The sequence below is a fragment of the Girardinichthys multiradiatus genome, chromosome 23, assembly GCF_021462225.1.
Source record: "Girardinichthys multiradiatus isolate DD_20200921_A chromosome 23, DD_fGirMul_XY1, whole genome shotgun sequence".
Taxonomy (NCBI): domain Eukaryota; kingdom Metazoa; phylum Chordata; class Actinopteri; order Cyprinodontiformes; family Goodeidae; genus Girardinichthys; species Girardinichthys multiradiatus.
The window spans coordinates 47,700,495-47,772,583 of NC_061815.1; the positions used below are offsets into that span (position 1 = coordinate 47,700,495).

The window sequence follows — 72,089 nt, forward strand, 5'->3', positions numbered from 1 at the left end:
GCATGAGTGACCAAAGGTTTGGCTATAGCAACCCGGCCGTGTATATTGACCCTGTGGAGCTCCCGACGGACAGTTCTGGTGGAAACAGGAGAGTTGAGGTGCACATTTAATTCCGCCGTGATTTGGGCAGCCGTGGTTTTATGTTTTTTGGATAGAATCCGGGTTAGCACCCGAACATCCCTTTCAGCCAGCTTCCTTTTGCGTCCACAGTTAATCCTGTTGGATGTGGTTCGTCCTTCTTGGTGGTATGCTGACATTACTCTGGATACCGTGGCTCTTGATACATCACAAAGACTTGCTGTCTTGGTCACAGATGCGCCAGCAAGACGTGCACCAACAATTTGTCCTCTTTTGAACTCTGGTATGTCACCCATAATGTTGTGTGCATTTCAATATTTTGAGCAAAACTGTGCTCTTACCCTGCTAATTGAACCTTCACACTCTGCTCTTACTGGTGCAATGTGCAATCAATGAAGACTGGCTACCAGGCTGGTCCAATTTAGCCATAAAACCTCCCACACTAAAATTACAGGTGTTTCAGTTTCATTGTCCAACTCCTGTATGTACCCGACTTGAAATTTGTATGATTCGATTGAATTCATTTTGTGAAGTGCCTTGAGTTGACATATGTTATGAATTGGCGCTATATAAATAATGCTGAATTAAACTGAACTTGAATTTTAAAGAGCCTGTTCCAAAAACCTGCTGTCATTGGCTGCTGCCAGTGAGCTCTGTGCTGCTCTGCATCACCTTGTTCCGTAAAGGGGAAAATACAACATAGTTTTGCAAGCATCTAGAGCAATGGATGTTCTGTCACACTGTTACAGTAACAATAACTGAGGAGATAATTCTTGGAGCTCTACAAATGAGTTAAAAGGAGCTTCAGCAGCAATAGAAAAGCCAGTTGCTTTTTTTTGCATTTTGAATTTTTAAAATCCATATGTTAATCCAATGCTAGCAGACCGTAGGTAGACTGACACAAGAAGCAATGCTTACCGTTGTTAGGAATAACCTTTATTAATATGCTCATTGCTGTTTTTCCCTTTTATACCATAGTGAAATAAAATACAAGTTCTAATGTTTCCCGTTTGTTACAATAGGATAAGAATGCTCATAGACACACAGTACAAGGATAAATGGCCCAAGGTTTGTCATAAATGACCTGAAGCTGGGGCACTGGGGCTGATAGTGGAGCAGCCGGTATAACTGGGTTGATTAGAAAGCTACAGCACACTTAGATTAAGTATGGACACCCGCTACTACACAATCTAACAGATAGACACCACAACGGTGACACTCTTTCTACTGATAATCACTGAGGGAGGGAATATCCATTGCATTGGAGTGCCAGATATAAAAACTATGTGACTTTCTATCGGGGCTCTTCGTCATCCTCTAACAGACGGCGACGGTCCAAGACAGGAGCCTCAGCGCTGATCTCTGTAATCATTCATCTGCCTTAAGTTAGATTAAAAAGAGCTAAAAGTTAGAAACTGGTTGAGAGTCGTTCCTTTAGGAGTCTTTAGATAGAGTGGTGACTATTTCCGGGGTCCAAGGACCGGTGGAGCTCCAAGGCGTCTGACCGCCAACAGGGTGCGGTAGCTTTGGACACCATCTAAAAAATACACAGGGAGATCACTCTTACAACTAGGGTTTCTAACAGTCCCAATGGTTAATAAAACCACAAACTAAAGGTTGTTAAAAACAGTTAAAAATTTATAGAAATGAATCATCCTTTCACTAAAATAGTAAACACCCACTTTTGGTGTAAATTATCTTAGTCTTTTAAATACAAACACAGAACAACTTTTCCGTGGGTCATGAATAATTAATCAGGCCAAAAATGGTCCATAAATGACACTGTTCACAAAAAATCTTAGCATAGTCTGAATTGGATTTTCAGACTATTTTGCAAAGAAATTAGCTGAAATCTGTTAGCAGGTGCACATTTTAATCTATTTTAATATCAACTGATGCCCCATAAAAATATTTGTCATTACCTTAGCTTTGATCAGTATTGCTAGTGGTGAAAGCTGAAGAGACTTTCACAAAAAAAAGACCTGTTGCAAAACATGCTAATGGAAATGCATTTCTAAACTTTTGAATGTTCCACTGAGTGCCGTTTAAGCCACACTGCTGAATTGGAACTAACTTAATTTCACCAAAAATCAGCCACGGCCACATGAAAGATTTCTGACACAGGAGTAAATAATTAAACAATAATTAAAATAATTGCCCAAGAGAAAATGAGGTCTCTCTCCTGCAGATGCAGTTTTCTTCCGTGGAAAACAATAGACAATGCAGTCAACCAAAAATGGCCTTTATGCACACTTACTGCAAAAGACTCTTTTGCTAAAAAAAAAAAAAGCAAGCTGAAGCCTGTTTAAAGTTTCCAGCAGAAGATTTGAACTTGCTGAACTTGTTTGGGTATCATTACACACATTATGTTTGCAGGAACAATGGTTCTCCATGGTATCCCAAAAACACCATGCCAAACGTGAAGTAAGCAGGTGGGAACACCATGGTGTGGGCTTTCATACAGCATTTGAAACTGCCAGACTATATAACTAAAGAAAAGGTACAGTAAATGGAGACATTTACCAGAACATTCTTGATGAGAACCTGAAGATGAATTGATGTGGATTTTCAAGCAACAAAGTAGTTCCCAACACACAACCTCTTAAATGGTTTCAGACAAAGAAACTAAAACTGTTATAATCAGTCAGTCACCTGATTTGTACCCAATTGAAAACCCATGGAAGTAACAGTTTTTACCTTTAACTTTATTTGTGTCCGGATGTGTTGTGTTGGAGCAGGACATGAAGGAAAGGAAGGTAAGGAAAACGTCCAGTTCTTGGCATGAGGAAAACAGGACATTTAATTATGAAGAGCATAACAGAAGAAAAACAGCAGTGAACAATTGATACCTAGGAGCCTAAATAATGAGGAATAAAGAGTGACATTGAAATCAGGTGAATCTTTTTAGAGGTATACAGAGCAGATAAACTAAGAGAAGGAGACTATTTAACACAGAGAGCTGAGTTAAATACAACAGATCTACCCACCTAAAGGTAAAAACACCTAACAAGTCCACTTTACAGTCTAAGCCAAAATGTACAGTTTGGAAAACAAGAAATGAGTAAGAAACTCAACATAAAATAATGAATTTATATAGCAAGACCTTAACAGTATTAAACAACCCAGAATAGATTGGAATACAAACAAAAATGAAAACACTTGCAAATAAACCTATGTGGTTTATTCACATTTGCTAATACTGTACAAATAGCTTTGTATTGGAAAATATCCATATTTACATTTAGATATTGGGATCATAACAAAACCAATAATTCCTGAATCAAAGCATCTATTCAGTTTGCTACTTTAATCAGAAGTGAGTAAAGGATGTGTGCAACAAAGGGAAAGAAGCTCCAAAGGTTTATTCCCATTTTACAACAGTAAACCAATTTTGTTGCTGCACATTTTAAGATTATAACCACTTGTGGGGTCTTTAACTGTGCAGTCAAAATTATCTTAACAGAAAATGAGCCCAGATTTATGCTATTTACATCTGATCACTCTTGTATACCTATAAGTAACACTAAAACACATTTTACTGACCATGTTCTGAGTGGTAGACTTACAAATTAAGCCTATGTGTCAGTTTAAACACTGTCTCCTACTATGCTGTGCTGAACTGACTGTCCTGATGTGGTGTTTGACATTATGAGTGCAGATAACTTGTTTGACTTCATCTCAAGTATAATTCTGTCTGCTTCCAGAGCATCTGTTTCTGAGAAATGTCTTATTTTTCTTTTATAGCTTGACAGATAAAGACTCACTCTGAAAATGTATTTCAAACCAAAGTAAAGTAAAAATGCATGTACATGCATGGCCTCCACTCTTCACATTTATTTGGAAAAATCTATGAAATATATTTCTTTCCTCAATTTACTAAGAAACATTTTTGTCTTTCTGCAGGCCAAAGGCATTTAAAAACTGTATTTTGATATTTAAAATGGAACAAACAGTGTTAAGTTTGACATACAGAATATAATAAATGACAAAACTGTGATATTGTGATTAAGGGGAATCAATGGCAAAAACGAGAGAGAGAGAGAGGCCATTACCAAGATCTTACAAGGATATTTCCACACTCGGCCAATTAGACAATTAGAGCTGATTTTCTTTCTCTGCGTATCCCCTTTTCCTCTCCTCTATCACAGGCTCAGGACAGAAATCTTGGACTTGAGCTTGAGAAAATATAATGTAGTGGGTCAGCTGTAGGCCCAGCAGAGAACAGAAGCACAAAACATAAGGACTAAGAGTAGGATAAGCCTATGTGTCAGTGTACCGCAGGACTTAGTTACGCTCTAAACCCGAGTCAATGCTGCCGATTCTGGAGAATAATTATACCTGGATGCATTTGGTTTACAGAATGCATTTACAACTGGTGTTTTTTGGATTGTCCACTTACAAGTACTAAAATTATTTTGCAATTTGCCTATATATTTTTAGGCAGCAAAGGAGGAAGTAGTAAAACCAATATAGGGGTCAGAGTGAAGGATAGACTCACTTTAACTTTAGTATAGAGACAAGAGGTCCATGGTTATTATGTTTTAGTGTGGAAGGAGGCTGACATAAAGGCACAAACTCTTCTGTCAGATTAAACTGGAAAGTTATTAATTACTTTGGTTTCATTAGACAGATGTTGATACTAAAGGACAAAGTCAGGCTTGCTTTTTTTCTATAACTAAGGCAGTTTAGGAACCCCGTGGTCATTATCAATTACCATATTTTAAATACTGAACCTGTTAATGAGAAGCAGCAGAATTAACAAAAATAAGTAAACAGTTGACTAAATATTTTTTCATGACATTGTCTTCTTGTGGGCTACAGGTGACGCAGTTGATAGCACTTTTGCCTTGCAGCAAGAAGGTCCTGGGTTCAAATCCTTGCCTGGGGGTCTTTCTGCATGGAGTTTGAATGTTCTCCCCATGCCTGCGTGAGTTCTGTCCGGGTAGTCCGACTTCTTCCCACAGTCCAAAAACATGATTGTTAATATTAATTGCTCTCTCTAAATTGCCTTTAAGTGTGTGTGGATGCTTTTTTCCCTGTGTGTCTCTGTGTTGCCCTGTGATGAACTGACGACCTGTCCCGTGTGTATCCTCGTTCTCATCCAGTGATTGCTTAAGATAGGCACCAGCTCCCCCCCAACTCTGCAAGGACAAGCGAGTATAGACCCTGGATGGACTGTCTCCTTGTTCTGCGCCACACCTAATGTTTTACTTCTTACATCATTACATTTATCTGAAAGCAACAGTTTCCACTTGCCTTAAAATAACCTTTTTAGCAGAAGAAGGTTACTGACATTTATTTTCTGATTGATATATAAATTACATTGGAAACTGTATTTTTGATCTATGTGGATTTGCGATGATATTTTAACTGTTTTCTAATTTTTGCTTTAGCAATAAGTTGTCAGACAAAAAACAATCAGGAGAAAAATATCACTATTACTTACCAATGGATGCACAAGCCATCATAATATAATAATATATTTTTCAACATTGGTAACAGGAGGCGTTTTAAGCACTGGTATGTCATATCTGTACATGCTAGTGATAATGCTTAAATCATTTTAACTCAGAAATCTGCCTTGAGTGGCTGGTAGGCCTAGAAAACTGCTATGCAGGTACGCCTTATTTACCATTTCTAAGTCTGTGTAATTAGATCATTACAATTTATTCTATTAAAGTCAGTGATACAGATGGATGCTGTGAATTATATATAAATATATCAGGTCTTTTCAAGAGCTGTGACATCACTTTTGACTCAAACAATATCCATTCATTTTAATTTAGTTAGTTTTGTTCCATCATAGTTTTAGTTTATCACAGTCTTTCTGTATTTTATATTATTTTAAATGTGCTTTATTACTGAATCTGGCTGTTTGATTTGTTGTAAAACTGGTTTAACTGAATATATTTTCACATAACCAGATTGTACTGTATTTAAACTGGATATGAATTGGATCTAGCAAGGTGGCAGTTGATGGCATTTGTGATAAACTGGCACCAGGTGCACGAATAAAATGATTTAAAATTAATTTAGAAAGGTCATGCAGGTCTGCAAGTGTAATGAGTTACAGACTTGTCACATAGTAGATGCATAGGTTGTAAAAGTGCAGCTTGTGTCTCTATGCTGTCGACTTGTCCAGGTTGTAACCAGCCTCTGGCCTAATGACTGCTGAATATAGGCACAAGTCCCTTAATAAATAATGCAAATTGATTAAATATGCAATTTTAATATAAACTTCCAGGAAAAAGTATGAGCCAGGATAATGACGCTAACCGGATGCAGGGGACTTTTGGGCCAGTTCAGTTCAACATCCTGACTGTGCACTAGTTGGTGGACAACACTTTAAGGTAAGTGCTTTCAGAACTTTTTAACAAAACGAGACCTCCAGCAAAACCAGATACAGGGTGGGAAAGGTTTATTAATTCACTACACCGTTTCTTGCTTTCACCATATAAAATGATAATCTTCGAAAGAGTATATTAAAAACTGTTCAGTTAATCCGTTACGCTGACAGTTTAATATGACAATGAATGTTTTCTGAGTTTTGCATGACCAACTCTTATCAGCGTGTGACTGGCAGTATGTCAGCCTAATCTTATCAAACCTTAAACTTAAGCATTTGTTGAGCCGTGGTGGTTGCTGGATTGGAGGACAGGGGGTAAATGTAATAGCTGCTCAAATCACTTCACACTACAGCCACATTCACCCAGTCATACTCACTAAAATGCACACATTCATGTTTGGGGGGCACAGTGTGGTTTCCTGTTTCCTGCCACTGAGCCTGTACTGGTTGGGCGGGGACTGGGGGTGTGGTTATGGCCTGGGGGTCTTTGACAGCACCATGGAGGGCTAGCCGGGGGCTGCCCGCCTTGGTAGAGTGTTGTCTGTGTGGGTGCTCGGGCCACGTACCAGAGTGGCAGGCACCCGTCTAGTGACATATGGTTCCCAGAGGTGTGTTGGGCTGGTTGACGGCCGCGGTGGCTGTGTTGGGCTCTGATGGATGTCTTACCCTCTAGACCTCTTGGGGACTGGCCCCTCAAGGTGAAATAAATTGTGCCCTTCCTACCTTGGTCCATTCAGGTTCTGAGTGCTGTGGTGAGCTGGTACCTGCTTGACATTTTGGGGTCCCCAGGGTGTTGTGATTATGATTATATTATTTAACATTTAAGAGTGATATTTTAATGGGAGTGTTGGGCTGTAGGAAGTTAAGTGTGCGAACCATATACAGAGGTCTTAGTCCTCGACGTGGCTTTCCCAGGTTCGAGTCCCGGACATGGTGACATTTGTCGCATGTCTTCCCCTCTATCTTCATTCCCATTTCCTGTCTATCTACTGTCAAATAATAAGGAAAAATAAAGGCCACTAGTGCTGCAAAAAAAATCTGTTAAGAAAATAGGTATATTATAATATTTTATTAAATAATAACTCAGTCTGTTAAGTGTTGTCCGGTCCATACAAGCCCAGGCAATGGTATTAAGACAATAGTGAAAGGGGTGAGCCAAGCTCTGACATTACTGAACAGCAAAACTCTTGGAATGTGGAATAAATTCACATAATTTCTTAAAATACAAGAATTTATTAACAAAAATAGGTCCACTCAAAGTCAAACATATTTCAATCAACAAACTCTTTTCTATGCTAAAACAACCCAACTAAACTACCAAGCAGAATGAAAGAATAAGGAAGGGCGATGGGCTATGTACAATATAAACAAGTGAATCAAAGATGGTTGAAAACCATGACCAAAAGAGTGATGCAACATTACCATGCAATGTTTATGTTTGAGAACCAAGGATTATCTAGAAGAATCTGGAAATTAAGTTAAGTTAATCTTGGAACCAACTTGGGCAATAATTGGTATACCTTTAAACAACCATTCACAATACAAAATCAGATAAAACATTATTTTAATAAAACATTTTAAAGAATGATTTGGTAAATAAAATCAACCTTCTGGATCACCAATTCCCAACGGTGTTTAATTAGCTGACTTTATTTATTAAAATAATATTTAAAGAACTATTAATATTAAAATATTCAAGGAAATATTATTTTGAATAGGAACCAAAGCTTTCTGTCTTAATGGTGTTTAATTAGTCATCACGTTTAGTAAAGTAGTATTTAAGGAAATATTATTTCCTAGATTGGAAACTAACAACCTTTCTGGGTAAATGATCTTCAGCTGACTCATAAAGTAGCCAAGCACTTGTTCTTAGCTGTTAGCTGTTGGATCTAACAAAAGAACGTGTAGCTTATCATCAGAATCAAACACATACCTTTAAAATACCACTAATAAAAGTGTTGAAATGCAGAAGCGTGGACGGCGCGTTATGGCCGATCTTCTGTGTTTAAAATCACCCTTTAAATAAAGTTTGTCTAAACTATTAAAACACAACACAGAACACATCATTAGCTGAGCAGCTAGTCTGCTAGCACTTAGCTAAGTTTTCTCAACACAAGCAGAAGACAAAATGTCAAGAAACGAACATTATTTAGGCTATGTTCACACTGCAGGTCATAATGCTTAAATCCGATTTTTTCAAAAGATTTTTCAGAAAGATTTTTTTGTGTTGTCGTTCACATTACTTTGAAAATGTTGTGGCTCCAAAATGACCCGCATGCACATAAGAACAATACAAGCGTTGTCACCGCAGCACAACAGTAAACACGGAGAAATAGGTGTTATGGTTTAAGTGCACAACAGAAGCCATTTATTGTCAGCAGGTGCTGGGTGGCAAACATGCGAATAAAAAGAGAGTGAAACTCTTGATTGTTCCGTTTTGGTGAGCCAGGGAAGTTAACAACTTTACAGAGACTGACTTTATTCAGAACTTTAACATGTCAAGGACAACTTAATTATAAGTGTCAGCGCCCCTCCTCTCAACTCCACAGGCTGAAGACTTGATGTAATCCATTGTGTTGGGCCACAGCAGGGGCAGATCATCACGTGCTCGGTAACCTCGATAGCATTTTAAAGTCCTCTGTTTGAACGGTTGTATACAAATTTTACAATACAAACTATGTCCCACATCCAGACGGTTCCTATGAGCCTTTCAATTAGGCTTGAATAAAGTTTTATCTCTGTTTATTAACAAGCTCTAACGTCTTGCTGACTCTCAACTGTGCAGTACTATTGTAGCCACCCGTCTGTTTTGCTAACTACTACTGTTTCCTGCTGGGTGGCGCAAAATTGTGACAAATGTGACGGAAAGTGACGTCAAAGTCACATCTAATGCGCCTTGGTCGTTCCTACTGGAGTCACATTCCAAAAGATCACTTACAAGTCGGATTCAAGACCACATATGAATGTGGTTCAAATGTGACTTGAAAAAGTCAGATATGGGCCAGAAATGAGCATTCACAATTGTTCTAAAAGGTCTGACCTGGTCACTTGACTCCCAAAAAGACAGATTTGGGCCACATTTGCCTGCGGTATGAACGGGGCCTTAAATATTTTCATTCTGAACTAATCTTCTCTGCCCTGAACTGCGCTAAAGAAGGGGTTCCAAAGGGTGCTGGTTTTGGGAAGCGAAGTTGTCCATCCTGGTCATCCACATGTGGAGTGAACTGTACAACAGAGGCAGGTTGCAGCTCCCTCAGTGGCCACGGTGCAACAGGATAGCTCTCACTACCTGTACATGCATGCAGGAAGGCGTACGATACTGCGGTCTCATTGTAATCTTCTCCAGGCTGTGGGGGAAAATCTGCTTTAAATTGGGCTACTTCAGAATCAGAATCAGAATCAGATCAGAATCAGAAAAGCTTTATTGCCAAGTACGTTTTTGGACATACAAGGAATTTGTTTTGGCGTAGTCGGTGCAATACAATACAAATTAAACAGTACAAACATATCTACAATATAATATAAATATAAGTGCACAGTTTTAAGTGAGTGAGAGTAAATATAGAGCAGTATAAGATGCAAGAGCAATACAACAGTGCAGGTGATCATTGTGCAAGTAAAGCAGTGCAAGTAAGCAGGAGTCCAAGCTGAGCGTTAATGTAACGCATAGAGTTACAGGTTACAGGTGTCCTGTCAGCAAAAAAAGGGGGGGTGTGGGGGAAAGGGACAGTGTCAGTGTGGTTTCCGGGCTTTGTTAACCAGGCTGGTGGCAGATGGGAAAAAACTGTTCTTGTGGCGTGAGGTTTTGGTCCGGATGGACCGCAGCCTCCTGCCAGAGGGGAGAGTCTCAAAGAGTCTGTGACCGGGGTGGGAGGGATCAGCCAGAATCTTCCCTGCCCGCTACTTCTGGAGGCATCAGAAGAAAAGTCAAGCCACGCTTGTCTTGTTACTCCATTTTTATGAATTAATACTGGATACTCAAACAGCAATTCATTACTTAACTTTTTTCATTCGATTGGTGTGATCGTAGTCACTTTCGGATTCAAGTTGAAGAGTTATGTCTGCTCGCCGGCAAGGAGACATTTGCACGTTGTGTCCCTCCGTCCTGTTCTCCTGCTGGAAATCCGTGTGGTAGAGGCCACCCTGTTGGAACACAATGTTTATGTTCGGACTGTGACGTCACGGGGAATCCATGTTCATCTATAATGTAATCCATGGCTGGGGTCCCAACATGGGGGTCTCCCCTGCTTAGTGCCGGGCAGTCTTGCTGACTGGGGTTGGTGCGAGCTCTGAGCCACCAGGGGGACCAGTCTCTGGCCTTAACCTGTGAAGCTGGGGGTGGTGGTGTGACTGTGGTGTTGTGGCTGGCATGGGGGAGCTCAATGCCCTGCATCTTGCTCTGTGCCTCTTTGGCCTGGGGACTGCTGCTCCTGTGCCTTGCTGGCAATCTACTTCTTTGCTGGGCGTATGGTTGCTCTTGGACTGCTGCGGCCTTCCGGGGTCAGGTCTACCTCCTCTTTGCTGCTCTTACATGCTGCGGATTGCAGCCCTTCCACCGTTCTCGCCACACTTACAAATGTAAACTTCCAGGTAAAATACTCACACACACCCACTGAACATGAATACACTTTTTTGTACACATATGCCCACCCACCCACCCACACACTCATGCACCAACACACAAATAATCAAAATGGTTGATGGTCATTCACACACAGGTTACTATACTATCTATGTGGCCTGCCTACTTTGATGCTGGACTGAATCTGGAATTAATAGAGTTAATCAATGAGAATATTGTCTTATTCTTTTTGTAGGGCAAAGCTGCCCTGTTACATGTAGGCAGCCATTTGCTCTACATGGTATGCCTAAAATGCCACAAAAGGACACAAAACATTGTATAAAAAAAAATTATTAGGGAACTCATGCACAATGTGTAAGTGTCCCTTAAAATGAAGAAAAACTGCAATGTTTGCAGATCACTGCAGAGCATGGGATTACTAAATTGATGTTTAGAATTTCAGAAATTGAGTGAAAATTGTTTGCTATACTAAGAATATTTTGTAGCCTACTACAACTAAATAAAGCCTTCATTGATGCTTAAAAACAACCTCATTGTACCACCTGAAATTGGTTTGGTACCAGTTATACGTCCACTAACATGCCCTTGAAGAATTTGACTGTTTGAAATATAATACTGCCAAAGGACTGATGTTTATTGAGATTAATTAAAAGTCACCCTGACAGATTTTGTACCTACTTTGTAAGCATGAACCTTGTTTTCCCTTCCATCTTCCCTTCAGCGCCCCGCCATGCTCAGTGATAAATAATAGAAATCAACCGCCGCCTGAGGCAGAGAAGCTGCTGAGAACACAGCCGCTTCCCAAAACTCAAGGTTTCACATCAAAGGACTAGTTGTGCACTGCTATGCAACAGGCAAAATAATGACCATGCAGCATGAATGTGTGCACAGGTGGGTGAATGATTACCTAAGAGATGTACATGGGAGAAGTAGAAAGACCATATAGCAGTAACAAAATAGTAGGTATTCCTGTGGCACTTATACAGTCATGACTGATTACTTTGTGTTGTTGAAGTCAGTGTAATCATATTTTGCTTACATAAGAAACAGGGGGATAATTTAATTTATAGGCATGACAATAATTTACGCACTCAGAGAAGGAGTTTATGTCTGTGCGTGTGTGTGTGTGTGTGTGTGTGTGTGTGTGTGTGTGTGTGGGTGTGTGTGTGTGCGTATGTGTGTGTGTGTGTGTGTGTGTGTGTGTGTGTGGGTGTGTGTGTGTGCGTGTGTGTGTGTGTGTGTGTGTGCGTGTCTGTGTGTGTGTGTGTGTGTGTGTGTGTGTGTGTGTGTGTGTGTGTGTGCGTGTGTGTGTGTGTGTGTGTGTGTGTGTGTGTGTGTGTGTGCATGTGTGTGTGGGCATGTGTGTGAGCTATGTTACAATGGCTGAGAAGGAATTATTTAACCTAAGGTGTGTAGACTTAATTTAAATATAAATTATATATATATATATATATATATATACTTATTTAGTAGGTAAAAAGTGCTGAAATAGATTTGTACAGTAGACTGAGATTAAAAACACTATTTTCTTAACTCTACAAAACAGACAAAAATAATAAGCTACAATAACTGCAACTTTCTAGTCTTTTATGTGAGTTTTGTGACAGCTCTCATCTGACATTTCATGGTTTTTTTTTCATCTTTTCATCAGACTCTTACCCCACACCCTTCTGTCAATATTTCAATGGTGTAGAAATATACATATTATTTTTTTTGCTAGAAAGCATAATGATGGTTGGTCCATTTTCCCAGACTCTTATTCTTTTGTTTTCCAAAATTTGAATTTTCAGTTCATAAAAACTCTGGACCTTTTTTGCTGACTGTAATTATTCTCTGCCACAACCTAAGTGTTGTGGTGTAGAGTTTCCTCCTCCTCAAGCAAATATGTGTTTCTTTCTTTCCAAGTAAGATGTTAGCTTTTGAGTAATGTGGCTCATTTTTTTGGATTTACGTTTGAGAAATTTTTCCAATCTCACTTATAAATCTTAAAATGTAAACTATTTCTATGGGTTTGTATATATAACAGATTTACAACAGTGTGTCTAATTAACAAGAATTTATCTTCAATGAGATTTATATAGAAAAATCCAAATTCTTGAGGGTTTGACATGGGCAGAAACTTGTGCCATCAGAAATGGAATATGAATTTACATAACTTGAAATTAAATTTGAATGGAATTTTGGTACTGAAATTGAACTATAGAACTTGATATAACAAAATATATTTTTAGTGCAGTTTCAAAACATTACATTCAATTTAAATTTAGTAAAATTAATTTTCATATCAAGAGCTTTGCTTATCGGCTCAGCTCTCTCTTCACCACAACGGACCGGCCCCCGTTACTGTGGCAGCCGCACCGATCCGTCTGTCGATCTCCCGCTCCATTTTTCCCTCGCTCGTGAACAAGACCCCGAGATACTTGAACTCCTCCACTTGAGGCAGGAACTCCCCTCCAACCTGAAGAGGACAAGCCACCCTTTTCCGGTCGAGAACCATGGCCTCTGATTTGGAGGAGCTGATCCTCATCCCAGCCGCTTCACACTCGGCTGCGAACCGCCACAGCGTATGCTGTAGGTCTTGGCTAGAGGGGGCCAGCAGGACCACGTCATCTGCAAAAAGAAGAGACAAAATCCACTGGTCCCCAAACCAGACCCCCTCCGGCCCTTGGCTGCACCTAGAAATCCTGTCCATAAAAGTTATGAACAGGACCGGTGACAAAGGGCAGCCCTGCCGGAGCCCAACATGCACCGGGAACAGGTCCGACTTAGTGCCGGCAATGTGAACCAAACTCCTGCTCTGCTCGTACAGAGACCGGATGGCCCCTAATAAATGGCGCCCAATTCCATACTCCTGGAGCACCCCCCACAGGGCATCACGAGGGACACAGTCGAATGCTTTCTCCAGGTCCACAAAACACATGTGGACCGGTTGGGCAAACTCCCATGAACCCTCGAGTACCCAGTAGAAGGTATAGAGCTGGTCCAGTGTTCCACGGCCGGGACGAAAACCACACTGCTCCTCCTGAAGCCAAGGTTCGACTATCGGCCGGACTCTCCTCTCCAATACCCTGGCGTAGGCCTTACCAGGGAGGCTGAGGAGTGTGATCCCCCTGTAGTTGGAACACACCCTCCAGTCACCCTTCTTATGAAGGGGGACCACCACCCCAGTCTGCCAGTCCAGAAGCACTGTCCCCGACTGCCACGCAATGTTGAAGAGGCGTGTCAACCATGACAGCCCTACAACATCCAGAGACTTGAGGTACTCAGGGCGGATCTCATCCACCCCTGAAGCCTTGCCACCGCGGAGCTTTTTAACCACCTCGGTGACTTCAGCCTGGGTGAAAGAGTCCAACCCCAAGTCCCCAGCCTCTGCTTCCACCAGGGAATGTGTGACAGCAGGATTGAGGAGATCCTCGAAGTACTCCTTCCACTGCCCGATAATGTCCTCAGTCGAGGTCAGCAGCCTCCCACCCCCACTATAAACAGTGTTGGCGAAGCACTGCTTCCCCCTCCTGAGGAGCCAGACGGTTTGCCAGAATTGCTTCGAGGCCAACCGGTAGTCCTTCTCCATGAACTCACCGAATTCCTCCCAGGCCCGAGTTTTTGCCACCGCCCGGGCTCTCTGCTCAGTCTGCTGCCCCCGCGGCCCGGTCCCGCATAAAGCAGAAGACGACGAGTACCAGTACGAATAATTTTCATATCAATGCATTTCATTTCAAATTGTACAAAAACAGATCCAGTCAGGGCAATTGAAATTTCATTTTCTGATGGCACAGGTTTCTTACCATAGTTTAACCATTAAAAAAAAAAAAGAAATGAATAATTTATTATTTATTATTTATTAAAAGGTGTCTGGAGCATATTTATTAAAAACAAATCTGATTACATCCACAGACTTTCACAAAAGATTATACAAGACAATTAAAAACCTATCAGGGAATATATAATAAAATGGTGAGCAACAAAGAATAAGAATTTCAAAGCTTTACCTAAAATTAACTGATGTTTTGTGATTTTCTTTTTCCTTGTAATTATTGCTCAATAATTTGCCATAATTGTTAGGTCACATGTTTGCTGCCTTGCCAAAGTACAAGTTACATCTTTGTGGAAACAGAGAAGGATGAGATAAAAAATACATTAGCTTATGATCTAATGGGAGTTTCCCAGTTGTGAACAGTTTTCCCTGAAACCTGCAGTGGCTTAGAGCAGACTTTCAGGTGAATCTCGAAGGAAAGCAAGAAAAAAAGCTAGCAAACTGATCAATCATCTACATGGATAACAAATATAAAGCAAATTTACATGTATTTAAATGAAGGAATCAGCTTTGATAACCCCCATAATCTCCATGTGTTATTCTGTCTTGTACTTTTATTTTAAACCTATTTTGTATCATTTATCCAAATGACAGGTAAATCAGAAGAATGATTATAAATTAGCTTACCTATACATGTTAAGGTTCATGCCATTCATCCATGTGGATTATTGTGCAAAACAAAAATGGATGCTTAAGTGATTTTTTTGCTGTTATTTTAAATGCAGATTAATTATGTGCCACAAGAACAGTTATTGGCAGGTTTAAAGGCTCACAGTGACACAAACCAAAATGGAAAACTAAACTAACAGGGGAGTTAAAGTTTAAGTACAGTTGATCCAAATTTGCATAAAAAGATTTTTATTCATTCTGTTTCAGAAGAGATACTTCAACTATTTCTATGAACACATTCCACTGAACAATGATAATAAATCACAGCAGCTGTATTTTAGTTGAATGGATGAAAGAAGGGCTCAAATCTATGATAGAGACTTCTCTGACAAACATCATTTAAAATGAGTGGGTTAAAAAGGTTTTACTTAAAGAATCCCTGTTACTGTTTCTACCTGTTAGTGTGTAAAGCTCCAAAAATCTGAATGTTGTAAAAAAGCTTGATAGTTTTTATGATTTATTTCTTGTAATTGTGATGATTATGGCTTAGAGAAAACCTAAAATTCTATGTCTCAGAAAATTAGAATATTATGAAAAGGTTAAAAACTGTATTCATAGAAGATTGAGTGGAAAGGAAATGTGTGATAGAAAAAAGTGCATCAACAATAAGCATAACCACATATTTGAGAGGATTGTTAAGCAAAATCAAGAATTCAGGGTAACTTCACAAGGAGTGGACAGATGCTGGAGTAAGTCCATCTAGAGCCAGCAAGCACAGACAAATCCTATCCTGAACCAGAGACCAAGACAGAGCTGCCTTACCTGGGCCAAGGAGAAGAACTGGACTGTTGTTCAGTGGTCCAAAGTCCTCTTTTCGTTGCATTTCATTTGGAAATCAAGGTCCCAGAGTCTCGGACGTGTGGAGAGGCACAGAGTCCATGTTGATTGAAGTTCAGAGTGAAGCCTCTGCAGTCAGTGATGATTTGGGGTGCCATGTCATCTGTTGGTTCTGGTCCACAGTGTTTTCTGTAAGTAAAGAAATCAAAAAATTATAAAGATTCAAGAGTTATACTACCTTAGAGATTTAAGATTTTAGTGATGATCAATGATTTATGAGTAAGAAAAGATAAGGCTGTTTGTTAAAAAATAAGTCACTGAGATCCCAAATCATTTCTACATCCTCACAGGAAATGTTTACTTAATCAATCAGCGTGATTTGGCAGGGCTCGGTTTGTTTTGAATTAATAAACAAGGAGCTCTGCAAAAATCCTCCCTGGGATAAGATGTAATTAATGATGGTATTTTGTCTTAAATCAACAGGGAGGCATGTTAAGCATTTCTGTTTCTGAGGAAAATGTCACCATGGCTCTAACTTTGTCTTCCAATTATATAAAGTTACTATTTTTGTTCTTCATTTTTTACTTGTGTGAAATATTTTCTGGTTTGGTTTTGTTGTTTTTTTATCCAATTTATTAAACAGGGACAGTCAAAATTTTCAAACCTGAGGACTAAATGTTATTATTAATAGTAAGGGCTAGAATTATATTTACAAAGTAACTCAGCAGCTTTTCTTGTAATAGCTATTAATATAATATAACACATCTAATGTGTTAATATTCGAGCTAATATTGTTTATTATATTGTATATGCCAAATCTGGTATGTTTATGTTAATTATAGGAAAGCTTAAAACACATTGGGCTAACCTGCATGTTTCTGATTTATTTTGCATAGATCTTATCTTCACTAAGTCTGCTGCTTTTATTTTCATCTTCTTTCTCTGTTGTGGGCCAGAAGGCTGTTTGAATAATCATGTTTGCTTATATATGATGTGAAATCTCTGTGAAAAACTCCCCTTAAAGAATAAAACAAGAAAGATGTTGGAAAGAGATTATTTTCTTTGCTCACAGCTTAATGGTCCAATGGCTTTTTGCAGATGAGATATGATCTGAATTACAGGAACCTTGTTTATATCTTGCTGACACGCCCTTCAGCAAGGAAACACCTTAGCTATTCATTCTGTTCAAATACTGATTTTACAAACTCCTGCCTAGACTGTCTCACTAAGACTGTTTGGTTTACACTGTGGGTGTCATTATTTATATCCAATTAAATGTGCCATTATTGAATTAGTCAGTGATGCACTATTAGAGGGTAATAGAGTTAAAATCATGATTTCAGCTATAGTCTAACTTCTCCTTGTGACACCAGCAGCCTTTAGATTGTCCTAAAGACCCAAACACCTTGATTCTTATTAATATAGTCATGTTCTACAGGTTCCTTGGTGAAAAATAATGGCTGATGCCAATTGATGGAGATAAGAAACGTGCTTCCATCCAATCCTTCCCAGGGAGTATAACTGAATTACAATGGAAATACTGCCATCTAGAGGACAGACTTGTTTTCGACAGCCTATGTGTATTCTTTTTATTTTTTTCTTGCAGCCATTTTGTTCTGGATAAAATACTGCCAAGAGGCAACCCAAATCTTGGCTTTTTGTCGCAATTAACCGGCTTCAGGGTGACCGTAAATCTCCTTTTAAAAAAAATATATGTATGACATTTCTTGCAGTTTTATTGTTTTTGTAATACCATTCAATACAAGGACACAGTGTGTCTGTGGGCTCTATAACAGAAAAGAATATATAAACCATAAGTTAAATTACACATAGCAAATAAGTGCAATGATGTCAAGTGCATAATTCTAACAAAAGTTCTGCTTTAGATTTTGTGGTATTGTTTGCATGATTACTGCATTCAAAAAGTCTCTGAAGAGTGTGTGAAGAGTCTAGGACAATGTTCAGAGCCCTGTTCCTGCAATAACTCTGAAACAAAAGAACATAAATGTTGGGACACTTCAATAACTTTCTCAGCCCTCCTAACAATTGTTTGCAGGACCACGCTGAGATGCACGCTGCGTCAACACAGTCTCAACCACAACTCTGTGGAATGTTCCAGGTTCAGACGGTGCTGTCTCTGCTGAAAGTATTTCACAATGCCAATGGTGTTCTTTGACCAAGTCAGATCATCAGAGATCTCGACTAGAGGGATATTAAGGCTGTCAACACATAAGAATCATCTCCATCATTTTGTCCTCATTGAGAACCAGATTCTTGTCTCTGCACTAGCCCTTTAGCTGTTCACTTCCTCCCTCTAGATTGATTTGTTTCCATGAATAAGTTGAAACACTATAGTATCACCCACATATGAGGATTTCCTCCTGTGTGGGTGCACAGTTGTGTGTTAGTAGTGGGAGCAGCAAGGGATGAAGTACACAACCTTGAAGGAACCAGGTCATCATTGTGATTATAATAACAGTCCTTTGTAAAATTGTAACTGTAACCACAATGGCAATGTCTGATTATTAATGTTGGCTGTATGGTGGCCCTGTTGCCTTGCACCAAGAAGGTCCTGGGTTTGAATCCTGACCTGGGGTCTTTCTGCATGGAGTTTCTATGTTCTCGCTCTACATTCATGAGTTTTCTCCAGGTATTCTTCCTTACTCCTGCAGTCGACAAACATTAGTGTGTGTGTGTGTGTGTGTGTGTGTGCATGGTTGTACCCTGCCTCTTGCTAAATGACCACTGAAAATAGACAGCTCCACGCCACCCTTCACTGAAAAAGCAGGTATTGATGATGGATGGAAGATTATTAATTCATGTCATTCCTTCTGGTGATATGATAATATTTTTTTCCTTTTAATAATCAAACATAAAAAATAACCTCCAAGAATCAGTCTGAGATGAAAGTCAAGTTGAGCATTTTGTGCAATATGAAGGCGTTGGCAAATGCTACCTACTATATATGTCTTTATGTCTTAGTCAGAACAATAGTAATAATCTCTTGGGCAGGATTTAGAGATTATATAGAGAATCTTCAACTTTTCTTTCAGTTCTCCTTTACATTTTATGTTGTTTTAAAAAAAATTCTCAACTACCTACAGCTTTCTTTTGTACTGATTTATTAAGATACACTATTTTCTCGTTATTTACAAAGTAATGTGTGGGTCAGAGATGCCAGATATGTGGAGGGTTGTTTTGTAGGACCAACGTGCAAACAGGAGTGTGTGAGCAGCATGGTGAGTAGAAGTAACAAATAAAGTGGTAACTTCTATCAATAACAAACAGGACACAGGACATGGGCAGAATGAGTGGCATAGAGCAGGCTAGGTGTAACAAACAGGATCACAGAGACAATGGACATGAAGCAAGTAGTAAACAGGAGGCTCCAGTGGTGAGCAATGAAAACCAGACAGTATAAATATAGAGACAGCGTGGAGAAATGAGCATTGAACATGAAGAGCTCATAAGGTGAAATGTGGAGCAGCTGCTGGCAGGGAGAATGCAGAGCAACAGAAGGAACGAGGCTAAGTAACACAGATGAGTTGGAACACAGAGAAGTGCATGAAAGGGACACATTTCTAAACACGTAATTCAAACAAAAACCTAATCTACCATAAATGAACTGAAAAAACTGCATTTAGAGAACATAAGCAGGGAAACAAACAAGAAACTCAAACACAGGTGAATCATGACAAGATGTGAATTAAAAGAACAGGAGATGCGCCATTTTCTGAACCTAAACTGTAAATGATTCTGCTAAATGATTCAGATTTCATGGATGGCAAATGAAATGCTTTAAAAATAGCATTATTAGCAGTCATCGCATCCTGCCAAGCTGCTACAGACAGACAGTCAAATGTGACCCTGGTGATAAAATCCCTGTTGCATAGCAACACATCTCCATCTGCAGTTAAGCTTTCCTCCTCCACAGAAGCAACTGGCTTTTTTTTTTTTTTTTTTGCTTCCTATGCAGTTTAATGTAATTAAAAATGTCAACAATTACACATGATTAAAGCATGGACCTGTAATTTTCTTTTTTTTTGTGTGTGGTTAGCCAACAAAACATGCTATCTATTGTCTGGTCCTCTCTTTACCATGAAAATCAAAGCAGTATAATTGGCTGTCAATAGTCCTATAAAACGAAAATATTTTGACTTTACTGTTTATAAAGTATTCTTGCAACTGTGACTTTGAACTACAGATTATTGACTGTATGTGTTTTATTTATACCACTACTGCATCCAGCAAACAAACTAAACATGAAAATAGAATACATGTGTGCTCTGAGAGCATACTAAGAAACATTAGCTGCAATTTTAAGGTTTTAGTTAATAATAAGAAGACCCATTAGCACAATTAGGAAGAGACTATTAGCGGAACGAGGAGGATTTTTTTCAGGTCTCAAGATAATTAGACAAATCTGTTAAGAGACTTAAAAGCTTTAATTAAATTGGAGGACTGAAGTTGCTGTGTCAGCCTGTCATACATTCACATACAGTAAAAGAGCTCACACCTGAGGATGAGGTGTAAAAACAGAATCCTGAAGATTTTTAGCTAATTGCTTGTAGTTTAACCAAAGTTAATTAACTTAGTTAAGTAGGCCTTTCATCACGATATATACATACACGACTGGGCCCCAAAACGTCTGTCTGTCTGTCTGTCTGTCTGTCTGTCTGTCTGTCTGTCTGTATGTCTGTCTGTCTGTCTGTCTGTCTGTCTGTCTGTCTGTCTGTGCATTCATACATCAACTGATAGGGCTGGCTGCCTGGTTGCTGATCGAGGTCTAACAATGTGACAATGTCGCCCTCAAGTGAGATTTGAAGAGAATTACTCAAATTTACTATAAATTATGCATTTGCAATTTAATATAAAGCTTACGGCATTGGTTTTGATTGGCTTGTTTTCTCAAACCCAAGATATTGGTTTTGTGATTATGAATCAGTGTTTAAACCTTAATAATAAATAATCTATTGTTTTATTTCGTTATTAAAATGTATTTAGCATTTATTTCATTGTATTTAATGGTAAAAGCATGTGGATTTAATGTTGTCAAGCAAAAAGATGTTGTAAATGATGAATGTACATGTGACTGTTTTTTAGTGATCCATCACATTTTACAGGATTCAGAACTACTTCGTACTTACAGCCTTAATATACCCTGATACCTAGTTATCCTGGCAGGGTTGCAGTCGGGGCTGGCGCATATCTAGCGCCAATTCACAACACATGTCGTCATAGGGCACTTTACAAAGTCAATACCAAGTCAGATACATACATTACAGTTGATCCTAGTTATCAAACAATGCAGTCAAATTCAATTTATCTTTCAAATTGGTTCAAATATGAGCTTCTTATCTGAGGAAACCCAGCAGACTGCATTGAGTCAGTGACTTGCAACATTTATGTCTCCTGTATGAGCATAAAACTTCATGCTTAGTAGCTGCTGCACGGAGCTGACAGGATTTCCGGCCGGAATCAATCTGTGGTATTTATTGGGAAAGTGATGTGGTGGTGGTGTAGTGGTCACTGAGTCACCTTTGATTCTAGTTGGGTTATGGTGTCTAAGGGATGGATATTCACTCTGGATAAAACAGTCACGTTAAATACAAAAGTTTATTATGATCTTACCTCTGAAGAAGAACATTATTCATTTATATATATTTTTTAATGAAATAATCATTTTAGGTTTGTATTTTCTATTTACGCAGGTTATCTTTGTCTGATACTAACATTTATTTGACAATCTGAAAAATGTAAGAAATTTTAAAACTGGAAGAATTTTGTCTCAAGGCAAATATTTTGGTTTGACGCTGTAAATATAATCAAGGAGAAAACCACACCAGTGCAAAGCACCTCAATATTTACACTGATTGCCACTATTCATATAGTTTTTGTGATTGTGTAAATAAACTTATGCCATGGATTACGTATTTTTACGGAAAAACAATTTATATGACTTTAATTTATAGATGGAGTCGGAGAAATGGGATACTGTACCTTTAAACCAGCGCATCCGGGTTAGTCGCAATAAACCATACTACGCATGCGCGTCTGTGATTCGTATGGCGGTAAAATAAAACGTAAACAAACGCTTAGGAGCGGCTAATTTCAAATTTTACTAGTTCTGAATTGGTTCGAGTGGTTCTGAGTTGTGGTCAGCAGGATGGTGGAAGGTCCGGGTTGCACGTTGAACGGAGAGAAGATCCGCTCAAAGGTCCAAACGGGTCAGAAAGTGCAGGAAGTTAGGAGCAGTTTGACGGTTTCAGCTGTAAGTAAACAACTTTATTTATACATTGGTGGATACTATAGTCTCACTTATCTGACTGAGGAGAGAATGACCCACGTTTTATTTATTTATGGTGGTGACCTGATTATTTTAAAGCGGAATAAATGTTTTAATATTTAACTGAGCTGCAAGTTAAAATATAACTAAATGTTTATTTATGTCTTCACTATACAGCCATTCATTTCTGTATAATGTAGAATATTGAACATGTAAAATGTCTTTATTGTGTGAGCTACTTTTCTTTTTTTTAAGACTTGACCCAAATGTGTAACAGTTATGGTGCTTGTGTTCTCTGCTGCTAATCCAGTTGTCTGTTTTAGAAAAACAACACTGAGACAAACGTCTTCCGCAGTTTCTCCGGATGTCAGTACACTGGTGTTGAAACTCTTGGGAAGGAGCTCTTCATGTACTTTGGTTTGAGAGCTTTGAGGTAATGTTTTTTATTTTTTTTTTTTTGCATTACAGTTACAATTTTTATCTATTTTATTAGGATTTAATATGACAGACCAAAAGAAGTATTAAAAGGAAAATGTTCCTCAAATTAAAAAAAAAAAAAATCAGAAGTTTGGCATGAATTTCTAGAAAATATATCCAGTTCAACTTAGAGTCCTCATATGTGTATTTTATCACAGTATATTGAGTTCTGTCAAGGTCTCAGAGGTTTGTTAGACATCATTAGTGAGCAAATAGCACCGTGAAGACCAAGGAGACATGTAGGAAATAAAGTTGTAGATACATTTAAAGCAGGCTTTGCTTATAAAACCAATTCTTAAGCTTTGAACATCTCACAGAGCTCTAATGATGGAAAGAGTATGACACAACTGCAAACCAAGCAAGACATGATTACCAACCTAAACTGACACTTTCTGGACAAGGAGAGCTTTAATCAGAGCAAGACCACTGTAACCTTGGAGGAGCTGCAGAGATCCACGGCTCAGGTTACAGGATTTGTCAACAGCACGACTATAAAAGATGCGCTCCACAAATCTGGCCTTTATGCAAAAGTTAAAACAAGAAGGAACAGCAACCATATGGAAGATTGTTGGCCTACACATAAACGCTACATATAACTGAATGCATCGATAGTGAAACATGGTTATAGAGCACAGCATCATGCTGTGTGGACGCTTTTCTTCAGTGGCATAATCATGTGTTAGAAGACCTCAGTCAAAGTCCAGACCTAAGCTAAAAATTGAATCTCACTATTTTTATATGTAGCAAAAATAAAACCCAGGAATCTGAACCAGTTGGTTTCGGTCTGTCTCATAACATCTTTATAAAAGAAATTGAGCTTTGTGGATTTATGGGACAATATATGAAAAGGTTGATGGAGTGTGAATATGTTTGGAAAGCCATGTACATATGAGCAGTGACTATTTTTTAATTTAATATTTAAGCGTTGTAAGAATATATTTCTACTTTATATTACTATAAATAAATGTTAGGAATCTCCAAGACTAATAAAATCTCCAAGGACCAGGTCAGACCATCATTATGTAGATCAGATGCATGACAGATGGTTCGTGCTTCTTTTGCAGATCCACACTTGTAAAGAATAAAATAATAACTTTGAGATCATGATCTGTATCCTCATACAGACGGTTTGAATTAGAACACCTCAGACATTTTCAGTTCATGTATTGAATATTTTAAATATTTATACAATTTGCTGGCAAGAATTAGTTGTTAAGGTCCAGTGTGCACAAACATACAGTTCAAACACCATAGATAGAATGTAATTGAAGCAAATAACACTTTGATTTTGATACCTCAAAACATTGCACCATGACAGAAACACACTGAAAAAACAGGCCTAATATGAATAACCTATTAAAACTAAATGCAGATTAAAATGGACCCAGCACAGCAGCAGCACATGACCACCATACGACCTGAGCATCAGTCCGTTTGTTGCTTCCCGCATCTGATCGCTTGTTGAAGGCTCTGTCGGAAAAGGCCGCACATCCTCCCTATTATTGTTAATACTGTCCCTCTAAACGGTCCTGAATAGAAATGCATTGTTTGACAGAACTATGTTAACTTTTGGATTTGTTTCAGTGTATTCTCCAAGGGCTTCACACACCTGTCTATGTATGTGAACTGCTTTGACCTCGCAGACAAGCGCTTCCTCTTATTCACACTGTTTTAGCTGAACAACACTTAGAGATAAACAGTTTTTGCTACAGCTTGTTAGGAGGGTGGTTCATTCACGGTCCAGGACAAGAATAAAGTGATCTCTCACCAGAATATTATTGCAGTTGTTGTATCCTTGTTCTCCTTGAGAGATGAGCTATCCTCACTGGGAAAACGACACTTCTTCTCACTAATTCATTAGAACGGGTGTCCTTGTTTTCCTTCTTCTCCCCTTAATGGTCTGACCCTTTTCTTTCTTAATCTGCTTTGTGTTTGGCGCCACCCTCTGACTGAGAGGGATAGTGTTTCTGCCATGCATACAGCCAATGCAGTCACAGAAATGTGGACTGCATGCAGAGCTATGTACAGAAGCCTAGAGGTGCCACCCAGGCAAAAGCAAAATACAGTGATATCTTAATGTAACATAAAAATGTTATTCTTTTTATGTTTGTATAATATCACCTTATTACAACATACACATTTACCACCTTATAACGAACAACTTTTCACGTTCTTACAATATAATATTTATATGAAAGTGATCATTTATTGTGCAACCGTCAAACATATAGTTTTAAAACCAATGTTTTGTTGTTGGAAACATTTCATATTCAGAACTGCCATCAGTCACTACATCTATGCATATTCAAAAGGCTTTAGTTTGTCTTAAAAATCAAGATGCCACATTAATGTGGGATAATATCTGGCTAATTCTGTCTTTGCTCATTTCTGTATGGATCCTGGTATATCAGTTAATGTCTCACGGTATTTGGCGTGACATCGTGACCCCCCTGTATGCAGTTTGGATCCAAGGAGTTTCCTGTGCCTCTGCAGTTAAATGAATCGGATCAGACTTACTCCTCCTCCTGTCCAGCCAATCAATAAAATGTATGTTTTAACATGAAAACTCGACAGTTCAAATAAATCATTTCCATGTTTGTAAAATAAATTAACATGTTACTACAATATAAATATATTGTAAGAATGTGAAAAGTCTTTTGCTATATTATGAAAAATTAGTATATTGTAGTAAGGTGATATATCTTTCACACATAAAAAGTGGATTGCAATAAACTTTTCACATTATAACGTGATAAAGCTCTGTTTTTCTTTTGCCTGGGTGGCAGCTCTATTCTTCAGGTACTTTATGCCGTTTGGCAAACAACTTGGTGAATTACTGCCGTCTTGTGGGAGCAGCAGTGAATTGTTGGTTGATAGTTGGCTCCAGGATATTTTCAATTAATATGCTCAATTTAAAATATACAACCTAACAGTCATGCTTTTTTGACTGTGGGAGGAAGCCAGAGTACCCATAGAGAACCCATGCATGAACAGGGAGAACATGTCAACTCCATGCAGAAAGACCACCGTACAGACCCATAAATGAAATCCTGATAAAGAAAAAAGGAAGGTTATTTTATGAAGATTTGTTTTTAGAGGTTCAATTAACTTTGGAGACAGTTACTGTTTTGTGAGTTTGCATTTTTGGAATTTTGTATTTCGTGTTAAAAATCATGTGAGCAGATTTGTTTTTACACTTTTAAAAACTGGAGATGTTGTCACTTAAGCCTGAAAAAGAAAAAAAAATGTAAAAGTATGTCTTTAAAATTCCATGTTTATTCTTTTTTTAAATTGTTTTACATTTTAATGTAAAATCACTTTAAAAAATGTTCACTTCTGATCATCGCTGGACTCCAGACACATTGACATCTTCTGTAAGGGTTCAACATGAGCAGATCTTTTCAGGTCACACCATTATGATAACATGAAGCTCAGGACTCTGGCATCTTGTGGCATCATCTGACCTCCACTTTCATCAGGTTGCACTGATTTTTTTCAATCTATTGTTCTCATCATTTTTGCCAACAAAACAATTTGAAGAAATAGTATTTCTACTTTGGGTTTTCTAATAAAAGGTTTTTGTGCAATAAATACTTTTAGCTGTATAGCAGAATAAAGTAGGGTTAGTTCCATTACTTCAGAGTATTTCCTCACTTTTTGGAGAATAGCCACTGACAAAAGTAGCAGACATAGTGCTAAATTTTCTCCATTTGAACCATTTTCTTCCTCTTTGTGGAGCGATGACACACCAGCTCTTTAGAAAAGCTTTTGTAGCGGTTTTTTACATCAGGCATGTGTAAAATAAGATGCTTTCACGGCCAGTGAAATTGAGGCATGGCTCACTTCAGCCAATCTTCCCTTTTCAAAAACAGTTTGTATATTTTTAAGAAACAACTTTTCTAGAAGATCTCACTCCAAGTGGCATCTTGGAAAAGTTAGAAGCTCACAGTTTTTAACCATACATAGTCAGTTACTCTCTGTGTTCAAAAACAATTTCTATATTTTTCCTTATATGCTGTATGTTGTTTAAAAGGTTGTTCTTTTAACTAATGCAATGTGCAGAAACACCAACGATTCCAAAGCGTTCACAGGCTTCTTGTTCCCAATCTAGCTCAGTTTCTGCTTTTATTTAGTAGTTTAATACAGTAACCTTCTTTAAATTCTTCAAAGGCTCAAGTTGGTGATGACATCTTTTATTGAAGTAAAATGTTTGCTTTGGTAGTAGAACTTTTTTTTGGAAAGTATTCAGTATCATTAATGGTAGATTGAGTTTCTGGTGCTCTCTGTATGAAGTTAGAAGGTCATTGATTCAGATATAGATTTTCTTTATGCTTGTTAGCAGCAAGGGCATCGAGGACATGTAATCATTTGTAATATGTTGTTTTGGTAATTGCTGATCTTTGTTTTACATTCATGTTGCTTGCTTATTTGTGAAAAGTATTTTTAACCAGTTATTCTGATTCATAATGAATCTGCATAATAATAGGATTCCAACAGTCTGGAAAATATGTAAAAGTGCAGAATTTTAATTTATTATTCACCGTCCATCCAAATCCATCCATCCGCAATATTTGGTAGGATACCATATTCCAAGTGTCAGAATGAAGTTTCTGCTTACTAGTAATATTTCTGCTCAGCTGGATGGACTTTAACTGACCTCACTGGCCACACCTAATGTATATTTTTAATGTCTGAGATAAGTTTACAGTGAGGGATGGGGACATTGTGTCATGTTGAAGAAAGAAGAGTCAGAAAAATGTGGTTTTAATGTTATCAAGATCATTATCAGCAATAGTATTGCAGTTATTTTCCTCGTGTAGCTCTAACTCACAGGAATATTCAGCTGCATTCTAATTAAAAACAGACATTTTCTTTTTCTGTCTTTCTCGCTCTCAACGTCTAGAATTCACTTTGGCATGAACGGATCAATCCGCCTAAATCCTGCTCAGAGTAAAGTTATACCGGGCTCTGCCGCAGTGCTGGAAATACGCCTTACCAACGACACTGTGGCCTTCTTTGACAGCACAGTAGAAATAAGGTAATGGGGACAACAGCTGAGGCAAGATAGATTGAGGTGACAGGAGTTCACCTTGGGGTTTGCGTCTGATTTAGTGAGTATGTCCTACATTAGGCTGGTTCTGAAGACAGTGGCTGTTGTTGCATGAAAAATGCTGTCTTTGCTCAGCATATGTCCTGATCATGGTCTTTTATGTGTAATGCTCAAAAGCAAGACAGACAATAATTTATACTGTCTGAAAATGTCACCTATGATCTTCTGGCTAATAATAAAGAAGCTGAAACAATTTAGAAATGTTGACCTAGAGTTAAAACAGCAGCCATGTATCTTCGAAATTCTCCCGGTACTTGCAAACTGTATTCCTGCAGGTTGACGGAGGATTGTGAGCAGAAGGTCAGGGCCATGGAGAGTCTGGACGTGTGCTCCCCCAAGTTCAGCTTCTCCCGCTCTGAGGAGGCACTGAGGAGCCAGGGTAGCAGGATGCTCTGTGACGTTCTCCTAGACCAAGCCGTCATGCCGGGAGTCGGCAACATTATTAAAAATGAAGCCCTGTTTGACTCGGGCCTCCACCCAGCCGTGAAGGTATAGAAAAGATGATGGATTGTGTTCAGCAGAGGAATAAAAAATGAGGGTAAAAATGCAAGACAACACTGGCAGGAAAATATGTGGAAGCTCATGTATTTCTGAGCGCTGCATGGAAATGAGGAAGGTGAAAAGGGGAGAAGACAAACAAGCGCATTGCGGCACATATATCCCTTTCTTTTTGTGCTCTTTGAATGCATTTGGTCTTTAGAGACACCCGGGCCTTCTCCCTCTGGTTTGTTGCATAAATATATTAAATAAACAGCAATAAAGTTGTTATCTTGATGAGGATCACATTAAGAAAACTGTTGACCTATCTATTACTGATGAGATGGTGTGAATACTTTTAATACTCAACTGTTATTGGGGGATTTGTTCTACAAGGCTGTTTGCCCCCCTTAGACTGTATTAGCACGCTGGACCAAAACATTAATCTCGGACTTTTAGCCCCTTCTTCCCGTGGGGCCGCCTAATGTTTATAAGCTTCTCCTCCATTATCAAGCCTCCAAGTCACTAAAAGACCAAAAAAATAAATAAATCATATTTTTCTCTGTCTGACCCAAAGTCAAGACCTAACTAGCTGCAATCCCCATGAATATACAGCATGCAATATTCATCTTTTAAATCATTCACCTCCGTCTGGCTTTGTTTTTTGTGTATATGCTTGTGTTGGAGCTCTGCTGACTCTGAATGTTCTCTTTGTTCTTTTTAAGTGAGTCTTTTCTTGCCGTTGGCTATGAATGGTGACGCAACATTGCTTCATTTCTAGGTTCGACAGTTGACCGACGTGCAAATCCATCATTTGGTGAAGATGACTCGAGATTTTACTCTCTTGTTTTACAAGGTTAGTCATTTCCACAGTGTATCAAAGTTTGAATGAAAAACTGTAAAATGGACTGAATTTAAACATTGTTTTTTTTTTTTTTTGTTCTCCATTAGTGTCGCAAATCTGGTTCTCCTCTCTACAAACATTACAAAGTCTACAAGCGTCCCCATTGTGGCCAGTGCTCCCATGTCATTACAGTCTGTCGTCTTGGAGACAACAGCAGGATGACTTACTTCTGTGAGCGCTGTCAAAAAGGAGATCCCACCGGGGTCGACGTCAGGTACAGGTCCTTATAGGTTTTTGGTACTTTGACAGAGAAGCTACTTGTTTGAAGGTTAGGGTTGTTTACACCGAGGTTAAACCCTTGAAGGCATTTTTTCTACCACAGTAGAGTTATCGTCTTGTTTCTTAGTGGCTGAAAAACATTAATGTTTAATAATATGCGCTCAGTTGGTGTTTTAAAATTAAACCTAGCACTTTGTGATTATGGCCTGGCAAACAAGTTCTCAATCAGTTTTTCTTTATTGATGGGATAAAATCTGAAAGGTTAAACTCTTAAGAAGAAATATATTAGCAAAGAAAGCAAAACGTTTCGCTTTTTCTCTGCAGTGCAATAGTGTAAAGTTTTAAACAATCAATGAATCAATTTCTTTCACTGATCAATAAGTATAATCAAATGAAACAGAGAGGATCAAGCATGCAAACAACTACCAAAATTCAAACTGAAAATGCAATGTTAAGTGAATAAAATAAGAATAATTAGATAACTAGAATAAAAATGTAATTTAAATGAGGATGGAGCTACTAATATACAAAGATGGAAAAATGTACTTAAACAATAAAACATAAAATTATATTTCAGTTATAATGGTAAAAAAAACGGAACTAAAATGATGAATAATACTGGTGGCCATAAGATTAAATAGAAAATGCTACAGAAGCTGATGAAGATATATTTCAATGTAAAAAGCAGAATATAACAAACAAATACAATCAAACAAAATTCCTGAAAATCAAGTGAAAGTCAGGCTAAAAAGTATTAGCTTTTTATAAAAACATCATCACTCTGAGCTGCCATCGGGTCTTTTCCAAAGGTCAGAACCAGAATTAATGAGCGACGCCTCACCGTGGGTTTTAGTTTGAATTTTAGGTACAAACAGAAGACTGGAGGGTCTGCTGGACTGTTGGCTAAAACCACAGGGTAAATAGGTTTGACTATTACTATTAATACTTCTAAACGATAAAAGCCTCTTAAAATCAGTTATAAAACATAAAGGGAGCCACCACAGAGACTTTACAATCACTGTGATGTGAGCTCGCTTTGTGGTCCTCATCAGCTGAATATTTTAGTATCTGTAGAGGAGCTTTGGTCTTCTTAGGAAGACCAGAAAGCTTCTTATGAAAGCATGTGTTGGTATTTTTGCATTGCACTGAGGGAAATATGTCCCTCAGATGATAGAATGCATCCTTTGTCACATTTTATCGGGATGTTAGAAATGTAATTTTGATCAAATATAATGCCCACTTTTTATAACCTAGATACATTTTTGCCTCCGTTTGTGTCAAGCTGGTCCATTGAAATCTAAAAATCCGACATTGTCATCTTTATCAAAAGAAAAAAAAAAATGAAACCAGCATGGAAGGAAGCATCAGTTAAGCCAGATCTGAGTTATAAACCCTAACTCTGCAGAAGTAGCACAGCTCTTTAATGTTATGTTCAAATTCATGGAGGCCATCTTTGCAGACAGATGGGCTTGGCAGGGAGTGGTAGATGTTATGGGGTGAGAATTAATGCGCATAAAGGTCTGTGTTTGCCAGACAGGGCACAGGCTCAACACCTCCTGGGCTGTGTTTGAGCAAAGCTTTAAGGGGTTAGAATCCAAAGCCCTTACAATGCATTACACAGCTGATAAAGCAATCTGTGAGAAGTTTTCTGAAGCCGCTTCTTCTCTTCTCCTCCATGACGGTGGGCACTGAAGATCTGCCTTTTTGTCAAACATACCCCAGCTTCATGTCAGAGTGAGAACATTTATGCTTGGAGCTTTTATCTGAAACACATTGTTCGTTCATATCTGCATCCAATCTTTGAACTGCAACATTAATTACTGCTGATTTACTGATTGCTGTTTTTATATTAGGGAAACCTTTCTCTCTGACTCGGTGCTCATAAAAAAAAAAACTCCAACATAAAATAAAGAAATACCAGGAAAATGGATGCATGGAGAAATCGTTATGATCGTTATCATTACCACCCACTCATTACTGAAATGAGCTTCTCTTCCTGATTTCCCATTATTTCTTTTATTTGAGTTGTATTGAATCTTTCATATTAATCAGCTCAATAATATCTTTTCTTAAACAAAAAGAAAATCTTTCAGTATAAAAGATAATAAAAAGTAAAAGTTTTAATACCCAAATCACACTCAGACTTGGGCTGATTACGTTTTTTCTTTGATAGCAGTGTATTGCTGCCTATAATCCATTCTAATATGGTACATTTTTACTTAATATCCTAAATCAAATAAATCACAAAATAATTTTTATTGTAGCTCTCATAAAACAGCTGAAACAGCGCCACATGTCTGTGTTTGGAGGAGAAACAAGGTTGAGTCCAGTTTAAGATGAAAAATATTGCCCCAATATTTTACAAGATCAGTCACTGATTTATAACAAAATCACTTAGTTGCATATCTTTCTTTTTTTTTTTTTTTTTGAACAGCCAATATGCATGAGATGCTAAGTAAAAAGCAGTAAAATCAAGTCTTGCTGAATTGTTAGAACCTTGAGGAAAAGGCTTAGAAGCGAGGCGTACCAGTCAGTCAGACAGAAACTGGAACTGAACAATTTCTCTCTTCATCGCCTCTGATCAGTGATCAGAGCAGGTCAAACACTGGCAATCTGTTTTCCTCTTCATTAAATGCATCAAAACTCACCATTTCACTTTACTCACATCAACCAGAAACATGTGCTTTTTGTGCTTAATGCATAAATGAAGATAATCCTGTAATTCTTTTATTTTTTGTTGGAGTTAAAGCTACTAACTCTATCAACGAACATGAAGCACATTTTTCTGTGTTAGTCTTTAGGGGCAAAATGGCTGTTTTAGCTGCGGAGACTTACCAGAATCACCTTTGCTGCTCTGTTCTTTCTTCACCCAGTACGCTCCCAGTTAGAAACAGCCTTATCAGTTGGGCGTATCATGAGAGAACCAGCGATGATGTGGCTAAGAAGGAAGAAGAGGACTGGGCTTGTCAACTCTGCACGCTAATCAACCAGCCAGAAGCTAAAGCCTGTGATGCCTGCCTCACTCCAAAACCTGAGGGTGAGTGAACATTTTCTGTCTCTTATTGTTGCTAAATTTAATGGGGTGACAGAACAGCTTTGTTAACAAGACATAAAATAATAGCAGTTCTTCTTTTGTTGTGTAGCAGAATAATAACGTGCAATTTGACGTCCATGCTTCAGTGCTTTGAGAGGCATGGCAAAGAACAAATTGATACTGGAGTCAACTGGGCGGACTCCTTTGTGATGAGAGCGGTCGTATGTTGCTCCGCAAATAATGACCATGTCTGTCAGCTGGTCATTTTCCCTGGCTGTCTTCAGGTGGCTCATGGCAGCAGGGAACTTTTGGTTAGAAAGACGGGTCCTCGCTCCGTCTCCACGGCAGCAGCTAAACTGCAGCTGAATGGCTTCAAATCTTTGAGATCTCACTGCTAGATTTTGAATACATGGAGGGTTTTTTAAAGATCACAGCAGATTGAAGAGCTGAATAGCTTCAGTTCACAGCTGCTTTATGTGCGGCTCTAGTTTCAGTGCTCTTAAAATTGTTACAGCTTTGAATAAAAGGGATTTTTATTCAATGGGGGGGTGAATAAAAGGAACTGCAGTTGTAATCATCAGGATTTTTACAAAGTTGCTCTGAGCAGTTTTAAAATAACAAACATGAGCAACCAGACTTAAAAACGTCCTGAGCTTCCGAGAATTGCCAGCATTTTTCATTAAGTCATGAAATACTAAACAAAATATGAAAAATAACAATTTTCTTAGAAATACCGGACCTTGGCCAATTCCTGTCATTTGCATCAACACAGCCAAATTCATGCATAGAAATACAAATTCAAAAACCCAGGAGTGTTCTGAAGGTTTGTCAGAGGAGGAGTGTTTTTAATGACTCTGACCTCAGAGTATCTTTACTAAACGGAGGTACATTTTCCAATCGTTGGGTCACAGTCTGCATCTCCATCAAAGATTATCTTATTTTATTTGACTGCAGAGCATGGCAGTCTGCTGCTTTCTGTTAAATTTTATGGTAACTACTTTAAGCTAACAACAACCTGGATTTTGTGAGATCAGCCGCTGCATCAGAATGAGCTGCAGCTGCCGAACATAAATTGAGATTCTCTCTCTGGCTCCATCCCCACAGTCAACAAAGACAACATTAGCACTGAAGCATCGCCCTTCACTACTGATTTAATTAAATACCCCTGCATCGCCTTTAGGAAGCTGCGGGAGGAGCTCAAAGTCAACTGGAGGTCTGCGTTCGGGACTTCCACCCTTGTTTTCTCTGACATGAGTGAGAAGCCAAAGCCTGTAAACTCGCCGCTCTCCCCAGCCGGCAGCCATTTGAATTCCTTGGCGGCAGAACGAGGTTTGTATAAAAACAGCTTCTGCCCAGGGACAACGAGCCCCAATTATGCCTCTGGTGGCTGGCAAAAGCAAAGTGCAGAGCTCTCCAAGGGGGAATCACTGGCCTCCTACAGTCACCCTTCCAAGAAAATGAGAATTGATCACAGTTCCTTTCCCGTTAACAAAGCTCAAAATGGCACCCCCAACTCAGGGTGAGTGAATCTCTTTCTTGGCCCTTCATGAACAAGTTTATCATAAGAGAAGTTTTTTGTGTAGGTTCAGTGAGATGGGTTGGGGAAAAATGTTATGCAACATTGTTAAAAAAAAATGTCAAAAACATACAGGTACGGTGCAGCAGTGGCCATATGCAATAATTGCCAACAAACATCGTTACACTTGGCTGAAAAGATGGCCCTTGCTGGCTAATCAGTGTTGATGTGACAGGTATTTCCTGTGTTTTATCTGCAACATATTTCAAATTAATAAGACTTTCTTCTCCTCTGTCAGTGTGCACAGAACACGGGAGCAAAGTACTGCAGCCATTTCTCCTAGTACCCCTTGTTGCACATCCCATTGTCGTCCCACTGTCCTCAGAGTGGTCCACAAGGAGGGGGAGAATAAAGGACGACAGTTTTATTCCTGCTCCTTGCCAAGAGAGAACAAGTGCAACTTCTTTCAGGTGACAGTGAAAAGTAACTTGTTTTTGTTGGATGTTCTTTTTCTTTAAGTTTCAGCTCGTCCACACCAGTAGTTTAAAACTAAAGAAACTGTTTTCCTTCACTGTTGCAGTGGGCTGATTTGCACTTTCCTTTTTGTCACCACGGGAAACGCTGTTTAATGAGGACGGTTCTAAAGCTGGGTCCTAACAATGGCCGGAGTTTCTACACCTGCAGCTTTCAAAAGGGCAAACAATGCGACTTTTTCCAGTGGGCAGAAAATGGACCAGGAGTTTCCATCCTCCCCGGCTGCTGACGCAGTAAATTAGAATATCATCAAAAATCTATTTCAGTTATTCAAATGAAAAAGTGAAACTGTATTTCTGGGTTCTTTGATGATTTTTGCTTACAGCTTATGAAGGCCAACAAAAACAATCAACAGTAATTTCATGGCCATGTTTTAATGATGGCAGATGCGGTTGTGTAGACTTGGGAATTTGATAAAACACAGTGGAATCACACCAGGAGATGACATGGCTCACCAAATCATCTCTTACTATAGAAACGTCCCACTGGAACTCAGGAAGCTGGATTCTGATCCTATCCACTCTCCCTCCTGTCTCTCTGACCTTAAGATCCAAATGAAATGCAAAATGTACTTTGATCTGAAAACAAGGCTTTGGACAACTGAGTAGCAGTCCAGTCTTTCAGATGTTACTGATGTCATGGATACATCTGTGTGTTTTAGCTCCTGATTGTACACCCTCTACTACCACATTTTTTCCTTCCACTAAACTTTCCATGTCATTATTATGCTTAAATTCAGCACTCTTAACAGCCAGCTTCTTTAGAAACAACATTGTTGTGCAAAGAGACTGGATAGGAGCCAAGACCAACTAATAAGAATGTCTGTATTCTAATAAACTGAACATTTAATCACGTATGTTCCTGAAATTATGACCCACCATTTGTGTCTAATAAAAGAAAATCAGTTTTAATATATTTTGTACACTTTTTATTTATTTATATTCAAAAAAATCTTTTTTTGGGGACTTTAGTTCAATTACTTGCAATCATCAGAATAATAATAATGCCTCCTGGAGCCCAGTAGTCCACAGACACCATGAAAGATGTGAAGGAGTTTGTTTAAAAGCAAGCTACAGATTTTAGGACTGGTGTGTTTGACTCGGAGTTTTCCACCATGAAGTGGAACTCTGTCAGGCTGGGGACCTTGTTACATGCTGCACCTGAGAAGACCACACACAAGACACATCTGTTAGATGAAAACAGTGTTTAAACTCCTTCCTCATTATGACTCGAGAACAAGGTTTTTCTACATGTTCCTGTTTAACGCCTGGTGAGACCTGTCTCTGCCTGCTTCTCAGATACTTATTAATCCTGCGGCTTCTCGAACATTATTGTGCATATACAGCAGATATCAGGGAAAATGTGTTATTTGAAGCTGAATGAGGGTTAAGACCTGCATTAAAAGAGGAAAGCCAAAAGATGTGTGTTTCAAAGTTTGCCACTGTTGCCATGAGAACTAAATTTAGAAGGTCGGACAGATTTGGGGGAGCTCTTGGAGGAACAGTGGATGACTAACCTAAAAGCAGAAGATACTTTGATGTGTGGCTGAGATCTAGTAACCTTAGGAGAAAACATGAATCGATGTTACTAATGCAGGACCTCTGAAAAAAATAAAAGTATTTTTCACAGATTTTTCTAAAACATCAAATAGAAAATCCACTCATCAGGTATTCCATTATAAACCTAAACAGACGATGTACCTGAACACTGCTTATCCTTTTCTAATGCAGTGTTTTGTGGGGAAAACTGCACAGCTGCATTCACATTAATGTCGTTCAAATATATGGGTTTATATTGGTAGGAAAAAATGATTTTAACCAAATCTTAAGCTCTGCTCTGGTCTTTACATGTTTTAGTAAACTTAATGTTCTCATCAGAGATCAGTAATGAAAAAAAAAAATATATACAAATTAATATACAAGCCACTTCTTTTTTTTTAACAAAACTAGAATTTAAATTTGTTTTGATATTGTGTTTCTTTTGTTTAACATAAAAACGGCAAATAAAATCTGTGAAATAGAAGTCACACAATTAGTATATAGAGCCCACTTGTGTGACAGACGCCTAATTCTGCGCCCAGCATCAACTGACTGTGGGAGTCACTGCTTCTTTGTACACAAAGGTGTCTGAATTTTTTTTTTTTCCACCACAAAACTATCTAGATAAGCAAGAGTCTAATACAAATACGCAAAGATTTCTGACTTTGGATGAGGATTAGTATTTAAAAACAACTTTTATGCCTGAATCTCATCGTCAGCCCAATGCTGAAAACATTCGCCTCCATCGTAAAAGGGCAGTGACATCATTGGATGAAGCGTTTTCTCATCCAAGTTGAGGTGTGGAGGGTGTCAGAAACAGGACGATTTAATTCCTGTTTACTGGTAATTTTATGTTTTCATTCTTAAGAATATGACAACAAAATCTAGCCAATTTTGAATATTTCCTCTTTTTTTAATGACCATAAAAAGGAGAGCGTTGGTATTTCAATGTAACAATTTGGGTCTTGAAACAAATATCAAATGTTTTTATCGCTGGTTTCTGATGAGAAACATGTACGGACCTGTTCTACACTAAAACAACTCGCATCTGATCAAGTTCAATTCCACAAGATGAAAAGAAATATTTAAATGAACAATACTGAGTAAAGTTTGAACTAACGTACACTTTGCTTCCACTCACACAGATTTTTAAGTAATCTTGTTTTACTATAAAATGATCAGTAGCTATCTAGGCTTTTCTTTAGACTTAGCTACATTTTATCTCATTTTCTGCCTCATTAATGTAAAAAACTTGGACAACAATCTGGTTGACAAATGACAAAGTACCAGGGCTAGCTGGCCGGACATTGGAGAGAGACATAATCCTTCAGATGATCATCTATTGTGGTGTTACAGCACTGAGTGTAAAACCTGAAGGCATCTCTTCTACATGTATTTATGTAGATGGTGGTGTTCCCCAGGGATCAGTTCTTGGGCCACTCCTAGTGATGGAATATATCAATATAGGGAGAATCCAGCACTAACTTCCATTCTTTTGCTGACAATGCTGTGTTGTACTCTGTTGGATCGGCACATTATCTGCTCTAACTACCTGTTAATATTGTTCAGGAGACTCTGTTAAGTTTTAAACTAGTTTTTAAGGCTGAAAAAAGGAATAAAACTAAACATGCTTCCTGAAAAGTGTTGTTTTCGGAAAACATTCAAAAATGACTTGAGGCTAACAACATCTAACATTCTGCATCAACCCAAAAAAAGTACAGAGTTACCCAATTTGTTCACAGAACCAGCTTTTTTTTAATGAACTGCGCCTAGAGCTAGTACCGAGGTTAGGGAAAAAAGCGATCTAACATTCTGGCCAAAAAACACTTGTCTGTCAAGCTGTTTTTTTTTCTTCTTTGGGTGGGGGTCTCATGAATTAAACTGCAGAAATGGAAACAAACAGTGCCATTGTGACAGGCTGCTGTTGTTCTGACACTGACTAAAAATAAATGGCAAAGATGTCAATATACAGCCCTGGAAAACTACTTTTTAGGCTTCATTTATATAGAGTTGTCTTGTGGAAAAAGTTGTATATTAACATGATAAGACTATTAGGTGAAAATCTATCCATTATGTTTAGTTTTTCCCCTTCATCCCAGTAGATATGCGTCATTACCTTTGGAAAGGAGTCCATTTGTGAACCCATACACTCACCATAATGGCCTGTTGTGTTAGCGCAGATTATGGCTCCAAAGAAGTCTGAGTAATGGCGTTTGATTCTGGAAATGGCCGACTTGCAGGCTGCTGAGGGATCTGCCCCGTTTCTCATCAGCTCCACAGCCAAGTAGCTGTTGACAGCATGACATGGAGAAGACATGAGGAAAAACTTAACAAGGCTGTAAACAATTACTTTATTAACCAAGGGAAAACAATTACCGAAACCAACCTGGCCCTATGTGAAAATATACTTTCCCCCTTGTTAAATGACGAATTACCTGTAAATAACCACATTTTTGGGAAGCTGAGTTTACTTTCAGTAAGAACTCTAAGGCCTAATTACTGCTAAAAGATCTTTGAAAGGAACATGTCTCAACCCGGTCTAAAGAATTTTAAGAACAGATGAGAAACAAAGTCGCTGACATCTGTCAGTCTGGAAAAGGTTACAATCTCATTCTAAACCCTGAAACTTTGCACTGAGAAACATTATCTCCAAATAGAGAGAAAAAGTTGTGAACTTTCTCAGGACTCCAAGAGTTCAACAACTCATCCATGAGGTCAAAACAAAAAAACCCAGAATAACATCCAAAGCACTGCAGGCTTTATTTGCCTCAATTAGGGTCAGACTTTATGATTCAGCAATAAGAAAAAGACTGGGAAAAAATGGCCTCCATGAGAGGTCCAAAACCACTACTGGCCAAAAAGACCACAAAGACCTGCCCAAGATCTGCCCAAAATCCTCTTGATGATCCCCAAAACGTTTGAGAAAATATTCTGTGGACTGATGAGACAAAAGTGGAATTGTTTTTGGAAGGTGTGCATCCTGTTTTATCTGAAGTAAAATGAACAGCATGTCAGAAAAAGGACATCATTCTGAGAGTCAAACGTGGTTGGTAGTGTGATGTCTGGGGGACGCTTATCCGCCTCCGAGTCTGGATGACTGGATGGAACCACCATTTCCGCTCTATCAGAAAGGACAATGTCTGAACATCAGTTCGTGACCATGCTTGAGTGGCCCAAATAAAAAAAAGAAAGGTTTTAAAGTTGCCTAGTCAAAGTTGAATCTTAGTTTGATTGAAATCCTGTGGCACAACCTGAAGAAGGTCATTCATGGTTGAAATTTCTCCAATGTGGCTGAGGTTTTCTGCAAAGTAGGTTGGCCCAAAATTCTTCCATAGCAATGTGAGAGACTAGGGGGTAATAACGTTTTCACATGATTGGTCTAGAAAGCTTTTTTCCTCGTAGTAAATTAAATCCTAATTTGAAAACAACGATTTGTTTTATACTTCAGTTATCTTTGATATTTAAATTTGTTGGAGCTGAAAAAAAAGCATAAACAGAAGAAATTTAAGGAGGAAAATACTTTTTCAATGTACTATATTCAAATCATGTTCCCTTTTTGAAAGCTTCTGAACATTCGTCAGGATGTTGCTTGTTACATATCTGACACCAGGAATGGAGGCTTTTCTCTTTTAAACAGTGCATTATGTCATTAAACTCGAGGGCATTTCCCCTCAACATGCACATCAGTGACGGCTCTAAAAATGTGGATAATGGTTAGCAGGTAGGCTTCCAATCACACCATTAGTAGGAGAAATGTGAGCATAGACAAACACAAATCAGTCTCTTAATAAGCAGTTGTTCTAGAAAACAAAAAAAAAAAAAACAGCAATAATGTAAACAGGCAGCCCTCAGATGTGTTGTGTGTGTTCACCAAACTGGGCTGCGATAAATAAAAGCCAGAACAGAAGAAAAGTCAGATCTCACTTCTTTGAAAGGAAATGAGCAGATGACAGTTTTGGGGCAATGTAGCCATGCCTCCTTTTTTCCTTTTAATACATTTTTATGCAGATGGTGTTCAGGGGATGACACTAGAAGCTGACTGTTTAAAATCTACACGTCACCGATGTTGATACTCTTTGAGCATGTTTTGCTGCTGAGGTGAAGCAAAAAAAAAGTCCTTTTTTTAATGGTTGAAGAAGAAAAATCAGATGTCAGAACATTGAGATGGATCCAGCCCACATGTTCAAGGCAGATCAGCTGTGTGTAAATTTGAATGGCAGGAAACATCTGAATACACAGCAAACTCAGACTATTTTTATACACTAAACTAAGGACATTCAAGACTTCAGGAATTTTAGACTTTCACCTATTAGATCTGCCGATCCAGTGACTTGCAGAAGTATTCACACCCCTTAAAAATTTTTTACCTTATTTTTATGTAAAAGACTAACATACAGTAGCACACAATTGAAAAGTGCAAGAAAATTAAATGATTTCACTTTTTTTGCTAATAAACAAAATGAAAGGTGTGGCATGCATTTGTATTCAGCGCCCTTTACTATTATACCCCTAAAATTAAATCCAGTGCCACCAGTTACATATAGAAATCACACAATTAGTATATAGAGCCCACTTGTATCACAACCATTCTGTAAAGACTATTTGTGGAGGAAAAACTAACAATGTACATCACCCTGAGCCACGAGGTGGTGGCAGCATCATGCTGCGGTGGTGATTTTATTATTATTTTTTTTTTAGGAGAGACTTTATGAAGCTAATTACCTGAGACTAAAAAGGCTTTCTAACATAACAACCCTAAACGTACAACCAGAGTTACAATGGTTCAGATCAAAACATGTTCTTTAGTTAGAATGGCTCAGTCAAAGTCCACAACTGAAACCAACTCAAAATATTTAGCAAGACTTGCAAAGAAGGATGGACATAAAAATAAGTGCCTGGATATGCAAAGCTGACAGACGTTCAAGGTGTGTGAATACCCTGGCAAGGCACTGAATATGTCTTTCATGCTATCCTCCTAGGGTTAAATAGAACAGATTTGTTATAACACTGGGAAAAAGCACCTTGGTAGGAAGCGCATCATGAGGTCTCCGTCACCAGTAGCGGCAGCAGCACCAGCTGAACCGTCTGCATAGGCTCCTGCTCCAATGATGGGGGAGTCCCCAACACGGCTGCAGAACACCAAGCAGGAACAAGATAGAAACATTAACAAGTGCTACCAAATATGTAAAACTGCAACATTTATATGTCACCAGAACTTAAAACACCTTTAGTTTGATGGTTTTTTTATTCTCAGTTAATGGGAGCAGTTTTTAAATTATTGTTCACTTCTGAGTGTCTTTCAATTCAATGTTTATGCCACAATAGAACGTACCACCACCCCAACCTAGTGCATGATGCTATGATTTTAAACCTGCTGTAAAAAATAGGTTGTCCACAGATAGACACGAGGTGGTGCTAGAGCACCTGCCCTTTTATCCTATGGACAAAAAAGTGCCCTCCTGAAATCCTGTTTTTTCCTTTTTTACAGTGTATAGTGTGGGGCCCAAGGTAAAATTTCTGAATTTAAAGGCCTATAATACCAGTGCCCCATGTTTTGAAATTTCGATCGACAACTACCCCCCCTCCCTCTCCCCCAACACACATACGTGCCCCGCAGAGTGTGTCTCTCAACGGAGACGGGCTGCGTGCAGAGTGGAGAGGTGGACCTGCGCTGGTCCAGCTTACCTCTTCTCTCCTCCCCTCCGCCATCAGATAGATGACTAACCATACAGGTAACAAACAAAACGAATATACTTGCTTCCTAAACTTCGGATGAAAAAGTTAAAGCTTCACTTGCCACCATTTTAGGGCCGAACGTCCACAAATGGGGGTTGTGCTCACAGCCCAACACCCTGCAGGACGTTTGGCATTTGCCAGAGAACACCAGGATTGGCAAATTCACCACTGGCGCCCTGTGCTCTTCACAGATGAAAGCAGGTTCACACTGAGCACGTGACAGACATGACAGAGTCTGGAGACACCGTGGAGAGCAATCTGCTGCCTGCAACATCCTTCAGCATGACCGGTTTGGCAGTGGGTCAGTAATGGTGTGGGGTGGCATTTCTTTGGAGGGTCGCACGGTACCATCAGGTACCGAGATGAGATCCTCAGACCCCTTGTGAGACCATATGCTGGTGTGGTTGGCCCTGGGTTCCTCCTAATGCAGGACAATGCTAGACCTCATGTGGCTGGAGTGTGTCAGCAGTTCCTGCAAGATGAAGACATTGAAGCTATGGACCGCCCATTCCCCAGACCTGAATCCAATTGAGCACATCTGGGACATCATGTCTCACTCCATCCACCAACGTCACGTTGCACCACAGACTGTCCAGGAGTTGGTGGATGCTTTGGTCCAGGTCTGGGAGGAGACCTTGAGGAGACCATCCTCCGTCTCATCAGGAGCATGCCCAGGCGTTGTAGGGAGGTCATACAGACACATGGAGGTCATACACAATACTGAGCCTCATTTTGACTTGTTTTAAGGACATTACATCAAAGTTGGATCAGCCTGTAGTGTGTTTTTCCACTTTAATTTTGTGTGTGACTCCAAATCCAGGCCTCCATTGGTTAATAAATTTGATTTCCGTTGATGATTTTTGTCTGATTTTGTTGTCAGCACATTTAACTTTGTACAGAACAAAGTATTCAATGAGAATATTTCATTCATTCAGATCTAGGATGTTATTTGAGTGTTCCCTTTATTTTTTTGAGCAGTGTACATATAAATTATGTTCATGCTGTGCCTGTAATAAATCTCATACTACAAAGGCAACCGACAGCTCCATGTGCCGCACAAGGTGCCCTTTTTTTTTCCACATGAGCACCTGCCCCCAAAATGTCTGTGCACGCCACTGCTTATTCTCATACTACTGAGTGCCTTAAGGCAAGGCAGATTTACCAGGTTGACCCTTTTTTGTTTGTTTCTACTGTCTGAATGATTCATTTAAATAAAGTTTTAACTGATTCTGTCGGATTTTAAAAGACTTACATGAAACTTTCGTTCTAATGCTTTTCAGAAATAAATGTTCATAAAATTCATAAAATGAAGAACATCATGGAGAACCCTGAGCATCCTCTTCATCAGACTGTCCTACAACAACAGAGTGTCTTCAGTCAGAGGCTTCTACAGATCTGCTGTAAGACGGAGCGCTACAGGAGATCCTTCCTGACCACAGCCATCAGCATCTACAGGGGTTGGACAATGAAACTGAAACACCTGGTTTTAGACCACAATAATTTATTAGTATGGTGTAGGGCCTCCTTTTGCGGCCAATACAGCGTCAATTCGTCTTGGGAATGACATATACAAGTCCTGCACAGTGGTCAGAGGGATTTTAAGCCATTCTTCTTGCAGGATAGTGGCCAGGTCACTACATGATACTGGTGGAGGAAAACGTTTCCTGACTCGCTCCTCCAAAACACCCCAAAGTGGCTCAATAATATTTAGATCTGGTGACTGTGCAGGCCATGGGAGATGTTCAACTTCACTTTCATGTTCATCAAACCAATCTTTCTCCAGTCTTGCTGTGTGTATTGGTGCATTGTCATCCTGATACATGGCATCGCCTTCAGGATACAATGTTTGAACCATTGGATGCACATGGTTCTCAAGAATGGTTCGGTAGTCCTTGGCAGTGACGCCCATCTAGCACCAGTATTGGGCCAAGGGAATGCCATGATATGGCAGCCCAAACCATCACTGATCCACCCCCATGCTTCACTCTGGGCATGCAACAGTCTGGGTGGTACGCTTCTTTGGGGCTTCTCCACACCGTAACTCTCCCAGATGTGGGGAAAACAGTAAAGGTGGACTCATCAGAGAACAATACATGTTTCACTTTGTCCACAGCCCAAGATTTGTGCTCCTTGCATCATTGAAACTGACATTTGGCATTGGCATGAGTGACCAAAGGTTTGGCTATAGCAGCCCGGCCGTGTATATTGACCCTGTGGAGCTCCCGACGGACAGTTCTGGTGGAAACAGGAGAGTTGAGGTGCACATTTAATTCTGCCGTGATTTGGGCAGCCGTGGTTTTATGTTTTTTGGATACAATCCGGGTTAGCACCAGAACATCCCTTTCAGACAGCTTCCTCTTGCGTCCACAGTTAATCCTGTTGGATGTGGTTCATCCTTCTTGGTGGTATGCTGACATTACCCTGGATACCGTGGCTCTTCATACATCACAAAGACTTGCTGTCTTGGTCACAGATGCGCCAGCAAGACGTGCACCAACAATTTGTCCTCTTTTGAACTCTGGTATGTCACCCATAATGTTGTGTGCATTTCAATATTTTGAGCAAAACTGTGCTCTTACCCTGCTAATTGTACGTTCACACTCTGCTCTTACTGGTGCAATGTGCAATCAATGAAGACTGGCTACCAGGCTGGTCCAATTTAGCCATGAAACCTCCCACACTAAAATGACAGGTGTTTCAGTTTCATTGTCCAACCTCTGTACAACGACTCTTTGAAGAAACCTTCATAATGAGCTATAACAACATTTAATTTCCCTTTGGGATTATTAAAGTATTTTTGAATTGAATTGAATTCATGTAGGATTTAAAGCAATCCGCAGTTATGATAAAATATAATATGAACTATATTTTAATTGGTGTGCAGTTGTAGGATAGCAGTCTTTGAAGGAGACTTTTATGTTTAAAAATACCGCCATAATTTCTCCACAGCTGTGTTCTAATATGTTTTTACAGCAGGCCAGAGGGGGAAATAAACCAAACACAAGCTTAAAAAGGACATCTTCACTCATCTCCTGACAGACTTAAAAGGCTGCCAGATACTCGTAGAATCCTACAAACTGAATTTTTAACTGTGATGAATATCAAAGGGAACGTATCGACATAAGTTACATTTGTGGTAAATGTAAACATGGGCCTTGAATCATTGAGGAAACATTCAACATCGCATTATCATGTTACAAACACTGAACTTCAGTGTTTGCATCTGAAGTTCAGCATGAACAGATGATAAGAGAGTTTATCATGGAGCTCAAATGAAATATGCCAAATTATTCTTAAACTCAGCAGTAGGGCCATGGTTAGCCCTGGACCTTACGTTGCCATGTTGGTAATTATTTAAGTTCACATTGGATTTTCTGTTGTAATTAATATGTTATTATGAACTTACTGAAACATTATAACATCTCCACAGGTATAAGATGTTGCCTTTGATCAGACTGGGAACATCCGTTGTGCTTACTAAACCTCTGTGTTTGCACGGCCAGTCCCTGATTTTGTTAGTGTGTAAATGCTATGTTTTCGATGACGTTTTTCAGTCATCAAAAGTGCAGCTTCTGTCAAGAATGAAAACAGAACTGATTGTGAGGCTTGCCAAGCACTGAGTGATGCCTTGTTTTTATTTGTTGATAATCTCTCCAAGCTCAAAATTCAAACTTGGCACATTTTTCCTGTTCAAGACCGATGAACAGTAATCAGAGTGAATGTCTGCAGGCATGAGAAAATGTGATTTAAAAATTCTCACAGCATCTCCCTGCAAATAAATACAGAGCAGGGCAAACCCACATCTCTTAGTATTTAGCATGAGAGGAGCCAGACTCTCTTTGACAGGCAGAAAAAAATTTTTTTTACACCAACATGGTCATCTCCAAAGAGCAATTGGGCAAAAACCTGGAATTTAATTCAGAAGTATTCCTGAGTCGTGATCAATTGCTTAAAAAAAATAAATACATTCCCTCACCCGAGACAGTACCTGGGTGAAGCATTATCCATTTTAGATTAATTTAGTAAGAAAGTTTTTAATCATTCTAGAAAACGAAGGCCAAGAAAGATTGGTTGCATCTATTAAAGGTTGTGGCAGAAAAGCAATGTGTGAGTCTATTTAAGAGATATAGAAATCCTCCCACAGAAAGAAAATATGCTCAGAACATTGAAATGTTATAAAATCAGCTGAATAAAATCTACACACCCAGGAACCTTGTGACTTAGTCCATTGGTTGACGTTCCAGCTGCCACATGACCATTTTTATCGATGGCAATCATCCCTGGTACAAAAAAGCAAAAGGCAAGATAATAAAACAAAGATGTTTTCAGGTAGTAGTTTAAAAACTAGTTTCTAAGTTAAAATCAAGCTCTGTTATGAACTGGGGTTGAAACAGATGCTGTTTGGTTGAATATTCCTCGCAGGTTCCTTGTACAGATACTTCAAGAGAGGAACAGGGAACATGAGCATTCCTTCATATCTGAACCAACACACAACAGCCGAGGCTGGGGCCTGCTGGTAAAACCTACCTATGGTATCATGGGAGTGTATATTAACATGGCGTTCTCCATTGCACCATGAATGCATGGCCTCTGGCCCGTAAGGTCCACACGACTTTGAAGGATCTGGACTGACGTTCTGTTAACAGATGGTAAACAGAGATCATTTCTCTACTTCAGGATTTTGTCCTGGGACTCATTTACTACAGCAGCAACAAGCTAAGTATCCCAAACTGCAAGCATTAATACTGAAAACCAATCAGTTTGTTTGGAAAATAGTTTGGGAGCTAAAATATAACTAAAGATTTCTTCTTTAGCTGTAAGATCTCATGTACCTATATTCATTTAAAGTGGTTTTTGGTATTTTCTCAGACAGCACACGTCGTGATTACCTGAGAACATGGAGGGTTTGAGCATTTCAGTTTGATCTGCAGAGAATTAGATCTCTTCATTCTCCTCAATTAATGCATTAAGTTCAATTCTAATTCAAAAGTTATTTTAATATAAACATGTTTTGTTACACTGGCTTCTATAAAGGTTGAACTTGTGCATCATTCTTTTTACTTTCAAGCAAAAGAAACATTATTATAATGTGAAATTGTTAAATTGATATTAGTACTGCTACAGATTGTGACCTCTTACGTTTATCACAACAAATTATGTTTTAAGTGTTGTTTTTGATATCTTTTTATTCAAAAAAATCCCGCAGTGAATACATTTGGCTGCAGTTAGAGCTGCAGGCCTTTCTGGGTTTACACATTTTAATCAAAATGTTTCCATCTTCTTTCCAAATGACTCAGTCAGACTGGATGGACAGAATCTGAACATCAGTTTTTTTAAGTCTTGGCACAAATACTTAATTGGATGTAGATGTGGACTTTGACTAGGTCGTCAGAAATAGGAGTATTTGTGTTACAGAAAGGGTTTATTTTACATGATCAGTTTATGTTAACTAAGGTTTATTGATGCTCAGAGTGAGGATTAAGATTGTGGTTTTCACCTGAAAATCTTACTGACAAGCAAAGCTGGACTGAACACAGAGCATCCCTCTCTCTGGCTTCCTTTCAAAGACTGCTCATTTTGGCTGATTCACCAAACAAGACAAAAAAACAACCTCAACATTTATAAATATGGTATTCCACACATTCAGTAGCTTCTCTTTCTTTTAGCTGTAAAGCTATGTTGTATTAGAGAGCCATCAGAGATGAAGACATTGAAACCGGACGTGTGGTCACAAGCATTCTTGGCATCGGACATGTCTTCATACACAACCAAGGCTGATCCTCTTCTTTAGGATGTATTCTGTTTGGATTTGCCATATTGGTCCATATTTCCCAACAATATTGTAAATCTCCTCTGCTGTACTATTATAAGGATGATTCCTGAGATAAAGGGTAATGTCCACCTCAGGCAGTAATCTGATATTAGCGTGTTTCGCTGCTGGCCTGGCCATAATGACAGCTTAATTTGAGTAAACAAGGCTGCTCCAAAACGTTAATGTTTTGCTTATTGTTCTTTCTTACAAATTCTCCGGGGGCTTTAGATCAGGACTTTGACTGAGCCATTCTAACACATGGATGCTCTTTAAACCTTTCCATGGTAGCTCTGGCTGTATGTGTAGGGTTGATGACCTAAACCTCTGCCCCAGTCTTAAGTTTTCTGTAGCTTCAAGCAGTTTTTGTTCCAGGACTGTCCTGAATTTTGCTCCATTTATCTTTTCATCAACTTTGACAAGCTTGATTGTCTCTGCTGAAGAAAAGCATCCCCACAGCATGATGATGCCACCACCACTTTTTCATGGTGGGGATGGTTTGCCCAGGATGATGTATTCCTCCAGAGTCTCATTTGACTCCAACACGGTCTTCCACATGTTTGCTGTGCAACTTTGTGTAACTCTATCACATAAAAAGTATTTAGCTTTTTTTAAGTAGAGTGACAAAATATGAAAACGTTCAAGGTGAATGAATACCTTCACAAGGCTCCCTAATTCAATGTTATAAAGATACATTATTTTAGATTAATAAAAAAATTAAAAAATCAAGCTTTCACACCCAGCAATTTAATAATTTAATAATTATACAACCTTCAACATTCCCACCCAATCAGTTTCTGAGTGGGGTTTCTGCACTGCAGACATTTCAATAATAGCTCTAGGAACTTTATAGCCATAAGTTCTGTCTCCTAAAGGTATGAATAGAGAGAATTTGATCTGGATGATCTCTGGATACGCAACGCCTCCCTGTTTCTGTAGATGCTGTGACATTGTTGTGGAAATGAAGAGGAGTCATTTGAACAGAAGCAACAGCTTGGTGCTGTAGGGCTTCACCTTTACCGCTAAAGCTGACTTTTTTTTCGAGGTAGTCAATTTTCCCTTTTGAAATCAATCTTTTAGAAGCAGTACGCCTGTGGCGGACACAAGCGAGGAGAAACAGACTCACACACATGCACTTACCTTTCGATAATTAGGTTGGCAGTTGCCCTTCAGCCACTGTGAGAAAACATTCAAAGATTGGTTGGTAGTCAGGTCTTCTGCAACAAAGCCCATGTTTTCAGCAAACACAGAAGCTACGGAGAGAGAGGAAACAGTCAGGTCAAGACGCACTTTGGAGACCTCTTTGACCCAAGGTTAGAAATTATAAAGGGTCACAGACAAACAAGGAACTGCGAGCAATTTTAGCTACTTTCATCATCAGCAGCTTTTTTCATCACACAGCTTTCTGATGAATGGCAAAGCAGTTATAATGAATAGATCATCACAAGGATTTTATGACATACAGCCCAAATCATTCAATCTCCCACATATACAGCTGTGTTGAAAATAATAGAAGTGTGTTTTTAAATGGTGAGTAAAGCTCCATATAACAGCCTTACAGGCGTTGGGAAGACACTTTGTTTTATTCCAGAACAAAACATGAAGAAAAATGTCTGACTCTACAGAAAGTCAGAGAAAAGGAATATTAGGTTTTTCAAAAAATGGTGTCTGCAATATTTTTTACAAATTTAAACATTTGCTGTTTAAACTGGAAAATATTTAAAAGTTGAGTTTTTCAGTCAATCACTGAACTAATGTTTAGTTTTATAGGTTGTTTGTGAGAACTGCTTCACATCATGGAGTCTACCAACTTCTAGCACCTGAGAACAGGTATTCCAGCCCAAAATGATTGGACTACATTCAAAAGGTCCTCTTCATTTCTGGGTTTTGCCTCAGGAACAGCATGTTTGATGTCCCCCCACAAATTCTCTCGTGGCCCAAGGTCTGGGGATCGGGCCAGACACTCCATAATGTTATTCTTATTGGTCTAGAACCAAGATGCCGCTCGCTTACTGGTGAGTTTGGAGTTGTTGTGATGTTGAAACACCCATTTTAAGAGCATTACCTCTTCAGGGTAAGGAACATGACATCTTCAAGTATTTTTATTGATTTAAACTGACCTATGAACACTTGTTTGTGATAAATAGGCCCAGCATCTATATATATGCGAAACATCCCCTGATCAAACCTGAGCCACCATGCTTTACACTGCACTGTGGCTTGGATTCAGTATTCCGTATCTGTCCATAAAATGTTGCTTCATTTCCCTTCAAGTGAGTCGTTGTGTTATGCCGTCAGTTGTAACCTCTTCAGCTTGTCATTTTGTTAACAATGGGACTTGCTGGGCCTTTTTCCTGATAGCTAGCCTTACTCACAGGTAACTGTAGACCTTGTTTGATCACTCTGCAAATTCTTATCCAGTGTCTGTAACAAGCATAATATTCCACACTTACAAAGAAATTAAAGCTAAAGTATTAAAGTAGTTCACAAATAAAGTGTTGAAGAAATATTGGAATAATACATGGAATAAGTACTGTATTAGATACTTTTGTTTCATGTTCAGATTCATATTAAGAATGTCCCGGTACATTCCTTCCATTCATCCTTCCAGTGCCATGTACTGTAAGAGAGCCCAGCTGTGGTCTCATCTGACCAGAACATATTCTCACAGAATTTCAATGACTTGTCCAAATGTTCTGCAGCAAATTTTAAACAAGCGTTAACATGTTTTTTCTTCAACAGTGGAGTCTTGCCTCACTACGAGTATCCATAGAGGTCACTGGGGTTCAGTGCATTGCTTATTGATTTCATAGGAAAAACTGTACATGTTATTTCCAGGTCTTTCTTAAGCGCTCTGAAAGATATTTGTTTGATTATTCTTATGGCTCATTTGTCAGAAATATTTCGAGGGGCACCTGGGCAAGGCTAGTTTATGGTAAAATGATGTTCCTTCCACTTCCAGATAATTGGCTCCAACAGCACTAACTAGAAAATTCCAGAAGTATAGAAATGCAGCTGTAACCATTGTCATCACTAAGTGTTTTTTGTGAAGGTCATTTTAGCTTTTGCTAATTGTACCACTCTGTGTAATATTTCAGTGATGAAAAACCCTTTTAAAGGGTATCAGTTAATTTTAAACCAGTCTATACTGATTTGCACAAAGCAGCATCAATGCTCTCTAAATACTGACAGCTTTCAGCTGGTTTCTTGGCTTTCTCTAACTTTTGTACACGTCATTTGTTACATGTGTGCAATATATTCCCACTTTTCATTGGACATCACTATGCATGTGGATTATTTGTTTGGATTTCTTTGTATGTATGGATCATTCAGGTTTTATTATCATCTGGTGTGAACATCTCAATTTAAATATTAGAAATATATTTTCAGCAGGTTCAATACTTACCTTACCTGCTGTATGTAACCTGGTTTGTGATGTTTGAGTGCTAATATTTTGAACAAAACCATACAACATGCTGGAATAAAAAGCTTCAGTTTTAGCCTTCATTTTCTGTTCATCCCTCTTCTCATCCACTGCATAAATGGAGCTCTTGAACTTTTTTTTGCACGACTAGTGCGCAATTATGCTCTTCAGGCTCAGTAGACTATATGACCCACGTATTTTTCACTTACTACTTATGATTGTCATTTCATTTAAAAGCCTGTGCTGTGTCTAAAAGGTTTGGGTCCTGATGTAATAAGTTAAATTGAGATCATTAATGTGGATTCAAGTGTCTGCCAATACTGAAAGCCTTTTCTCTCACAATCTCTAGGAATATCCTAAAACAGACTGTTAGGTTAGAAATGCAATTTAAATGCTGTGTGTTGTTTAACTGGCTATATTACCCAGGGTGTTTGAACAGCAATCCTCACATACCGGACTCTCCCACTAGCATTGTATGTTCTGTGCGCTCCATCACAGCTCTGGCAACTCCAATAGCATTCTTGATTCTTCTCAAGTCTGCCACTGCACCCACCTCCATCGTATTACTACTCAGAGAGAGCATACAGATAAGAAACACTCCTGTTGGTTTACTGGAGACAAAGATTATCTGTGAGTAATATATCTCCATAATAAATCAGCACTGAGGAAGATTATAAAGATCACATTTCATATTTAACAAAAAACAGCTGAAGTCTCAAGAGTTTGCATAAAGAATTTTTTTATTTTCTTACAGATCTAGTATTTACCACTTGACTGCTCTAATGGATCGTCATGCAGGTGTTTGTTTAGATTCTAGCTCTTATGAATGCAAGATGCATCTGCTGGTGTTTATTGGACTTTTACTGCATGTATATTGAATCATATAAAGGAGAATATCCTCTCCCTACAACATAGTCATAACTAATTTCAGGGAGAATGAAAGAGGGAGCATTCAGTGAAGAAAGAGTAAACAGCTTGCTACTTATCTTTTGTTGTAAGCTGACATTTAATTCTTATTATAAGTTTTGAGACTGTAAATGTTAGTATTTAAGGACCTAATAATTGGAACGCTTTCAGATGATAATGACACTCTTAATTAGTGCTTCCCTGCAGAAGGCTTGAAGGAAAAGGTCAGCCAGTTAAGTGTGTAAATGTTAAAGATACACGGAAAGAAGCAGCACAAATTGTAAAAAAAATAAATAAAAAAGTATTTTTAATGGCTGCATATGACTGATTAGAAGCTCAAGATGTGAATCATATAAATATAGGTTCTAATTTACAGCATCTTCATAACATTTTTTTCAGTTGATTTAAATATATTTCACGCTCACATCAGATAGTTCTGAAGCATTATGTCTGAAAACAAAGCTGCATTGAGCTAGTTATGTTTTATACCATGGTATGCAAATAGCAGCTACTTATACATATTAAACCTGTTATATTCTGCGGACATAAAAAAAAAACAAATACCGCCTATGCTGGAAATCTTCACTTTGTCTGCTTTCCAATGATTTTACTACATAAATTCTTAGTTTTTCTGCTCAGTGTCTGTTCATTACCCGTTCATGATCATAGCATCCAGCGTGGTTTCTCCAGTCTCATCAGGGCTGCCGCCAAAGCCGACTGTCCCATCACACTGCTCTATTTCACAGCGGGCACAGCCTTCCTGCACTGCGTCCAAGACTGAACCACCGGACTGCAGGGAACGCCAGGCTGCACATAATAAGAACCAATCAGCATGTAGGGTCAGAAATCTGTTTAAGGTTGAACTGTCAGAGACTGTTTAAGATCCCACAACACGAGAAAAACACTCTGCGGTTTAATTTCATTCGTTCGTTCGTCGTCTTCCGCTTATCCGGGACTGGGTCGCGGGGGCAGCAGACTCAGCTGACGTCCCTCTCCCCAGACACTTCTTCCAGCTCCTCCGGGTGGAGCCCAAGGCGTTCCCAGGCCAGCCGAGAGACATAGTCCCTCCAGCGTGTCCTGGGCCGTCCCCGGGGCCTCCTCCCGGTGGGACGTGCCTGGAACACCTCCCGAGGAAGGCGTCCGGGAGGCATCCGGTATAGATGCCCAAGCCACCTCAACTGGGTCCTCTCGATGTGGAGGAGCAGCGGCTCTACTCCGAGCCCCTCCCGGATGGCCGAGCTCCTCACCCTATCTCTAAGGGAGTGCCTGGCCACCCAATGGAGGAAGCTTATTTCAGCCACTTGTATCCGGGATCTCGTTCTTTCGGTCATGACCCAAAGTTCATGGCCATAGGTGAGGGTAGGAACGTAGACCGACCGGTAAATCGAGAGCTTTGCTTTTCGGCTCAGCTCTCTCTTCACCACAACGGACCAGCACAGAGCCCCAATTACTGCGGTAGCCGCACCGATCCGTCTGTCGATCTCCCGCTCCATTCTTCCCTCACTCGTGAACAAGACCCCGAGATATTTAAACTCCTCCACTTGAGGCAGGAACTCCCCTCCAATCTGAAGAGGACAGGCCACCCTTTTCCGGTCGAGAACCATGGCCTTGGACTTGGAGGAGCTGATCTTCATCCCAGCCGCTTCACACTCGGCTGCGAACCGCCACAGCGCATGCTGTAGGTCTTGGCTAGAGGAGGCCAGCAGGACCACGTCATCCTCAAAAAGAAGAGACGAAATCTACTGGTCCCCAAACCAGACCCCCTCCGGCCCTTGGCTGCGTCTAGAAATCCTGTCCATAAAAGATATGAACAGGACCGGTGACAAAGGGCAGCCCTGCCGGAGTCCAACATGCACCGGGAACAGGTCCGACAATGCAGACCAAACTCCTGCTCCACTCATACAGGGACCGGCTGGCCCCTAATAAAGAGCCCCCGATTCCATACTCCTGGAGCACCCCCCACAGGGCATCACGAGAGACACAGTCGAATGCCTTCTACAGGTCCACAAAACACATGTGAACCGGTTGGGCAAACTCCCATGAACCCTCGAGTACCCAGTAGAGGGTATAGAGGGTATAGCGCCCGATAATGTCCTCAGTCGAGGTCAGCAGCTCCCCACCCCCACTATAAACAGTGTTGGCGAAGGATTGCTTCCCCCGCCTAAGGCGCCGGACGGTTTGCCAGAATCGCTTCGAGGCCAACTGGTAGTCCTTCTCCATGGCCTCACCGAACTCCTCCCAGGCCCGGGTTTTTGCCTCTGCCACAGCCCGGGCCGCAGCATGCTGGGCCTCACGGTACCCATCAGCTACCTCAGGAGTCCCACAAGCCAACCACAGCCGATAGGACTCCTTCTTCAGCTTGACAGCATCCCTTACTGCCGGTGCCCACCACCGGGTTCTGGGATTGCCGCCGCGACAGGCACCGCAGACCTTACGGCCGCAGCTACGGGCAGCAGCATCGACAATAGATGTGGAGAACATGGTCCACTCGAACTCTATGTCTCCAACATCCCTCGGAATCTGGTCGAAGCTCTCCCGGAGGTGAGAGTTGAATACATCCCTGGCCGAGGGCTCCGCAGACCCTCACTATGCGCTTGGGCCTGCCAAGTCTGTCCGGCTTTCTCCTCCTCCGGCAGATCCAACTCACCATCAGGTGGTGATCAGTGGACAGCTCAGCCCCTCTCTTCTCCCGAGTGTCCATAACATGCGGCTGAAGGTCTGATGATACGACAACAAAGTCGATCATCGACCTCCTGCCTAGGGTATCCTGGTGCCAAGTGCACTGATGGACACCCTTATGTTTGAACATGGTGTTCATTATGGACAATCTGTGACTAGCACAGAAGTCCAATAACAAAACACCGCTCGGTTTCAGATTGGGGAGGCCATTCCTCCCAATCACGCCTCTCCAGGTGTCACTGTCATTTCCCACGTGGGCGTTGAAGTCCCCCAGCAGAATAATGGAGTCCCCGGGAGGGGCACTATCCAGCACCCCCGACAGGGACGCCAAGAAGGCCGGGTACTCCGCACTACCGCTCGGCACGTAGGCCGAGACGACAGTCACAGACATCTCCCCAACCTGAAGGCGCAGGGATACGACCCTCTCATCCACTGGGGTAAACCCCAACACGAGATGGCTGAGCTGGGGGGCAACAAGCAAACCCACACCAGCCCGCCACCTCTCCCCCGTGGGCCACTCCAGAGTAGAAGAGAGTCCAACCCCTCTCAAGGAGATGGGTTCCAGAGCCCACGCTGTGCGTGGAGGCGAGCCCAACTATTTCTAGTCGATATCTCTCGACCTCCCGCACAAGCTCAGGCTCCTTCCCCCCCAGCGAGGTGACATTCCACGTCCCTAGAGCCAGCCTAAGCATCCGGGGATCGGGCCGCTGAGGTCTCCACCTTCCTCCGCCACCCGATCCTCTTTGCACCGGTCCCTCACGGTTCCCCCTGCAAGTGGTGGGCCCACTGGGGGACGGCCTCGCGTCTCTCGTTTGGGCCGCGAGGAGCAACCCGGCCACCAGGCGCTCTCCGGCAAGTCCCGACCCCAGGCCTGGCTCCAGGGTGGGACCCCGCCTCCGCCGTACCGGGCGACGTCTCGTGCCTCGATATTTTTGTCCTCATGAGGGATTCTTGAATTTAGTTTAATTTCTGTGTGATAAAAGTGAACGAACCAGTGTCAACAGAAGAGATTTTAAGTTAGAATATAAGCTGGGTTTGAAACAGTAGCTGATTTTAGATCCTAATACTGGGAACATGTGTTTGGGGTTTTTGGAAAACCTCAACATACGACTTCAGGGTATTTTCTGGGCGTTTTACACCACAACAAAGTGGCACATCATTTTTTTCTTTTGCATAAATTTTCTCCCAGGATTGCTGCATGTTAAGCTCCCTCTATCTTCCCATGAGCTCTGACCAGCCTTCCTGTCTCTGCTGAAGAAAACCCCGCAGCATGATGCTGCCGCTGCCATGTCTTGTGATGGGGAGGGTGTATTCAGGGTGATGTGCAGTAATGTTACATACATGTAGCATTTTGCATGTAGATCCAAAAGTTTAATCCTGGTGATCTGAGGGGCACCTTCTTGTATAGGTTTACTGTGTCCCCTCTATTGCTTGTGACAAGCTGCAGAACGTTCTTTCAACAATGGCTTTTTTTCTGGCCACTTTCCATAAATACTAGACTTGTTGAGTGTACAACCAATACCTACCCTGTCAACAGATTCTCTCACCTGAAGTTGAAATCTCTGCAGATCTCAAAGTTACCATAGGCCTTCAAGGTTCATCCATGATTATTGCTCTTCCAGTTCAGCTGTACAGCCATGTCTCAGCAGGATTACTTTTGTTAGGTCTTTCATTTTTGGACAATGGATTGAATAGTACTTAATGAAATGCTCAAAGCTTGAGATTTTTTCATTAACCTGATCCTCCATCTTTATTCCTGATCCATTTACTGTGTCCCTTGGTCTTCATGGTTCTGTTTGTTCATTAATGTTCTCCTACATACCCCTGAGCTCTTCACAAAAATCTATGCAATTGGTTAAACTGGATTGTATTTCACACAAAATCCTCCCAAAATACATGAAATTGGGGACTTTTTCAGACGCTGAATTTGGCAAAAATACAAATCTGTGCTGAGCCAAAACTATCCAGTGCTGCGGGATCTGCAAGATGACCAATGTGACGCCTTCCTGTTAAACAGGGGGCTCACAAGCATTTGGTCACTGATTCCCTAAGAGCCCCTGAGGGATCATCACACCAACTGATGCTACAGCCATCATCTTCTCATTAAATGCTCTGGTTATTTCAGGGTTTCCATCAAAACATTTTCTCTTACAAAAATAAACACAATAGAAGTGGAGATTATCCTGCTCATGCCCCCGATGGAAAAGATTTGCAAGGGTATATTAACGGTGGAGGCCTGCATCTTTAATACTCCCCACAAAAATATTCCTAAGTAAATTTTTCAATTTCATTTCCTCTGCTCTAAAAAAGAAAGTGTTGACAGACACCTGATATATTAATGGGCAGCCATCTATCCAGGAGGGGGATTCTCAGGTGAACTTAAATCATCGACAGGCCTGAGCTGACGCTTAAGATGTTTTGAATACCATTTCTATCATTTTTCCTGCTGAGCTGTGCACCCACCGGAAATTGACTTGATGGATAAGTCGCAAGTGACGCAAAATATTTTCAGTTTCAATTTGAACATGTCCAATGTATCACCCTGAAGGAAATCAAAGAGAGTGAGGGCAGGCCTGCCGGCGGCAGCTATGGAGCCTTGTGGGTTCAGCCCATTTCATACCCTCATCTAAGACCTGGCTGGTCTTTCATACGGATATGCGCTCGCTGAGTCACAAGTACACAAGAAACAAAATGAATGGTGCGAGTAGAGAAATGTGAAAATACTGGTTATGAATCGTCCAGGGCCTGAGCTTACATACACTCTGCAGAGACATACACATACTCACTTTCCTCCTATCATGGCTGAAAATTTGTCTAAGTGATTAATTTTTCAGTTATTAATAAGTTTAGAGTTAAAATCTTACAACACAAATATTTTCAGAGCTCAACATTTGCATATTTCATTATACCTCCATTGTTTTAATCATTTGGCCCACAAGTTGTAAGAAAAACATTTTATTTTTGCTAATGAACAGTAATGGATTGTGCACATTCACAGAAATGTTATTACTCATACTTTCTCACAGCTAAAGGTGACATTTTAACCCATTATCCTTAACAGAGATGACCTGTGAATCCTAGATGAGACACATCTACAGTATTTCAGCTGGTCACTCACTCAGCTAATCAATTATCACAGTGGTTTCAGATTAAAAGACTCATTTGTGTTGCAGTTCTTATAATACAAGATGGTTGTTTTACTTCTACACAACACAGATGTTCAGTGCACTCATCAGCTGCACTGCAATTTATCTAATCTCTACCCAACTGCTGAGTAAGCTAGTCTTATCCTTAAAGGGTCATTTAACTGAACCGTGTTGGTTTCCACCATTTTTGGCCCATACTCATTGAATCTGTTCATTTGCTTTCCAAACAATTCAAAAACAATGTCACATAAAAATGTTTCTTTAAGTGGATGGATTGACCTATTGTCACTTGACTGAGCACAGACTAAAAGAATGGGTCTGCATCTTTTCCAGCAGCCTGCAGTTGAGCTGGCACAAGTTAATTACAAGCTGTGAATGAGTTTATTTCACATGTGAAAAGAAAAGAAAGTGTTTGCCCGCTAGACAGAGTTATAAGAGATGATGAATCAGAACAAATACTAATTACTCTGTCATGAATATTGTATATATATTGAGTTATTTACAGCATGAATTTCACCAGATTGAGTTACTTTATTCATTACATTAGGCCTATGTCCAACTATGCAGCATGCACGCTTAAATATATTCCTTAATAATAATAATTATGTAGATTTAAATGAATAATTTTTCTATTGTTAAAATAATTTTATGCTGTATTGTTATATTTTAACATCCACTCTTAAAATAATATAGTTATGTTTTAGCTAATTAAGAGTTCTGTTAATATAAGTAACAAACTAATTAAAATGATGTTAGGTTAGTTAAGGTAATGGCGCTAAGCACAGTGTTTTATATCTTTTCTGTCTCATTTTGATTAGCAAATATTGTTCATTTTTATCTTGATCACCATCTTTAGAACTGAAATTAACATACTGTTGTGTATTAAACAATTAAATCAAATTTGTATAATATAAATAATTCTGTTTGCAACCATACTTTCTAGGATTCCAACGCAGGTTTGCTACTTACTATTAGATAAAAGCACTGTATCGTTTCTACCAGCGCTGGTTTCTACTAAACCAGTGAGGGCCCTACCAGTGTGTCTAGGGTTTATTAGTGTGCTAACTCCACCCATTCTCTTTGCGCCCCGCTACATGCACCGCCATATAAATGGTGCGGACCCCGTCCTTTTTTAAAGCACTTTAGTGCACATGTAAACACACTTTGACCTACCTGCAGCTGTCGCACTTTTAAACGGCCACGTGTTGATGACAAGCGGTAACGAGGTCTGTCCCAGCGGAAAATAGAACATTAAAAGTAAAAAATGGAGTGATGCAAACATTTTGCTCTGTTCTACCAATTCACTCTGTGATAGATATTACAACACCGCGATCCTTTTACATCGTTACTGTCAAGTTGTTACCTGACAGCAAAGTAAATAAAGGAGCTTTTAAAGAGACGTCGCTTTGAAGAGAAGCAACCCTTCAGGTTGTGTTTTAACTTCCTTGTTGTGTCACATGCGGAGTGGGCGGGGTCCTCATTAAAGGGACAGTACACATCTGTCGCAACAGGCGAATTCTTCAACAGGCTTGTAGTAGGCTATGATTTGTTCAATTAAATAGCAGACAGCCTGGCTTTACAGAAACAAAATTAGTGAAGCAAATCAAACGGTTACGCACTGTTACACAGTTGTAAAAAACAGACTAGAATTATTTGCATGACATTACATTTTTGCACTGCATCCCATTTTCTAGTGTTACCCTTTTGCTCACTATATGCCCTGACACTTACATCAAGTAGTGGGTAAAATATTCCACTGTTGAATATCCTCTGTATTCCACTGACATTCAAGATGATCTTTTATAGGTTCCAGAAAAAATGTTTGACATTAATCTCCCTGGCTTAATATACTCATATCTGCCGTTGTCTTTATTTTGTTATTCTTTGATGCTTTTAAGGAAAAAGAAAGCTATAATACCACATGTTCTGCATCCAAATAGACATTGGAGTGATTTTTGTGTTTTTGTAAAAAATATACAGGTCCTTCTCAAAATATTAGCATATTGTGATAAAGTTCATTATTTTCCATAATGTCATGATGAAAATTTAACATTCATATATTTTAGATTCATTGCACACTAACTGAAATATTTCAGGTCTTTTATTGTCTTGATACAGATGATTTTGGCATACAGCTCATGAAAACCCAAAATTCCTACCTCACAAAATTAGCATATCATTAAAAGGGTCTCTAAACGAGCTATGAACCTAATCATCTGAATCAACGAGTTAACTCTAAACACCTGCAAAAGATTCCTGGGTCCTTTAAAACTCCCAGCCTGGTTCATCACTCAAAACCCCAATCATGGGTAAGACTGCCGACCTGACTGCTGTCCAGAAGGCCACTATTGACACCCTCAAGCAAGAGGGTAAGACACAGAAAGACATTTCTGAACGAATAGGCTGTTCCCAGAGTGCTGTATCAAGTCACCTCAGTGGGAAGTCTGTGGGAAGGAAAAAGTGTGGCAGAAAACGCTGCACAACGAGAAGAGGTGACCGGACCCTGAGGAAGATTGTGGAGAAGGGCCGATTCCAGACCTTGGGGGACCTGCGGAAGCAGTGGACTGAGTCTGGAGTAGAAACATCCAGAGCCACCGTGCACAGGCGTGTGCAGGAAATGGGCTACAGGTGCCGCATTCCCCAGGTCAAGCCACTTTTGAACCAGAAACAGCGGCAGAAGCGCCTGACCTGGGCTACAGAAAAGCAGCACTGGACTGTTGCTCAGTGGCCCAAAGTACTTTTTTCAGATGAAAGCAAATTCTGCATGTCATTCGGAAATCAAGGTGCCAGAGTCTGGAGGAAGACTGGGGAGAAGGAAATGCCAAAATGCCAGAAGTCCAGTGTCAAGTACCCACAGTCAGTGATGGTCTGGGGTGCCGTGTCAGCTGCTGGTGTTGGTCCACTGTGTTTTATCAAGGGCAGGGTCAATGCAGCTAGCTATCAGGAGATTTTGGAGCACTTCATGCTTCCATCTGCTGAAAAGCTTTATGGAGATGAAGATTTCATTTTTCAGCACGACCTGGCACCTGCTCACAGTGCCAAAACCACTGGTAAATGGTTTACTGACCATGGTATCACTATGCTCAATTGGCCTGCCAACTCTCCTGACCTGAACCCCATAGAGAATCTGTGGGATATTGTGAAGAGAACGTTGAGAGACTCAAGACCCAACACTCTGGATGAGCTAAAGGCCGCTATCGAAGCATCCTGGGCCTCCATAAGACCTCAGCAGTGCCACAGGCTGATTGCCTCCATGCCACGCCGCATTGAAGCAGTCATTTCTGCAAAAGGATTCCCGACCAAGTATTGAGTGCATAACTGTACATGATTATTTGAAGGTTGATGTTTTTTGTATTAAAAACACTTTTCTTTTATTGGTCGGATGAACTATGCTAATTTTGTGAGATAGGAATTTTGGGTTTTCATGAGCTGTATGCCACAATCATCTGTATTAAGACAATAAAAGACCTGAAATATTTCAGTTAGTGTGCAATGAATCTAAAATATATGAATGTTAAATTTTCATCATGATATTATGGAAAATAATGAACTTTATCACAATATGCTAATATTTTGAGAAGGACCTGTATATTGCAAATTAACCAGTATGGCAAATTTAGTTAATTCTGTATTTTACACTGTTTTTTATTTTATGTTGTGTCATTAGGAATTGACAAATTGACAGTTATTTCTTATTGGGATAATAAAATCCCATATGGTGTCTTTTTTTTATATTTACTATAATTAAGTCATACTAAATTTAAATGTTGGCTTAATTCAAACGAATATCACATTGATTGTGCCATTAAAATTATGTTAAATGAGAAAATATTTACATTTCTTAGTGTATTTAAAACACAGATTCCAACCCACATTTCCAAGTGTGCCTCTGAAAATATCTCTGTTTTCTAATAACTATTAAGTTGTGATCTTTGGACTCAAAGGTTCTAATATTTGTAAAATTCAGCTGTAGTTGGTCACAGATTTGCTCACATGTTAACTTACCGGACAAATGGCATCCACTGTTTCATATAGGTGCACATCCTTTTGACTAGCTTCAGAGGGCCCGCTCCAAGTTGACCACATAAAGGGTGCAAAGCGAAACCCTACTGTGCTGCTAACACATTGGGCTCTCGGTGACTCCTCTCAAGGGTTTAATTTACATTGAACTCGGAGGGAAACCAAGGTAAGTATTTGTTCTATGTGCTTTTGCAGATGTTGGACAGTTTGTTTGTGCTTGGTAAATGTCAGCAAGCTGAGTGAGCGACCCTTGATGTTGGCTGTTACTCAGATCATTTTCAGGTTTTTGTCCTGCTGTGTTTGTTGCTTGAATCACATTCTAGTTGTTTGTGTTGTGACTGTGTATCATTTGATCCTGTCTTTAGGGTCAGCTTATAGTTGATGAAGGATCTGTCAGTCCCACGTCTATGAGATGTGCATGGTTTTATAAGAGCATTTTTTAACATTTTCTTTTTAGAAAATCCCACAGAAAAGTTTTGAGGGTTCTTCAGGTTGTAACAAATTTCAACCTTTTGATATGCACAAAAAATAGGTGCATACTTCCACACATAAGAATGTCGTTTTTATTATGCTCTGGTCCAACAAATGTTATTATTGGACCAGAGCAAAATAAAATCAGTCAGTCTGAGCCCATTAAATTGACCTCCAGTTCTAATGTAAAGGACCTTGTTGTCATCTTTGATTAGGAGATGTCAGGACATTATAAATGCCATATTAAATATGTCTTAGGGGCATCATTCTTTCCCTGACATAATATTGTAAAGATTAGTAAAGTCATGTCTCAGACTGACACAAAAAAAAATAGTTATTAAGAAATAATAAGAAATTAGTAAAAGCATAAAATGCTTTATTGAGAAGGATGAAAATGAAATAAAGAGATGAAATTTCTACAACATTGCTTCTCTTCCATGGAATGTGAAGTTTATAACACACTTTGCTCTTCCCTCCATTACCCTCCATCAGTGTTTTTGGTGAATTATGCCCCACAGTGGAAAATCTTACTATATTGATGAAAATAATCAAAGAGCAGCACAAATTTCAGAAAAATATTATTTTTCTAATTATTTTACTTAACTGGTCAGCATTAAGATTTTCTAAAGAAAAAAAAAGAATTCAGAATAATACTAAAGACACTAAACTTTAGTTTAAGATTGCAGTGCACTACTGAAACCTGAAAGGAGACTGAAAAACCATAAAATTCAAAGGATCAAAGTGGAAGAAACCTTAGAATTACTGTCATTGGCAAATACTTGATCAAATAACAGAAAATCAGCAGTAATTTGAGGTTCTGGGTGACTCTCATCATTCTTAGTGAGGGTTACAAAGGCTTCAGATTGCCTAGACAGCATAATGATTGGACTCTGGAGAAGTGCACTGGGTCATTTGGTCTGATGAGTCCAGATATTCCCTGCTCAATGATGATGCAGGGTTATATTACGTAATGCCATTCTCCAAACTCATTGAAGCAGTGTTATGATCCAAGCTATCCTATTTTATTTCATTTTATTTTGCTTGGTTTTGTTTTGTTTACTGAGCATCAGTATGAGCACTTCTCTGCCTTCTTCTGTGAACATTCCCCCCTCTGGACAAAGCATGCATCGCTGAGAGGATAATGTTTTTTTAATTTCCCCAGTGCTTTTAATACAATTCAGTGTTTGCTACCACTATGTGAGGAACTCCAGAAAATAAAGGTGGTTGCCCCCACAACTGCCTGGATTATTGACTAACTGACAGACAGATCACAGTTCGTAAGAAAGAAGAGTTGTGTTTGAGGAGGTGGTCGGCAGACCAGCTGCACCGCAGGGAACTAGAAACTCAGCACTTCTCTTTACCCTTTACTACTCAAACTTTCAGGAAAACACACAGTTCTGTCATCAGCAGAAACATCAAACTTTATTTTTTATATGAATACATGTGGCTGGTGTGCAAATAATCATCTCATCTTGAACAAAAACAGGTCATAGGAGATCATTATGGACTTTAACAGGGGTATGCACATGGCACAGACTACAATGATTTGCAGATGTAGTTATATGTCTAAACCTTTTTCACGTTTTGTCATACTACAACCAAACCTTCAGTGTATTTTATCAGAGATTTGTTTGATGGACTAAAAAACAGTAGTTCATAGTTGTAAAGTGGAAAGAAAAGGATTCATGGTTTTCATATTTTGCAAATAAAACTGTTTTGTGCTTTGTAGAAACCCTTGTCATTGCAATTACAGCTGTAAGTCTTTTTGGCTCTCTCTATTTCAGCTTTACACCTACAGACTGAAATTGTTGACAGTTTTTTGCTTTGTTAAATTACTCAAGTTCAGTCATAATGGAAAGTCTGTGCACATACATGTTTGAGTCTTACCACAGGTTCTGCATTGGATGTGAGTCTGGACTTTGACTAAACCGACTGACCTTATCTAAACCACTTAATTGTAGCCCTGGATGTATGTTTAGGGTTGTTGTCCTGCTGGATGGAATCCATCTGCCCTACTGTAAAGTATTTTGCAGCCTCTAAGAAGTTATCTTCCAGGATCACCCTATATTTAGCTCCATCCAACTTCCAATGAACTCTGACCAGCTTCCATGTCCTTGTTAAAAATATTACCCTTAACACATGATGCTGCCATCATCATATGTTGCCATGGGGATGTTGTTTTCAGAGTGTGTCCATTGTTACTGTTCTTCCACACACAATGCAGACCAGCACACCTTCTTTCACATGTTTACTGTTTCCCCTTTAAATGGGACTTCTAACAACAATTACTCTCCTGTTGCCTTTCTTCCATAAAGTCCAGATATGTTAAGTGCATGCCTAACGGTTGTCCTGTCAAAAAACATTAGCCTCTTCCTGAGCAAGTTAGAGGACTTTAAATGCATGATTGTTCACCTATTTATTCAACTGAAAGGTCAGGGAGGGTTTTTACAAGAAGACACAGAAAAGACTTCACGTCTCAACCTGTGGTAGATGGTGCATTTATCTTTTCAGCCATGTATTGGTGCTACAGCATCAAAGCCAGTGACCAGAGGAAACTTAAACTAAGAAAAAAAGATGTGTTGGGGACTGTGCTTGAATCCTTAGAGCTTCGAAAGAAAATGGTTACACAAGATGTTCAGCAAGATAGACTGCAGTACATGCCCACCACAGCATACTGATTAAACACTGAAGTGGCTTCACTGTGAGGCTTTTCTTGCAACAAGAGCTGGTATGAAAGGTCACTCCTGCCCACTGATGCAACGCTTTACAGTGACTGTATCTGCCACCGACTCTATAGATAAAACCAATGATATCCCCTTTCATATGCATTAATTTTTGACTTTTTTCATAAATTAGTAAATACCCCATTTTCCATGAACACTAGAGAAAAATTATTCCCCTTTGGAATTGATAAAGTATATTTTCAGGTCCATTTAGGTGTAACTAATTTTTCATTTTAGGGCCACATGCTTCTGACTCTGAAAGGGGGAAAATGTAATTTCTTATTGTTATTTTTGCCTAGATTTTTAGTTACAGAATAGCTGATGAAGAGGGGGTGCTGTTGACTGAGTAAACTGCTATAGTTGACTAATAAGATAACTAGCTCATTTGGTTGTAGTAGGCAGCACTTAGCAGGAAACATTTGAATATTCAGAAGCAACTAGCTGGTTGCAATCAGGAGCTTTAAGCCAGGGGTTCTTACCAAATTAGAATATACACATTTACAGGTCCTCTGTTCCTCTATATTTATTCTTTGCTCCAGTTACTATGAAGGAGGGTTAGTCTGGTTTTCGATGGACATAAGGATGGAATTTAATGGTGTTTGGAGAATGGTGGGTCACTTGTTATGGAGTAGAGGCTGCATGGCCAGTAACTGAGGGGGTGGCTCAGCATGCAGCGTGGAGATGGAGACTAGGCAGCAGATCCATTAGCCAATCATGGCTCTTAGCTGATCTCCAGGAAACAGTTACAGCTGCACAAATGCTTGGATAACTGCTTGGATTGTATACAGAAGCAAGTAGACTGGCAGCATGTAAACCTCAATGTATTAAACTGCTGTGTTTTTGTTATTGCCTCCTTCCGTAGCAACATGTCTGAATTAAGTACACAAGCGGTTGTGACAGATAAAATAAAAAAAACTTTAAAAAGATGGTATTCAACACACAATGGATGCAATGAGAGGGTAGTGAGCATTTTGATGCTCCCTTTGAACTTTGGCACCTCTGAGTTCATTGCTGCCATGCAACCGGTTAAGTATCAGTTGTGGTAACAACTGTTAGTTACCTGTAATGTTTTCCATATGAGGCAAAGTTTTCTATTAAATTGGGCAAATATCTAGTAGTCAGTGTTTTTGCCCTGCTTACATGGTTCCTTATTTATGCCAGACAAGCACTGCTTTTCAACAGAGGTCCAAGAAATTGTTAAAATTTAAAGTAAAGTTTTCCTTTCCATATTGATTTTGTATAGTAAAACAAATGTCTTGATTCTCTATCATACTCTGTACCTATGAAGACAAAAAAGGCCAAACCTTCATGCTCTGGATTTTTCTCAAAAGATGTTCTTCAGACAAAGTTTCCTTTTGAGAACAATTTTGGCATGAAGTTATTAGTTATTTGTCATCCCGAGTCACTTGAGCATATATCCCAAATTTCCATTAGTCCTTATTTTTCATCAGCTTCAATTTACCTCCCAGTAGGAGGGAGCTGATTGTGACAGAGAGAAGGAAACAGGCTGAGGTGAAAAGTTTGGCTTACTCTCCAAATGATACCATATGGTACTGCCTTGACATTACATATCTCATGCTGGGATTTTCTTTCAAGTTCCAGGAATAACATATTCTGGCAGATCATGCAAAGTGTCCCTTAGAACAAAAAAAAAAAAAACTTGATAGAATTGGATCCTCTGATTTTGTACCAAACAAGAACAAAGCATGAGCCACGGTGAGGAAACTAACAATATAGTCTAACCTTGAGACGTGGACGCTAACAGCATGCCCCCTCTTACATTATTCATATATATAAAAATACAATTTTCACTAATATTTTATTCATTGGTTTTCCTTTAACAATTGGAAGTCCTAGTGTGACTTGACAGGTATCTGATGGAGAAAAAATGGATGAGAGAAACAGAGTATTGCTTTCACCTGTGTTATTGATCCAAATTAAAGAACACCACATAAAAGAAACTCTTGCTAATAATAACTTCATCAATCACAATGTCCTCTCAAGTTGCTTTTTAAAATCAGTCAGAATTCTCTGTGGGTAGAAACCATGTTAGTACAGGTGACCAAAAAGGTACCTGAACAAAAAGCATGGTGAGAACAAGGGAACTGAAGTACTATGCACAATAATCCCTGATGGAAAGTAGCTGCTGTCTAGTTAACACTGATAGATGTCTGGGCAGTATACAGGTTACACTAACCTTTTACACCAATATGGAATGTAAAATGGAATGTGATTTTTGTTTTACTGTTTAACTATTGAATGCTACTGATAGCACACTATGCAAAGGTTATTTGCAAAAAACTATATATGAATGTGGTGGACAAAGTAAGGGTTAATCACTCTAAATCATCAAAAGGTCAAATCCTGGAATAAAAATTTGGCCACACAAACTAGGGCAGCTGGTACACTTAGATAGTTCGACAAACTTGACTCAGAGGGGCCAAAAACAAATGCACACCACACTTTTCAGATTTCGATTTGTACAAAAAACAATGACAACCATGTTTCCTTTTCCTCCTATTTCACAACTATGCTTTGTGTATGTCTGTGATATTAAATCCCCAAAAATACCAAAATGTTGTGATGTTACCTGACAAAATGTGACAAAGTTCAGGTGTAAGAATACTTTTGCAATGCACTGCATATCAAAACATATGAAACATACCAACCTTGTAAAATAAAAAAGATCTGCACACCCTGTTAAAATCCAAGGTTTGGTCATTTTTAGAGAGTTTTGTTAAAAAAAAGCCAAACTATGTTAGGTATTCATTGTATTTACTGTCAATGTTACTTAATGTTCTGCACAATTTAACTAAAAAATAAACAAAATGTTTTGGCTTAAAATATATGATGAAGTCTACATAAAGTCTACACTGATATATTTTTGAAGCTTCTTTTAATTTCATTTCATTGTTCAGTGTTCATGGATGCAACATCATATATGTACAGTGAATCTGATAAACTTGATAAACATTTTAGCTGTCTGGGTAATATTTTCCCAACATTGACTCATTTACATCCTTTAACTAAAGCCATGGTGCTTGAAGAGCTTAAATGGGATCAAAAGCTTCCCATTGTATCAGTCAGGAGATGGGAATGACAAAAAAAACACATAATTGGAAATATGAAGGAGCACTATCCAAACAGTCATTAATATGGAAAAAATATGGAAGGAAATTACATAAGTGAAAAGTTGTTTATCCAAAACTGACAGAAAAACGAAATACTTCTGGTCAGGGTCGATACTGTCGCTGGCAACACTGAAAGAGCACCAAGAACTTCTGCCAAGTACTGGCTGTGTTTTACATGTTACAATAATCTTGTATGTTCTTCAGTTGTCTGGACTGTGGAGTAGGTTCTCAAGACAGAATCAAAATATATGGGCCCAGGCAAAGTTCCCAAACCCTGTGGGAGAATGTGTTATTGTAACATGAAATTTGGGTATAATTCTCCAAACTGTATAGGGTACAAAAGCAACCGTGTTCGTTACCATACCCAGACTAAAACACGATGGATGGTATAGGACCATGCTCTGTTTTTTTTGTTTTGTTTTTTTTGTTCAGGTGGAAGAAGTATTTTAATAACTTCCAAAATTGAGACAATTATGGCCAACATATTGTGGTGTCTACCAGAAAGCTAAGGATGAGTGAACAATGATCTCAAGGATCCATCAAACAATGGCTTTACGAGAAGAAAATTAAACTTTAGGAATTGCCCAGGAAGATAAGTAAATCTTACAGAAAATATTTTGCCCACCTGAAGAGAGTTGTGTATGGGCAAAATAAATATCTTTACAATCTAACAGATTTGGGGAACTTCTGCAAGGTAAAGCAAACAAATATCACCAATCTGTCATATAAAGATTTTACTTAAAAGATGTACAATGAAAATGTGTGGTTGAGGGCAGGTACACTTATGCAACCGGGTCATTAGGTCATTAAATCTTTTTACTCTCCCCCTAACAAATTTGTGTTGTTTTCTTTTTCGTTGTACTCCACTGTGTACCACCTTGCCATGTATGTTGGCATTTTGAAAATGTCTGATACGTGGGTCTAAACATGAAAAAATGAAACAGATTATACAAAACAGTCCTCTCATGTCTTTGAAGTATGTGTATCACATTTGAAATACTGCTGTTATAAATTGTCAATGCGTATTGGCATGAAGAATGTGGAAATCACAATGTCATGAGGTGTCATGATGGGGTTTTGGGTTGGACCAAAGTGCAGACAAGAGCTTGGCAGCAGCATCTTAGTAATTCTTTGGTTTATTTTCAAAAAACGTAACAAAAACTTACATAAGCACAGCAAGTTCTCATGGCAAAAACATAGCATGGTTTTCCAAAACGAAGCATAAACAAAGCATAGTCATGGTAGGGAACGGGGTTGTGACAAAGAGGAACAAAAGTTACGTATGTAACTACGGTTCAATGAATCCCGGATGACCGCCAGAGGCGGTGCTTCAAGCACTGAATGATCATTCTTGCACATGCGCAGGTCGAAAAATTAATAACAACATGGTCACATGTCACCTACCGGTGGCTCACGTGAGTCTATATAGTCACATGACACTGGGAGCCCAGTCCCGACAATCTTCTCGTGAGCACGCGGAGACCGAGGGACCGAGCGCTCTGGCGGTCATCCGGGATTCATAGAACCGTAGTTACATATGTAACTTTTGTTCTATTTCATCCCTACTGACCGCCAGAGATGGTGCTTCAAGCACTGGATGACGCATACCAACAGGGTCCCGAGGGATCCTACGGAGGCCCCAAGGAACACAGCAACACCAGTAACCTCAGCGGGACGCAGAAGGCGGTTGCTCCAGTATTCCCTGCAGGGGATGCGGCATGGCAACGTTCACCCTGTAAAACCTGGCAAAGGTGCTTGGCGCCGTCCAGGAAGCAGCTTCACAAATGGCCTCCAGAGGCACCCCGGTCATGACAGCCCACGAGGTGGAGAGACTCCTAGTGGAGTGACAGCGCATGCCGCTTGGCAGGGGCTGATCCTGCAAGGAGTAAGCCACAGAGATCATCTCCACAATCCAATGTGCCAACCGCTGTCTAGAAAGGGCCTGACCCTTCTGAGAGCCAGCATAACAAACGAAGAGACAGTCAGTCCGACGAATGGGTGCCGCGGAGCGGACATACGCCTCAAGCGCTCGGACAGGGCAAAGAGGCTCAGAGGGGGCACCAGGATTAAATCGGGAAAGCCGGAGCGGCAGCACACTGCCAGCCACTGCAGGCACCTTTGGCACAAAGGAAGCATTAGTCCACAGTGTAACACCGGAGCCATCCGGGTTCCACCGACAACATGGTTCAGACACAGACAGAGCATGCAATTCCCCCACCCGTTTGGCAGAAGCAATGGCGGTTTTCAGGGAGAGCCACTTGAGATCCGCCCCTGTAATGGGCTCAAAATGGAGGGATTGAAGAGCCGCAAGCACTAGCGACAAATCTCACGTAGGGGCCACAGGGCGCCTGGGCGGACACAAGCGCCTGGCACCCTTCAGGAACAGCGCGACATCCCCATGCCGGCCAACAGTGCAACCACCAAACCCAACATGCCAACGGGAAATGGCTGCTACATACACCTTCAAGGTGGAAGGGGATCGCCCTAGATCCAGCAACTCCTGGAGGAAGGACAGCAAATGGGAAACAGGACATCGAATACGGTCCAGTCCCTTACCACGGCACCAGCCGGCAAAGACCGCCCACTTAGCACCATATGCAGCCCGCGTGGACGGTGCCCATGCGCCAGTCATGGTCTGTCCAACCCTGCCCCCATAATGGGAGAAGGCAGAGCCTGCACCCGTAGAGGCCAAAGACAGAGTTTCAGGCGGCCCAGATCGGGGTGGAGAATCCGGCCTCCCATCTGGGAGAGGAGGTCTCTCCTGGAGGGGAGGCACATCGGCAAGCTGGAGCAGAGCCTGCAAAGCAGAGGAAACCAGGTCCTCCCTGGCCAAAAGGGGGCTACCAGCAGAAGCTCACCCAACTGACGTATGTGGGCGAGCATCGTCTGGGTGTCTCGGGTCGCCTGATCGCGGGTTGCAGAACAAATGAGCCAGTCGTCCAAATAGGGCAGTATCCGCAGTCCCCGTGCCTGCAGGGGGGAAAGGGCCGCTGCCACACACCGGGTGAACACCCGAGGAGAAAGGGAAAGACCAAAGGGAAGGACCCGGAACTGGAAGTGCCTCCCCTGAAAGGCAAAGCGGAGAAAACGCCAATGGTCCGGAGCAATGGGGACATGAAAATAGGCGTCTTTCAGGTCGATAGCCGTGAACCAGTCTCCCGGGGAGATCGCCTGCAGGACCTCCCGGGTGGTCAACATATGGAAAGGCAGAACCTTGATGAAAGTGTTCAGACCCCAGAGGTCCAGAATTGGATGAAGACCGCCGGTCTTCTTAGGAACCAGAAAATAAACTGAATAAAAACCCCCAGGATCCCGCAGGGGGTCCACCGGAACAATCACACCCTTGGCCAGCAAGGTGCAGATCTCCCAGTCCAGGGCCCAAGCCTCCATCGGGTCGCAGATGACCGTCATCTTGGCCCGGCTGGGGGTAGGAGGCCGGTGGCGGAACTGAAGACGGTATCCCCGGGACAGAGTGGACAACACCCACGAGTCCGGGGCATGAACAGCCCTATAACTGAGCTGGCCCGGGGAGAAAAACCCTACCGCCGGCTCCGGAACATCACCGGTGGGTCCCCTGGCCCGGGAGGGCCTGGGGAAACGCCGACCGGGATGAGCAGACCGAACCGGGCACAACCCTGGGCCCCACCATGGTCCCCTTGGGCCCTAGTCGGTCTCGGTCTAGG

At 40.0% G+C, this 72,089-nt stretch overlaps 2 protein-coding genes and 1 long non-coding RNA gene across 3 annotated transcripts; 1 reads left to right on the forward strand and 2 right to left on the reverse strand.

Moving 5' to 3' along the window:
• Positions 1-1,435: 1,435 nt before the first annotated feature.
• Positions 1,436-24,938, reverse strand: LOC124860761. Its single transcript, XR_007036431.1, has 3 exons — positions 24,798-24,938; positions 16,252-16,455; positions 1,436-1,615 (listed from the first exon to the last, which is right to left on the reverse strand). It is a non-coding gene; the product is annotated as an uncharacterized LOC124860761 (long non-coding RNA).
• neil3 (nei-like DNA glycosylase 3) lies at positions 22,322-35,738 on the forward strand. Its single transcript, XM_047354314.1, has 10 exons — positions 22,322-22,537; positions 22,876-22,985; positions 27,933-28,067; positions 28,415-28,628; positions 29,398-29,472; positions 29,568-29,734; positions 32,613-32,776; positions 33,878-34,292; positions 34,588-34,759; positions 34,870-35,738. The coding sequence occupies exons 1-10, from the start codon at positions 22,433-22,435 to the stop codon at positions 35,050-35,052; spliced, it is 1,740 nt and encodes a 579-aa protein (XP_047210270.1). The 5' UTR covers positions 22,322-22,432; the 3' UTR covers positions 35,053-35,738.
• aga (aspartylglucosaminidase) lies at positions 35,737-59,528 on the reverse strand. The gene is made up of 9 exons (XM_047354313.1): positions 59,235-59,528; positions 52,890-53,043; positions 51,784-51,896; positions 49,047-49,159; positions 46,625-46,733; positions 46,302-46,377; positions 41,383-41,490; positions 38,516-38,649; positions 35,737-35,983 (listed from the first exon to the last, which is right to left on the reverse strand). The coding sequence occupies exons 1-9, from the start codon at positions 59,341-59,343 to the stop codon at positions 35,883-35,885; spliced, it is 1,017 nt and encodes a 338-aa protein (XP_047210269.1). The 5' UTR covers positions 59,344-59,528; the 3' UTR covers positions 35,737-35,882.
• Between the last annotated feature and the right edge of the window lie 12,561 nt (positions 59,529-72,089).

What these genes read in the sequence shown, in the direction of transcription:
- aga (XM_047354313.1), bottom strand. Translation starts at nt 59,343, where the DNA reads ATGTTTGCATCACTCCATTTTTTACTTTTAATGTTCTATTTTCCGCTG. An exon ending in TAAAAGTGCGACAGCTGCAG is followed by an intron (nt 53,044 to 59,234) that starts GTAGGTCAAAGT and finishes TATTATGTGCAG; the next exon opens with CCTGGCGTTCCCTGCAGTCC. An exon ending in ATGATGCGCTTCCTACCAAG is followed by an intron (nt 38,650 to 41,382) that starts GTGCTTTTTCCC and finishes TGCTGTCAACAG; the next exon opens with CTACTTGGCTGTGGAGCTGA.
- neil3 (XM_047354314.1), top strand. Translation starts at nt 22,433, where the DNA reads ATGGTGGAAGGTCCGGGTTGCACGTTGAACGGAGAGAAGATCCGCTCA. An exon ending in GCCTCCACCCAGCCGTGAAG is followed by an intron (nt 28,629 to 29,397) that starts GTATAGAAAAGA and finishes CTTCATTTCTAG; the next exon opens with GTTCGACAGTTGACCGACGT. An exon ending in CCTCACTCCAAAACCTGAGG is followed by an intron (nt 32,777 to 33,877) that starts GTGAGTGAACAT and finishes CCATCCCCACAG; the next exon opens with TCAACAAAGACAACATTAGC.